The 72,089-nt window shown below is 28.0% G+C and overlaps 4 protein-coding genes across 7 annotated transcripts in view; all 4 read left to right on the forward strand.

Moving 5' to 3' along the window:
• The first annotated feature begins 1,631 nt into the window (after window positions 1-1,631).
• LOC114126319 (diphthine methyl ester synthase) lies at window positions 1,632-5,047 on the forward strand. The gene is made up of 5 exons (XM_050207497.1): window positions 1,632-1,879; window positions 2,960-3,193; window positions 4,025-4,145; window positions 4,206-4,346; window positions 4,416-5,047. The coding sequence occupies exons 1-5, from the start codon at window positions 1,745-1,747 to the stop codon at window positions 4,604-4,606; spliced, it is 822 nt and encodes a 273-aa protein (XP_050063454.1). The 5' UTR covers window positions 1,632-1,744; the 3' UTR covers window positions 4,607-5,047.
• Window positions 5,048-15,356: 10,309 nt separating this feature from the next.
• On the forward strand, window positions 15,357-39,740 carry LOC114131276 (cytosolic carboxypeptidase Nna1-like). 3 transcript variants are annotated; one of them, XR_007606084.1, is made up of 16 exons: window positions 15,357-15,569; window positions 18,001-18,176; window positions 18,800-18,961; window positions 19,040-19,266; window positions 21,854-22,000; window positions 22,097-22,235; window positions 22,326-22,439; window positions 22,505-22,615; window positions 25,394-25,563; window positions 26,443-26,602; window positions 26,689-26,916; window positions 27,027-27,118; window positions 28,245-28,491; window positions 36,713-36,884; window positions 38,598-38,652; window positions 38,742-39,740. XR_007606084.1 is itself a non-coding variant. In XM_027996454.2 (13 exons), exons 1-13 carry the CDS (start codon window positions 15,491-15,493, stop codon window positions 28,426-28,428), a joined length of 1,989 nt encoding a protein of 662 aa, XP_027852255.2. In that variant the 5' UTR covers window positions 15,358-15,490; the 3' UTR covers window positions 28,429-28,931. The 3 variants fall into 3 exon arrangements, 1 of the variants encoding a protein (XP_027852255.2); XR_007606085.1 differs by lacking the exon at window positions 15,357-15,569 and adding an exon at window positions 15,626-15,994; XM_027996454.2 differs by lacking the exons at window positions 36,713-36,884; window positions 38,598-38,652; window positions 38,742-39,740 and having other exon boundaries at window positions 15,358-15,569; window positions 28,245-28,931.
• A 13,438-nt stretch (window positions 39,741-53,178) lies between these two features.
• Window positions 53,179-54,503, forward strand: LOC126552521 (ATP-dependent DNA helicase PIF1-like). Its single transcript, XM_050207234.1, has 2 exons — window positions 53,179-53,204; window positions 53,906-54,503. The coding sequence occupies exons 1-2, from the start codon at window positions 53,179-53,181 to the stop codon at window positions 54,501-54,503; spliced, it is 624 nt and encodes a 207-aa protein (XP_050063191.1).
• Window positions 54,504-69,953: 15,450 nt separating this feature from the next.
• LOC126552037 (uncharacterized) overlaps window positions 69,954-72,089 on the forward strand; it is a 4,924-nt gene continuing 2,788 nt past the window's right edge. Inside the window, exons 1-6 of one of the 2 annotated variants that reach the window (XM_050206511.1) lie at window positions 69,954-70,408; window positions 70,497-70,586; window positions 70,733-70,822; window positions 70,942-71,046; window positions 71,110-71,650; window positions 71,732-71,954. In XM_050206511.1, the coding sequence (XP_050062468.1) occupies window positions 70,191-70,408; window positions 70,497-70,586; window positions 70,733-70,822; window positions 70,942-71,046; window positions 71,110-71,650; window positions 71,732-71,954 (1,267 nt within the window). In that variant the 5' untranslated portion in view covers window positions 69,954-70,190. The remainder of the gene's footprint in view (window positions 70,409-70,496; window positions 70,587-70,732; window positions 70,823-70,941; window positions 71,047-71,109; window positions 71,651-71,731; window positions 71,955-72,089) is intronic. The other variant, XM_050206512.1, reaches the window with a different exon arrangement.

Raw genomic sequence — 72,089 nt, forward strand, 5'->3', positions numbered from 1 at the left:
CTGTATCTTAAACAGTTAAATGTTTATGCAGTATAATAGTCGTCGGGCTTCTGACGGCTTCATAGTTAATATAATATGTATATAATTAGATCTATAAGCCTTCAGTTCTTCACTCTTTACTCAGTACCTACATCATAAGTTTAGCTCCGTATAATGTGTACTCAATCCTCCTCCCAAACATTATTTTCTCAACAGATTTAAACCCTTTTTATTTCTACCATAACTACCTACCTACCAAATAAGTTATTAGATAAACTTTACTTTTGTACAGTAGCGAGTGGTACCCACTTGCTCCCTTTTTTATAGTTCTAAATAAAACAATTCTTCTATCATTTTCAACAAGATTTTTTATTACTTTAACATAGGTACAATTATTAAGAGCTTGTCTTTAAATCACATATTACTTTTCTTTTCAATAGGCAATATTCTGCGAATAGATATATCCTAACCACGGGCTCTCATTTTGTGGGGCAAGATAGGACACTTGCCCCCTCCTGCGTAAAAAATATTGTAAACTTGTAGTTCAACAAATATGATGACAAATTTACATTTACATGTGAAAATAACATTAAATCTTAACTAATTTATATTATTTTTAAAGCTGAAACTGCTATTTTTGCTCGTGTCATTTTTGCACTCAGAATAGTTTACGTACCTACCTACTGATTTCAGCCCTAAGTAATTAATTTAATTTCATAAGTCTGATTACCTATTTGATTTGATTACTTAAAATTGGTTTACTCGTATCTTTCAAATCCGCTCAACAGTACAAAATACGTAACTCATTTCAAACGGCAAATTACAACCTAACTCCCATACTGATTCTCTAATTATCATGCTATATAATTCATTATCACTAAATACTATTGATCATAAAAATCAAAATACCTAGTAGGTGATAGCTTATAGACAATAGCACTGAATAACATAATAATTAAAGTCGACATGATTCGTCATCGTATTGAATGAATTGAATATGTGCTTACATAAGCTTGTATTTTGGAAATTGATGCCTTTCATCACATCACCCTAGCCGTGGGAGGGCGTGACTCCGCGGGTTTGTTTCATGTTTGGTGTAGATTAATTGACCAGCCTCTCTCCGCCAACAGATCAATATTTAATCCACGATTTAGCTTCCAAGGTGTATTATAAAATGTATTTATGTTGTGAATTTTTCAGAAATCTGAATTGATATTTATATTATTCATACAATGATACGATTAATCTGTGATGATTTTGTAATTTACTAGTTCGTTGCATTGGTTCACCGTACAATGTCGTGTTATTCGTTGTAGGTAGTTACTATTCGTAGCAATTGACGTTCGATACAGTAGTGTTGTACATTTTGTATTTATGTGCTATAATAGTAAATAGTAACAATAAAATATCGGGGCAGTAGTTGGCACCGGTACGATAGGTACCCGATAAATCAAATATCGAAAATTAGTTCATCTTTAAAACAATATGCTAAACTATCATAAATTATAGAAATTATTTTTGCATTAGGTACCTAATTTAAAATTCGTTGTAGTGGTTATCGTCATCAGCTTGTCGTAACCATGTAATAGCCACATGTCGTTATCAATAGATAACCTACGCCCGGCGCTAGGGCGATTACACGAGTATATTATCACGTATAAATCACATACAGGTATTTACTATTTACAAAAAAAGTACTCGCCTGTACTATTCGGTTGTTTGTTAATTATTTTTGAAAAAATATACTTACTTTTTCATTACAACAATGTTTTACATTATTGGTGTAGGTTTGGGGGATGTGAAAGACATCACAGTTCGAGGTCTCGAAATCGTTCGAAGTGCTAAACGAGTGTACTTAGAATCTTATACATCTATACTACCAGAAAACAAACTTCAATTGGTTGGTAAATATCAATAAGTATTATAACACTATTTATAGTTTTTGGTCGCATATTAGTTTTTTCAGTAATCAAATCAAATCTTAAGCAGATACCTGTCACTTGATATACAGAGTTAAAAATGCAGTGATTTTATTGTACAAATATTTTTAAATAGGTACTCAACCGTTCGTATCCAGTCACTCACATTTAGTTGTAATAATTAATTTGGAGACCAAGTTTTGTGAATTGAAATAATAGCACACTTTTTCAGTTAGTGGTGGTTTATTTTTTTTTATTTTAGGTATTGAAAAAAATCAATTTTTTAGTTCTAGTAAAATGTGTACATAGTACATAATTATTGCCTGCGCTAACGAGAATTCATCAGACTACTTTTTTTTTAATTTTTATACTAAAAAACATTTATTAATAAAATAAAACTAATAATATTTCTTAATTTCAGACAAATAAGAAAATATGAATTCAATTTTATTCTAAAAAAAAAAAATTAAGGTATGAATGTTTTATAGGTATAATGTAGTTATTATGTTACTATGTATAATTTAGTACATTTTTTATTATTTATTTTAGCCAAAGGTGGCTTTTATTATCCTTCAAAAGTTGTTGCTCTGTTTGGTTAGAATGAAAAATAAAAAGTATTAATTTATATATAGAATTTAATTATACTATATATGTATATATAGTATATAACTATTATAGTGATATACTATATATGTATAGTATATAACTATTATAGTGATGTGACACATTTCTTATATTTGAACTTTGCGTATATCCTTTTTTTATATACAACTTCATTAACTTTTTCTATGTGTGTGTTGGCATTTTTTTTTTTTTAGTTATTGTGTTCTAAAATCACTAGTATACCCTATAATATAACTATAATATATTAATACATTAGTAAGTTATTAGACATTTCTGCAATTTTTTTTTTTTAAGTCCAGTTTATACATAATTGGTTGGCACAATTAATCTGATTAATATGTACGAACCCAAAATTCAACAAAAAGTATTATAATATACATATTATACTATATAAATGTATTGATAATAGTTAAAATTATACAATATGCTTTATATAGGAAGAGTTTTATGAAAGACAGTTGATTGAAGCTGATCGAGAGCTAGTTGAACAAGGTGCAGATGAAATATTAGACAAAGCAAACGAGGATAATGTAGTTTTACTTGTGGTTGGTGATCCTTTTGGTGCAACTACTCATGCTGACATATTGTTAAGGGCACGAGATTTAAATATTGAGACTAAAGTGATTCATAATGCTTCTATTATGAATGCTATCGGATGTTGTGGACTTCAGGTGAGTTAATATTTAAACGAGTATTTAAATAACAATATTGTATCACTTTCTTCATATTTTTAATTATAACAATACATATTATATTAGGCACAAACTAAACATTCAAAATATTGAAGACTAAAATTTACTAAAGAGCAAAGTTAATTACTACTTCAAATTTTTAGTTTTCTCCCACTATTTTATGGTGTCCAACACAAATATATTTTAAAGGCACTAACACATTTATAGGTTTTATAACATATCAGATTTGAACAACTATTATGTTTATTTTGCCTTTTCTTTATTAAGTGTATAATTTGGATACAAGCAAGTCTAAATATTATATTTTTCTATTAAAATTATTGAATTTAAAATATTTTATTTTTATTTCCAAATAAGGATAATGTTATGTAAAAAATATATATAAATCTTTACAAGTTTTATAAAGTTGTAATGTATGTAAAATATAATATTGTATATCTACCTTTTAATTTTTAAAACGCTAAATTTCATTACATAATGTCACCTAATTTTTATTATTAATTACTTTTTCCCTTTCCTATTTTTTATATTCTTTCACAAATTATGTATGTATTCAAAAATTAATAATCTTACATTTAATTCAATTTAATACTATAATACTGTGTAGTGTGAATAATGTACATAAACAAGATACACTTTTAATTAGAATATTTATCTGTAATAAAAAAAGTATTGTTATTACATAAAGTTTGTGTTACTAAAATTTTAGGTATTCAATGTTAAAATTAATTCTCTATTTTTTATGTATAAATTCTCTTAACTGTTAACTAACATATATATTTTTAACAATATGATAATTTGTTACTTTAGTTATATCATTTTGGAGAAACAGTATCTATACCTTTCTGGACAGATATTTGGAAACCTTCAAGTTTCTTAAAAAAAATTAACCAAAACAAATCTAATGGATTACACACCTTATGTTTACTTGGTGAGTAGAAAATAATGTCTTAAATCAATAAGTTAAATTATAATAATTGGCTTTTCATAGATATTCAAGTAAAAGAACCAACATGGGAAAGTATTACAAAAAAAAAAAAAGAATATCAGCCATCAAGATTTATGGAAGTAAGACAAGCGTGTTCACAACTATTACAAATTATAGACAGTAATGAATTTGATGGAGAAAATTGTTAGTCATATTGATTCAATATATAATATGTATAATATTTGTTATTTATGTTTATGTATATTTTCATAGATGTTACCAGAGAAACTTTGTGTGTGGGCGCAGCACGTATTGGATGGCCAGATCAAAAAATATTGGCAGGCACATTAGCTGAAATGGCCAATGTGGATTTGGGTTCACCATTACATTCAATGGTTATTGTTGGTACACTACATCCTCTTGAAGAACAATTTCTCAAACAGTTTTATATTGAAAATAAATAATTAAATATTTAATAACGTGAATATGTAAATTAAAAACTTCTATATTAAATAATTTTTACAGCTAAAAACAAAAAATATTTTTTTTGAAAAAGTATTTATTTTTTACTTTTTATAAGATATAGTCATTAATATATAAAATAATACTAAAGGACATCACAACACTAAAAACAAATTTACTTAGACATAAAGTTTATCATTATCTAAAAAATATGGTGTAGGTCTCACACTTAAACATAAATTATTCAATGAAATATAGGCATATGTTTTAACCTGACTTGGGAAGCATAAATCAAAAATGTTATTTGTTATACATTATTTTTTTACAAATGCTATTATATTTTATACACATAATGATATTTTAAAGAACAATGTTTTTGGAAAAAATGAATTGAACCTAATGTTTACTTATAGCAAAATAAATAAATTATGGTATCTACCTAATAGCAGTATTAAAAATATAATATAACATGAAATATACTTAGTGGTTAGTAATATAGACTTACACTATTTCTGCTTAGAATCGTTTTTTATATAGAATGATTTAATGTTGAATCAAAGTTTAACACATCTATCACAGTGACTCACTTGATACCTATCATACAGCAAATCAACACCTAAATTTTGCAACTTATATATATAAAAAAAAAATTTACAGAAAAGTTAAAGAAATCCATAGGCGCATATTGGGTGTGAATTTAGGGGGTGCTGGAATAATTAATGATACACAGATCCGTGAGGGGGTTTGCCCTACATTCCCCTAATACTATTATAAACTTCATTGCAAGAATACAAAGTTCCTCATAAATTATCTTATAATAAAAAAATAAAATAATTTAAAAAATAAATATTAAAAAATAAAAAAATATAATTAAAAAATTATAAGAATATATAATTTATTTTAGCTGGTCATTATGATTTAATTTTCAAAATATTTCGCTTATTTTAATGCTATTTATAGGTATTTGAAATATTAGTTTTTGTTTAGTTTTTTTTTTTTTTATAAATATCGGTAACTTTTTTGGCTAAGTAAAATACTTAAAAATTGAATACAAAGTACCTCATAAGTTGGTCTTATAGTAATTCAAAAATTATAAAAATACATAGGTACAATATTTTTTTATTAACATTTGAACTTCAAATATTGACAAAAATTCGTTAAAATCATGAATTTTTGCAAATTATTTTGTAGGTATAATTCATATAATGTTTGTATAAGTAGCTAACAGTTGAAAATGTAGTACAAGATTTTCCATAAATTTGGCTTATAATTATTATAAAAGAACTTAAATTTTGGTGTATTCAGGCCATTAAAACATAGACCACCTTTTTCACCAACCACTGAAAATTATATCCTAGGCTGACAAATCACTTCCGTTCAGAATCGTTTTTGGTATTTAATGACACCTACCATTGGATTTAAATTTAATACATCCATTATAGTGACCTACTATACAGCAGAGCATTACTCACTTGACCACTCTTTTCTTATACTGTATCTCAAAATGTTTAAGTACTTGAAATTCTCACCAAATGTTTGTACTAACATTATCTATACATGGTTAAATTTTTAAAATATTCTAGTTTTTTTTTTTAGCTATTTATAGACTGCCAAAATTTTCTAATTTTTTAAGTATTTTTTTTTTTTTGTTTTGTAACGTTGATAAGTAATTTCGGATACCCAAAACAACTTGAACATTTAATAAAGGTTTCTAATTAGGGTACTGGTTTGTTATAGCCCCGCCGCGGCGAGTGAAAACTTTATAGCCCCGCCATTCAGGTTTGTTATCGCCCTGCCATTCATATAACAACAGAATTTAAGTTATATTTAGGTATGTGGTGGCCCGTGGGCGGAATGCATTGTGGGGGCCCCTTATGCATAAACAAAAAATTTTTTTTTTATTAAAATATCGTAAAATTGTTGGGCCCCTGGGCTGCAGCCCACTCAGCCCTCCTTAACCTTAACTGGGGCTACAAAAAACGTAGAGGGACAGATAGAAATTTTTTAGACTCGTATTTGGCAGTATTTATGTGGTGATCAAAACTGAATAATAGTGATTCATTTGAAACCATTTTAAAATATATAGCAGAATTTTGGGAATAACATAACGCATAAACATTTTTAATTATATCATTGTTTTATATTTATAATTATTCAATTTTTTTTTAATATTATATCAATATCAATATATAGTTAATAAATAAATATTTTTAATTATACCACTGTTTTATATTTATTATTATTCAATTTTTAATTTTAATACATATATAAGTATATATATTTATACGATGTATTTATTGTTATATGAATGGCGGGGTGATAACAAACCTGAGTGGCGGGGCTATAAAGTTTTCACCTGCCACGGCGGGGCTATAACAAACCAGTACCCTAATTACTAATTAGTTGTACTTATTGTAGTTAAAAAAAAAATCAAAAATCATTAATCACAATTTTTTTTAAAAAAGGGTAGGGTAAAAAACTTAAGGTAATAAAGCCAACAAACTGTACGTTGGAAATAATAAAATAAAATATTACATAATAAATTCATACTTTAAATATTGATCTTGCCTAACGCTTAAAAAAAAAATTTAAAAAAAAGTAGGTCAGCGCATTTCGGTGGTGGATGTTTGTCCATTGTCCCTTCGGTCCTCGGACAGGATAGCGTAATTTTACTGTAGGTATTTGATCTAAAAACATTATGGGTAACCGTAACCTTACTAATAGTTATATCAAAAAAGTATTAAACAAAGGTATTTGTCTGCGCCGAAGCCGCTCCTGCGATTGGTGCGGTTGGCGGCAACGACTCGTGGGATGCTGGAATAGGGAAGGGTACCCAAGGTATAAATACAATAATATTAATGTAAGAGAAAACGAAATAAATATAATTAGTGCAACGGATGCTACACGCTGGACATCTAATAATATGAATACAAATATATTATACAATATAACAAATAATAATAATGCGGGCCCGTACGCGAAAATAATAATAGTTAAAAGGAAACCGAACAAAACGGCTCCTTTTACATAATATAATACTTATAATATATATAATAATAACAATAATATGATAGACCTGCGCTGCTACACCGCTGTCCTGACGGATTCAAGTTGGAAAGGCGACAGCTCTTTGATACATAATAGACGTATAATAATAATACAATAATTGCTCGCCCGAATTAAGCCGGAGTGTAGTGAACAAGTCAGGCCCCAACTATCTTGGGACTTACGACAATTTATTGTCACTACACTTTATTGTATGATATAATATATGAAAAAACGACCAATAAACGGGTCAGTTGACCACGAGGTCACCACAAAACTATAATAACGGGCACACACAAGTATAAAACACGCCAAATTTGGCGACTGGCGATATACAGTCACACACTTACAATTTATTACGCGTGTTATATAAAGCCGTAACGGCGTAAAAACGGCACGACGGTAACGAAGAAAAAACGCGTTGCCCGCCAGGGACGTAGCCAGGGGGGGTCCATGGGGTTCAGACCCCCCGAAATGTCATCGACGAAATTTTTTTTAGAATCTGAGTTTTACAATGATGTTTTTTTGTACTCGTAAACCTAATAATTAATAATATGTTATGGAAAAAATTACAAAATGATACTGTTAAGCCATATAGGTACTTTTTTTTCTTTTTTTTTAACTTGACCCCCCCCCCCCCCCCCGAAATAAAATCCTGGCTACGTCCCTGTTGCCCTCACACGAGGTTCAATCACGACACCAGCGTGAGGTGGCGAGCGGACGCGACGATGCGTCAGGCTCAACCGCCTGGAAAAGATGCAGACTTTTTTGCCGGCGACAAATAGCCAACGGCCAACAGTCCAGTGATGGACGGCAGATGGGGAGGGGGGGGGTACGCAACTTTATCGCGGAGCTATACATGAATTGTAAATGTATCACAGATATTATACACTAATATTAGTATATATCTGTGAGTTGTATAAATCTTTAGCTTTGGTAGTACGTGGGTACCAAGATAGGTGTAATAATAAGTTTATTACATTGATATCTATAGTATCTAGAAAGTCGCATTAGATTACCAAGGTAAATGATAAATTATAAATGGATACCTCGTACCTAATTATGACTTACTTACAGAGTACTGACTACTATAGTTGTGTTAATTTGTTACGGATTTATGCGAATACTTACTATGACTATATAAATATAATATAGGCATGTTAAGGTACCATTGAAATAGATATTATGTATTCGAGAAGATTTAGAGCAATCGAGTTAATATTTCATAAGTTCTCGTTACCTATTTATTAGTTTATGAATTAGGTAAGTAACTGTTTTGAATATAATATTTTCACCCATAAATTAAAGGTTACTTTTAAAATTAATTAATATATATTTTTATAAATAATGATTACCAATCTAACCGAGTAATTTACCTATTAGAAGTGGGTATGTCGAGAAATCATCGCAATGAATTAGCTACAAGAAAATCAAGAAAATATCAAGAAAATAATTTTAAATTTATAACAAGTGATTATGATGCATTTTTTTAGTTTAAATTGCTTAGAGTAATATCCTTTTTAAAGATATATTTTGTCGTGTATTATTTATATAAGTCATATGATTTTATTAAATGTTTTATTTTATGATTAATTAATTGTATAATACTAAAAAGTGGTATGGACCAAAGACCTTGAAAAACTGTCTCAGTCTAGAAATGGGTAGAGAGGACAGTGAGTATTAATGGGAGAATAAATACTTTTGAATAGATACTCGTCTTAGCTTAAATCTTATTTATATCGCGGTAAATATTATTTTTATATATGGCATAGATTGTATCTACTATTTAGTTATTTTAATTTTCGATTATTTACCGACTATCTGTTTTAACAATCAAGCGTAAATTCTAAAAAAAATCACTATTCTTTGTAAATCTGAATTTTGTTGTTTTGCAAATGTGCGTGTTTTTAGTTCATTATTATACGTATCTATCTAGTTATTCTAATTTTATTTATTCTATCTAGGCATTATATGACGTAACCAAAGAAAAAGAAAACATAGGTAGGCCATCAATTTTATGTTCAAAGTTCGTGCATTACAATTTATTTTTATATTTTTAAAAGTGTTAGTTCATTTTAAAACCTAAACATTTTATACATATATATTACACAAATATTAAACAAATGACAAATGATTTAAAACTATTCTAACTTTTAAATTGTTACATTATTGTTTTAGAAAAATTAATTATTACATCGCGTTTATACTTCTCGTTTACGTTACATATTATTATTTTATTTTAAACATAATTATTATCATTAAGGCTGTGCATATATCGTAACCATTATTAAGCCATTAAGTTGGTTGTATCTATATATAATGTAAATTGACGATATTCTTTCAAATTGTAACTGTTCTAAAACAAAACATTTTCAAATAAAGCGTCGTCCTTTATATTTAATATTCATCATTCTCTCTCTACGTTATTTTTTATATGCTTGTATTGAGTTGTATCTATATATTATTAAAAATTCACGTTCGTAAATTCAATAGATTTCGTTCGAGTATGGTGTTCCGCAAAAATAAAAATAACATTAAAACTTAATTAACAACAGTCTAATTCATCATAACATTTTTAACGTAAGTATTTAAAAAAAAATTATTTGCATAATTGTTTGTAAATTATAATGTGTACAATTATGCTTTTATAGTTTTATATAACTTTATTCACGAATTAAGTAATTTAAAGCATAATATAATGTAGAAAGTAGTATTTATCTACTAAGTAATATGCAAAAATCTTACACGTGTATATATAGTATAAAATAAAAATAATATTGAACAAGTATACAATATGTGCTTAAGATTTAAAATTTAAATTCTAAAGAATTTTACAACAACGCATCTAATAATGCATATGGTTTTAATTTTAGGTTCTTAACAGAGCAATAAATATATAATGTTGTTACAGAGGTGTATAGTTTTTTTCATTTATATAAATATTTAATAGTAGAGAAATGCTTTGATCATTAACTTCAAGAGTGGTTCCTGATAAAAAAATTCTACCCAATTGGTACTTTTAAGAGAATTTCCAAGACTTTTCAAATAATCTGGAAAACAAAAAAAAAAAGTTCATCAAAAATTTTAAAAGTCACATTCATTTTTATGACTGTTAATTAACTCAATGTATTTGTAAAAATTAATTCAGCCTACAGCAATACTAATAGAAAAATTAATGATTTCAATAGTTATAGCTATGAACATATTATGAAAAATATTTAGTGTGATGTAGTGCACTGTCAAACGTCTCAGCTCAGAATTGTTTTTTATATAAAATAATTATCATTGAGTTAAAGTTAACACATCCACTTTAGTGACCCGTTCGACACCTAATGTATAGCAGTTTCACTCATTTGCCCAAAATTTTTTTTAATAAATAACATATTTTTAAGTATTAAAAATATTAAGAGACAATTTAAATTTTAAACATTTGAAAATTTTTTTAATAATATGTCACTAATCAATGTTTGACTAAAAAAAAAGCGTAGTCAAGTGTAATCTGAATACCCCAAAATTAAATCATATAAAAAAATTCTAATTTAAACAACTGGTGTATGTTTCAAGTTTCTACAACTAGTAATTTTTAACTATAGCAAAAATCTAAAATTATTTGATAGTAAATTGTTATTTTACGGAAGCATTTTAGATTTCGTAAAAATTAAACATAAGATAATTTTCTTTTAATTTAATAACGCTCAACTTACAGGTTTTGCATGAAAATTCCCGGTCTTCGTAATTTTTTTTTCCGTTTTACCTGATTATTTTGAAAACTGCAGGAAAATTCTATAATGCACCAAGAATATTCACTTTGTCATCGGAAACCACCCCTAAAGTTTGAAATTGATACATTATTTCTGATTTCGACAAGTTATGCTGTACACATACAAAAACGAATAAATAAAAACACACAGCATTGTAAAATCAATACATTAATCACTTTGTTCAGAATTTAAAATAAGGATATATTGATAATATATTATAATATAATCATAAAATCGTTTTTTTTTATTTTAATTAAAAAATTAATAATTAATAAAGACTTGAATTTTCCACAAATTATTTATAATAGGTAGTATATTTTTTTTTTAAACATGATTTAATTTTTAAAAAATGTAGTCTCTTTTTGTGCTATTTATATAAATTTGAAATTTTATAATATGGTTTTTGTCAATTCGTGTACCTATTATACATTTTGTTTAACAGTTTGAAAATGTATTATAATATTTATTGTAAATCTTGCTTACCAGTTACCACAATTAGTGAAATATCAAAAATACTTAGTTCCGGTTATTTTTTATAATTGTTTTAATACCTAATTTCCACAAAATAAACAATAGTTAATTAAAATTATCAAAATATGTAAATTACTTTTAAGTTTAAAATGTATAATATTTTTAGTTTTATAACTAATAAGAATTTTAAAGTTTATTACAAGGTTTCTCCTTCCTTTTTCTTATAGAGGCACTTAAAAGTCTCAATTTACAATTGGGTATATAATTTTTTATTAGTATTTCAAGTTCAAACTTCGACAAAAATAGGTAAATAATCAAAAAAATAAATAACGATTCTAAATATGTTTTATAATTCAAATATAATAATTAAATTTTTTACTGGATATTTTGATTTTTTTTATTGCTTACTTTACTTTGTATCTCGAAAATTTGATTTTCTAGTTATAATATTTGTGATTCATTTTATTAATTTAACCTACCACATTATTAATAGAAAAATTAAAATTAAAATTATTACAATAATATTAGTATTTAGTAATATTATAATAGATATATTATAAAATATCTTTTGAAATATAGGCTGACCGACTGTCTTCTTTCAAAACCATTTTTCGTATGCATTGACTTATCATTACATATTTGAAATTTAACACACCCAACCCAAACCTATCAATATTCGACTAATATAATATGTTAATTTCTAAATATCTATTGGCTAATACCAATAAGTAATATCTATTGATTGAAATCTCCTTCCTCCTGTTTAACAATCTAATGCATTTTAAATAAAGTTGTTTACTATATTGAAAAGATATTTATTAGAATTTCAATACTTCCTATTTTTATTATTTACAGAATTAATTCTAACTAATAGTTATATGATTCTGTTGACGATTAAAATTATACATTGATGATTTATTAATCAGTAATAATTGTAAAATCGCAGGATTGCGTGTTTGTATTTAACTTAGTAGGTACCCATACTTATAAATTATAAGTGATAGTTTATAAGTCAGAGAAGTAGTTACTATATAAATAGCTTCATGGCAGTAGACAGTAGATATTTATGCTTTTTTATGTAAGTATAAACTTATAATGTATTGAAACAATTCATTAGTGCGTGCCTTAAACACATAATACTATACATATTTGTCACAAATGTATTTTAAATAAATAAATTCTCACCGTGATTTTACATACGTTTTATTGTCTTAATCAACCGACATTCAACTGTAATGTTAAATGTTTATACACATAATATATTATTTGAAACACGAGCTCATGTTATACTAGATAGATATAGTAGATTTTATTGTGTAATTATTAATTCCAACGACCCACGTTTATATTATCTGTAATTGATTTATAAACTAAATACAAGGAATTTGATAATCAACTAAAATAATAAATTATGTACAACTTAAAAATGTAGAATCATGAAAAAATAATTTCATACCTATATTATAATTAGTACCTACCTCAATTAAGTACTCTAAAAACTATCAAAAAATTCTCCAAAAAATGCCTTTTTAACATAATAATGCCTTAAAAATGATTCAAACTTATCTGATTAGTTTACAAACGATAGAAAAACAACAGTTTAGCTTTCTGTATTTTTAACACTTTTTTATCTTAATTAAATTAACTGTATAATAATAATAAAACAAAATCTAGGAACGCATAATAAATAAATAAATTACTCGAGTTAAACAAAATCACAATATAACTTCAATTAACCAATAAGTTGTTATTAGTTCGAGTCTCGTCGATAAAGACACCATCTTCGATAGTCACTGTAGATAAATATGTTATCATATTAATAAAACGATTGATATTTGGTAAGGATGAAAAATACCTAAAAATTATTAAATAAAGTATTATGAAAAAAATGTTTATTAGTATAATATTTTGAATTTTTCTAATTTACACTGAAACGGTTACAATAACTTGTCATAATTTAAGAACTACAAAAAATAATCAATAATAGTTTCGTCATTAAAGTATCTGTTATATACAAGTATGAAATGAAATATGTACATCAGTACCTACTTAGAATGCATTATCCTAAAGCACCCCCACCCCCAAAAATAATGTACTTTTTATTGAAAATCGGACCTTAATACAGATTGATATTTAATATTCATATATGTTTTTAAATAATTTAAATACAACTATAATTAAAATTCTTTTATATTAACAATGGACGATAGTTTAATGACAATATCAATAGCTATCGACGTGCTCCAGAATAGAAACGATTTAGAATTAAAAGTATTTTATCCAGTAAATTAATGTAAACGGTCATAACTTTATAATAATGTAGCACTGATATAGAAATATTTGTCATCTACGTGTATTTATTCAAAAGTGTATTTAGGCACAGGTCCTATATCACCAGATCTAGAGCAGTAACATTTTAAGGACAGTTAATTTTATTATATATTTTTTTTACAAAATTATACAAAAAGTATTTTTAGTTTTTAAGAAGAAAAATTAATTCATTTTACAAATTATATAGGTATTATAATGTAATATAAATAATTTAGAATTACAAGTTGAATGACCGCGTCTGTTCGCTCAAAATTGAACAGCTACATATTATATATTATTTTAATATTAATACGCACAAATAAAAAATAAAAACACAATAGTTGGGAAATATCGAATATTGAAGCAGATTTTTTGTCGACTTAGAATTGTGGTGATTTGATTGATACATTGCTGAGGGGAAAATTAGATGAAAAAATATATAATTTCAAGTATGATGATTAATTTGTAAATTGCAAAAAAATATATTACCTAATACAGTAATACCTATGTACAATTTCATTCTTATTAACTATTTTTTTTTACATAAGATAATGTAACAAATAATAATCAAATATGTTTCATAAATAATTTTAAGAGAGATAGGGAGAGAAAAGCTGCGATTTGGAAAAATGTCAATGGGCGCAAAAAACTTGAATATCTACGCTAATGCATGTATAATTAAATAATAATGGGTAATCGCAGGGACTGTGTCGTCGAATCACGTCATTTCAGTGATATTTCACTATAATATTTGTCTGTGTTTTATCACAGTTGAGTGTAAATATTTGGTGACCAAATAGCACACGGATAAAACGAAAACATAACTATTACTATGTTCATTAGTGGGTATGTATGAACTATAACAATAATTGCTGCATAATATTGATATGTCGTCAGGGCGTAAAAATACGCTATCATTTACTATATAAATCAAAAGCGGGTCGACGATTTTTTTTTTTAAATTTATCTATTCGTTGTTGTTACACTGAGTTTGTGCAAAAGGGTTGTACTATCTATATAGTAGTCAGTAGGTGCATGCACTACACGTACACTTATCATGTATATATTTATTGTAGGTATATACATTGTACAGTACCTATATATTACCTATATTAAACAGTAAACATGAATAATAATATTGTAGGTACTATTGTTTATGTCTGTTACTGCTCATGCCGAATTGCAAACGCAGCGGCATAATATAATAAGAATATTATCGATTGGTCACAGTCTATGCCGGTGTCACCGTAGTAACCGGACGAATGTTGGTGAAAACGCGGTGTGCCGCGAGTTTAAACCATGGATGGGGCCAGCGCGGACGTTAACATGGCACAGGTCAGAGACTTGCAAGCGTCGCTATTCCCGATTTGTACGAAAGGTACAATCATTATTATTATTATTTTTTTTTTTCGGTAATAATAATATTATATTATATCGTGTTGACAATGATGATAATAATGTTTCCGAGCACACGCGCGTCTGCAGTACGATCGATGAGAACTGACGATAGTATATTATATTATTATAATAATTTTATCGTCTCATAAAACATTTTTTTTTTTTTTTTTTTGAAATATTCGAGTAACTTAGATTATTATTAAGTCGTATTTTCGTTACATCGCAGGCATGCTCGTCGTATACAAACGTACTTTATTATAGTGCGTAATCAATGCGTATTTAGATGAGTTAAATTTAATATGCCAAAATAACAATTTGAAAAAAAATACATGTTCTCTAACTTGTTTTACGTAAACAATAATGATTCGACATTTAAATGATCCTCGGCAGTACATTGGGCACTTGGTAGGTACCTACATTGTGTTTGTGTGACTCTCACTTACATGGTTTAGACTCATTTGCGCACATAATAATATATTTTTTTAAATTTACGACAACTCATTTGCACACAAAATTGTGAACAATGAAAACCAGCTTGTAGATACAATTTTGGGTGTATAGGGTCTGTATACTCTTAAAGTATAACTTTTATTTTCAATCGTGATTTCTTATCAGTACCTAATGTAATAATCGCAATTACCATGCTTGCCCGAGTACATGAGCCGTGTGGGAGTTGGGATAAGCTTTAATCTTTATTGTTATATTTTTTATGCTATTTTTATTAAACGTTTCCATCGATAATTGACTAACCTTATTAGTTATTAGTCCTTATAAGTTATAACAAATACCTATCTTATACACTTTAGTTTAGTTTCTGATTGTGACATATTAACAATGGACACTGCTTATTTAATTTGTTTATTAAATAATTACAAATTTTGAAAATACAGGCAATATTTAAAAATGGATATTTTAATTTTCGATGTACTAATAAATGTTATACCTAATTCTCGTGTTATTGTAAATAATAATAGTGAACAAATTGTCGATCAATCTAAAAGGTTAGGTTATGAACCAAAAGTCTTAAGCCTTATAAAGGGTAAAAGAAAATGTTGTTTGAGTATAATAATGTTTCACAATCAGTAATGACGAATTTTAAAATTTGTAGAGGTACGCATGTTATATACACTCTATGCGTGATTAAAGTTCTCCGAAAAAAAGGTTTCTATTGAAAATTGTGCGCAAATGATTTGTAAAAAAAAGTAAATGTACGCAAATGAGTTGTAACTTACAAACATATTACTTATACAGTATTTTATATAATATTATAATGTTTATAACAATATATTGTATTCTACAAGGAATAGGTAATTTTACACTACAATACTCATTGTTATATTTCGTTAGGTGACTGCAATAGCTATCTTGCCAGACTTGCTGGTAATATGGTATTTATATTACATCTAATTTGCATATTTCAAACTATTAATAAGTCGTTAACAAACGACGCCGTGTATAATAAAAATGTAACCCTAATTTCGTTATATAATATGCGCCTATACCGAAATAGGTATATATTATACTAGCGTATTATTTGTTTTTTGAGTTCGTGACATCACACGATAAAATGTTGTGCAGTATCTTCTCAAACTCAATCAATTTATATAATAGATATGACGCTATCATCGTGTACAATATGTTATGTTTTTGATTAATGGCTCGTGTTACATGCCAAAATGCCATTGTTTTAATATTCATATTTCAGTATTAAAATGAAATCAATTTACGAATAAACTTATAACCACTTTAAGTACCTATACCTATATATTATTATTATTCCGAGTTTCTTATGTATTATGTCACGTTGAGTAATAATAATAAATACATAATAATATATTATAATAACAGTTACACGCAGTATATTTAACGAATTCTGATGTCTCAAAATATGTCATTGAACATTTACTTTTCAGTATAATACTGCAGTGATAAGAGGATGCATACGCCGTTTGATAAAGTTTTGAAATTTTAGTAGTTGTATAAAATATTTTTCTATGTGAGCTTATAACAATTTTAAACACAATTTATATGCAGCGTAGGTATATTATGTAATATGTTATAAGCTAATATTTATTGGATACAGATGCACTGCCTACCTAAGGTATTATAAATGTTGACTAGATATATAAATAAGATAAATATAAAATAATATTGGATTTGTTACATAAAATAACATTTTATTACTATTTTTATAAATTAATAATTATTATTGCTTATTACTCATTATTTTTTTTTAATAATTTATGTCAATATATAAAGACTTATTATATTTATTATATTATTTTTATTTATTATTTTATTTATTTTAATTCTGAAAAGCATAATAGATGAAATAACATTTAAATAAAAATGTATATACAATACAATTGTTATATTTTGTTTTTTTATACACGTGGATTTTTAATTTAAAGGATCGTTTTTAAACAATTTATTGAATCGTACGTTAAGAAACAGTCAAATTGATATAAACGCGGACGGCGACACAAGGCAGTTAGATTCTAAATTACGAGACGTTAAAGAAGTTTTTCCGTTAATGAAAGAAGTAGATTGTCCTTACCAAGCTGCAAGATGGCCAATGGAATGTCAAGTGAGATATATAACAATAAAATTTATTATGAATTTAATTCTTATTAAGTACCTATATTATAATCCTGCGAGCTCAATTACCACAATCGCATTTATCAATTTACATTTTCAAAATCTCAACTAACATAGTTACGTAGGCAACCTTTAACAAATTTTCCATTTTAACTATCTATGTTGCTCCTTTTTATTATTGACCTATTTATTGTTTTTCATGTAAGATTTTTATCATTACTTACTTAAAATAAACTAATTTAAAGTATACATTTTTATGTCACTTGGTTGTTTAATAGATACATATACATACAATTATAATGAGTAAATATTTACATATTTAGTGTGCGCATGAATTTTTGAATTTTTTATAAAATGATTTGTACTTCATTCTAATGTCATTTAATTTTGCTTGTATTATATTTATGTTGATTTGATATTTGTAAAATTCTAAGTTTGAAAATTACAAAATTAGGTAAAAAATTCTACTTTTTAATAATATATGTATTATGTAATATATTATATGCCTACATTTTTAATGAATATCCGAATTCCTCATATTTATTATAGTTCCTTAATAATTTATTTAATTTGAAGCAATGTCAAACATTTAACTTAATACAACCTGTTTAGGTCCTAGACGATCCCGTTGTTCACATTCACCCGACATTGGCATCTTATTCAGAAAAAGAGCCTCTATACAAATTTACAGGCAAAGAAATACAACCAAAACAAGTAGGCGAAGATTCAGGAGAAGTAATATTTAAATATTACCCTATCAGTAGCGTAAATTATGTAAGTATTAGTTATTACACCTAACATAACTTTTTTTTGCCAATACAAGTTCAATGGTTGATCTTTTATAATTTACAGTTTTGTCGTTCAGCCGTTGGTGGTAGTGCGTGTTCTCTAGCACATAGTAGTCAAGATCCTTCTGATTTGATTTTTGAATCACGTTTTGAATCTGGTAACCTAGCCAAAGTAGTTAAAATAACGAGTACATATTATGAGTTATCACTAAGATCAGATATGTATACAAATCGACACACTCAATGGTTCTATTTTCGAATAGAAAATACAAAAAAAAACATTAAATATAGGTAAGTACAATATTTCATTAAAATCTTTAAGACAACTACATAATTAAAACTATAAATTATATATATATATAATTTAAAAATAAGTAGATATTTATGTTATAACTGGATTTGTACAACTATATTGTTTGATACATGTCATATAATATGTCAATAAAATTAATATACAATAACCTAGTATTGAGATAATTTTTTTGTAATTTAATTTTGGTGGCATTAATATTTCTTCTTAAAATATTGGGTAGGTGCCTAGTAAATATTTCAATTAATATTTTATTGTATCTTTCTTTATAAATTATGTTTTGAATATAAATATTATTAATTTATTAGTTATTATATTTTAATATGTACATGGAAAGTTCATAATATTTCAAAAAAATACGTAAAATAGATTAAGAATTTCATGGTATTAACAATACATAGTCACATAGGAAGAGAATCACTTTTTTTAATGGACACAAAATTATGTTTATGTGTTTTATAAAAAACTATATTGATGTTTTAAAAAAAATTAACAAAAAAAAGATACACTCATATTTATACGTACGAAACAGCGCAGTAAAACAAATTTAAACTTCAATAGAAACGGAAAGTATATAGTAAAATGAATTATTTTAAAACAAATATAAATTTTCAACAAAATATATTTAATAATCTCATGTTCATGCAAATAATTTTTTTTTGATTATGATACCCAATATATATTAAAAGTTAAGCTTTTTCTGAAGGGCAATTTATAAAGAAGTGTAAGTTGATTGTTATCATTATAAATAAAGTTTGCTTTATAAAAAATCTTTTATCCGACAAATTAGTTTGTCATTTGAGTAGTTATTAGAGAAATGAAGATCTGGGACTAAACCTTTGAAAAGAAAAGGGTTGAACAGTCCAAATAGTTTTAATTAGCATTAGATATAATCCAATCATGGTGACAATGTCATTATGCCATTTTATTATTTTTTTGAAAAGATGAAAATTCAAGTAATTTAGAATTTAGAAATTTTTTATTGAAGTCTCTTGCGAAAAAAAATAAAATAATTACAGGTATTTTTTTTCGATAATTCAATAAAATAAAAATGTCATAATTGCTAAGGCATAATAAATAAGTATGTACTCGATACTGATTTAACTCATGTGGTATTATTTTGTTTTGTACGTTCTTAAATTAAGTAGTTCAACCTAAATGATATATTCTCCTTTTTTATTAAATTATAATGATAATGATCGGATTGTCTTTTTACCAAATCAAACTTCTTACTTTACTCAACTACCTAAGTATTTTGCGTGTTCGGCACACAATGTTGCGGTAGTTCTATTATAATAATGTTGTAAATTTAAAATACCAAACGCTTCGTTATAAAATATCACTTAAGAAATTGGCACCATTTTGGGTACCTATATTACGGTATCTAAATCAAGAACTTGTTCACAGCTTTCTTCTGAACGTCTATATTGGCTATATTGTACCTAACAAAAATTATAGAAATCATATTATATTATTATATAATACATAATAAACCATATTAAACGTTTAAATTTTTTTATTATTATAATTTTATTATATGAAAGCACAACATTTATATTATATATGTATATTGTATGCATAATATAATATATTATTGACAAATATTTTAATATAGTTTTAAAAATTCAATGAAGTATTATTCTATTCACTGCCTGATAATAGATAAATAAGTCGATGGATACAAACCTATTATTTTCAATACCACAATACCTAACACATTTTATAAACGGCATAGTAACTATTAAATCTATGATAATATTTATGTAGGAGAAAATATATTGTCAGTCGTCAGGACACTCTATAAAAAAAAAATCCAAAATACCTTACTGTACATCAGTAGTTCCTAACCTCTCTAGTTGTCCTCCTCCTTCCTATAATAATTTTTCATTTATTCCCTAGATTTTAAAATAAAAATAATATAATATAATAAATACAATTTTACTTCATAATGATTGCTTGCGCCTTCTCAGCAATATTTACACTACCCCCCCCCCCCCACTCAAAGGTTTGGAAATACTACTGTACATAATGTAATATTACTAATAACTATAAATTATGATCAAATAAATATTTTTACATTACTATTATTGTTCGTCTATTCTTTTATTTATTTGTTGAAAAATTAGAACATAAAACTTTAAGTTATAATTTATAGCTATAATGCTATATAGTATACATGGGGTAGGTAGGTACCATATAATATTATTACTCTGTGGTAGGTACTCATCGTAGTTGTTAAAATAGTAAATACATTACTTGTATAGATTACATGAGTATCTAACCTAACATAGAGTACATGTATAGATATAATATGATATTATATTTAAAATATAACTCTTATTTAAATAACTTGTACTTTTATTAAACTTTCCCATCAGGAAATATTCACTAGACATATAATTTTCCATAGATTTTTTCACCATATATTTACTTAGGGTATTTGTTCTCCGATTTTCTTAGGTGAGCACTCTTTGTATTATAATATATACTACATTACTACATGCAAATATGTACTATGTATTATAAACGAGTAATGTTGCAAATAAGAGTACTTATTGTTTATTTTAGATTTTCAATTGTCAATATGTATAAATCTGAAAGTCTTTTCACTGCTGGTATGAAACCGTTGTTATACTCTACTAAAGACGCAAGTCAGAAAAACGTGGGCTGGAGACGTTGTGGGGAAAGCATCGCATATTACAAAAACGATGCACCGTAAATTTATTGTTAAATATTTATTAGTTATTTACGTTTTTCAAAAGCACTTCGATACTTTTAGTATTATTTTATGATTGTTTTTGGTATTTCCAGAAACGGTGACAGCGAAGATAACCCGCGTTACATCTTTTCGTTTCTCTTAGAGTTCCCGCACGATATGGATACTGTATATCTAGCCTACAACTATCCATACACATATACAGATCTACAAGACTATCTGATAAAGCTCAAGGTGATGCCTTAATAGTCAACATGGCATTTACTATCATACAATTATTTTTATTTTAATAGACAAAATTAAACACGTAAATGGTATTTTTAGGACGACCCAGTTAAAGCGGTGTTTACAAAGCTTAGAGTTCTGTGCCGAACATTAGCTGGCAATAATGTGCATTACTTAACTGTAACGGAGCCATGTCAAGAAGAAGATCCAAAAGTATATTCTAATTATTTCTGTATCAGTGTTTTTTTATTCATGTATATGATTTTAATGTGTTATAGCAAAAAAAAGTGATTGTTTTAACAGCGCGTGTCCATCCATCCGAAACGCCATCTTCTTGGATGATGAAAGGATTTATTGATTTTTTAACTGGTGATTCATTACAAGCAAAGGTACATTTTCTTTTTAGATTATTCATTAACTATTTATCTATCTATAAATATGTATATATGTGTGTGTGTGTGTGTGTGTGTGTGTGTGTGTGTGTGTGTGGTGTGTGTGTGTGTGTGTATAACGTATATGTATAATAATTGTAAAATGGATGTTCAGAAGGAAAAGATCATGAATAATACACGTGAAAGTAATTATAGAAGACGTGTGTGAAGTGATAATGATGAGAGTGAAAAGAAGAGTATATGTGGATGATTGGAAGACTAGCATAAAAATAGGGGTGTGCTAGAATCCATCATAAAATTCAATGGGTAGATTTGCTGTGAGCTCAGTAATATTTTATGGAACAATGAATAATGTGACCAGTATACAATATAACAGAACAGAGAGTGAGTGTAGTAAGATTAAAATGCTAAGAAAGAAGTGTTGAGTGACTTGGAAGAATATAATAAAAAATTATTTTTTAGAAGTAGTATAAGATAAGTAGCACCAATTATAAATACAATAAAGAATAATTGTATTAATTGAGAAAGTTCGGTCACTTTATAAAAAGAGGCAATGTAATCGGCTATGCAAATAAGCAAATAAATTTAAAAGAAAAGAATAAAGACTAAATAACAGATGGATAGGTAAATAGAATAAAATAGCGATTCTCAACCTGATGATCGTGATCACTTTGACTATAGCTTATAGATTTCGGATAGGTCGAAAATAATAAAATCCTATTATTTATAATACTATATTATATTATAGTTTATTATAATGTATTATTGATAACACTATTATTATTTATAATAAAACACAATTTATAAAATGAACTTCTTTATTTGGGCGTAGCCCGTTTCGCCCAAATTTTGTTTTTATATGATTCCCGTTTTGCCCAGAGTAGCTTAGATCAATTTAAAATTAAGTTGGCAATAGTTCAGTCAAATATTCTATTTTAAGAAACGTTATAAAACTTATAGTAATAAAATTACGGGTATACGGGTAATTGATTTAGGAAAATTAAGTCAAAATAAATATCGTTTATAAATAATAATATGTAAAATCGATAGCAGATAACATATAAGAAATCCAGTCGTTATCGAATTGAAATCGATCAACATCTATAAAGGGAAATTTTGAGAAATTTAGTCCAAACAGATATATACATAAATGCGTTGAAATACTAGACATCAAAAAATGTAAACATAATTTAAAGGCTAGTACACAATTAGAAACAAGTAACGAGATACCGATAATTATTCGCTATGAATTCATTAAAAGCATGTGTTATAATTTTAAAAATCAACTATAAAGTGTAGGTATTAATAAATATATTTTAAACGATTAAAATCAATTTTATTATATGTATAAATTTTTATTATAAGGTAAATTTGATTTTTTAGTAATGTTTTTATAAGTATTGTGGACTAAATTTTAAATTTGTTAAATGTACCTACCACTTTTGCGAAAAAAAAAATTTAGAAAACAAAGAATATCTCCTCCTCGTGGTGTTTTTTTGGATAACGTTAAATGATACTCAAATATTATAATCATTACCAACTTAATTTTAAATCGATCTCAACTACCCTGGGCGAAACGGGAATCATATAAAAACAAAATTTAGACGAAACGGTGAGGGTCATTTTTGGGCGAACCGGGTCCCGCCCCTTTATTTAAATAAGTTGGAAAAAAATACGGGCACTTCACCGCTAATGGATTTTTCAATGACCCAAAACACGGGCGAAACATAATGTTTTCCTGTGACAAGTTAAAATTACTACTTATGGTATTATTATATTAATATTCAAAATGGTATATTTCATTTGGTTGATGATATATTTTTACTATTTTTCGGTAAAAAATGATTGAGCACTGTCCTTATCAGAGCATCATTTTTATTGTATTACAATTGAGCAATGAGCATAATTTTTAATTTTTTTCCAACGTTGTCAAATTTAATCATTTAATAACATGATAAATTAATTTTGTAATTTTGTTGTATAAATTACTGTTTGTGTACCATGTTATATTGTTAACCATATTTTGTGTTAATGCTCAATATAATTATAATAATATATTATAGCTTGCTATTTTTTGGTGTTAAAAAATATTTTATTAATTTAAGTTTTATGCTCAACGATACAGATATTACTTCATTATTATTTATTACATTTTGTATTATTTTATAATAAAACATAAATAAATATATAAATTATAATGTTAGTACTTTTAAACTTGGTTTATTTAATGTACATAATACATGTTTTTTATTAATTCCTCATATATATAAGTATTCAATACTGTCATTATTTTCTTGAAAAAATCAACAAAAATAATTAGGTAAATAGGTACTTGTAACTAATTAAGTAACTGATTACCGTAATTGTTACTTGCAATTTACCAATATTTAATTGTGTATTAGAAGTATGATTAAAAGATTTTCATTAACTGATAACTTGTGCCAGTGTTTAAGTCAGAACGCAATCATCTTAGTTAATTAAATTAATTGATATTATATTTCATGTAATTTTGAGTTCAATCACATTAGCTTTAAGGTCTGTGCCTTGTGATGAATTTTCTGTGGAAATTCAAGTGTGATCAAAGAGTTACAACGACTTAATCATTAGATAACTTTTATTCAATACCTATTACCTACAGGCTATAAATACCTATTTTAAACAAAATATTAATTTTGCTTACTTCTTCATTTATATCTGGTTAAAGGGTAAAGGACTTTACTAACTTAACCATTATACTTATAGGACAATAGTCTAAAACATTACAATATATTTTAGGAATTACGGAATCGTTTTATTTTCAAATTGATACCAATGTTGAATCCCGATGGCGTAGTTGTTGGTAATAGTAGATGTTCTTTAAATGGACGAGACTTAAATCGACAATATCGTAGCGTTATTCGTGATGCCCATCCGGTTATTTGGCATACAAAGCTTATGCTTCGAAGGTACTTATTGTTTATGTATAATTTTACAATGTATTTATATACTTACTTTTAATTCATATTTCTATTCTCACAGAGTGATTATTTTAAATTTGAATACCTATTTAACTTATAAGTTATAACTTTCAATTCTACTTTTAAATATTTTAAAAAGACACATTTTTCTCTGCATCAGTTTATTTTTATGAATTATGATAGATACCTACCTGAAATATAGGTATTTACAAAATAAGTAAATTAATTTTAAGATATTACTTATTTATACCACGAATTTATTCACTCAGTTTTACGGTGTATTGACTCAAAAATAAAATAATATTATTATAATAATTAAATATTAATAACATAATATATTATAATTTTTTTTTTTTTAATTATGTCATCCTACCGTGGTATCAAAAGTTAGATCAATAACTTAAATCACTATATTAAAAATATGCGAAATATATTTATAGTCACCTAGGCTGACAGACAATTGCAGCTCAGAAATTTTTTTTCGTATACTGTATTTAGTATTAAAATTATTTAATTTAATTATAACACACACATTACAATGAGTCATATTTAACATATTCATCTTTAACATAGTTGAGTGGTATACCCACTTGCTCACTTTTTTTTTACTATAATAGTTCTCTGTAAAGTATTGTATATAAATACATTTTAGTGATTATTAAATATAGATAATAAAACTTATATATTTTGTACAGTTATTTTCTCAAAATAGTAAGCTTTTAAAAACTTAAGTTTCATTATTATATAATAAATTATTCAAGATTTTTTACTAAACAATTTAATAATTTAACCCTTATATAATATTATATGATATTAGTCATTAAATATAATATATAATGTGGTATGAATGTTATATTTTATTTTAAGATTAATTGAAGAACGTCAAGTAGTGATGTTTTGCGATTTACATGCACATTCGAGGAAGTCAAACATTTTCATGTATGGTTGTGAAGGGAAAGGCCACGAAGGGAGAAAACTGCAAGAGCAAATATTCCCTCTTTTATTACACAAAAACGCTCCAGAAAAAGTATAACCATAGTTATTTATTTCATCGAAAAAAATAAGAAAACTAATATAATTTATTGTGTTATGTACACATTGTCCGCGTCACAGTTTTCATTCGAAGATTGCAATTTCAACATTCAGCGTTCTAAGGAAAACACGGCTCGTGTAGTCGTTTGGCTGATGGGTGTCGAAAACAGCTACACAATGGAAGCGTCATTTTGTGGTTCATCTCTTGGTTCTCGGGCGAATACTCATCTCACCATCAAAGACTTTGAAGATATTGGACAAACGTTTTGTGAAACCTTGTTGGACTACTATAACGAGGATCCTCGAAATGTTTGTGACTAGGATGTTTATTTTTTAATACATTATATTTTGTAGTTATCAAATATTTATTTAATAACAACTATAATAATTATTATTATGAGAATTTTTTTCATTTTTAGGAAAAAATGAAATTGAAAATATGTAGCCGATTAATGGAACAGGGCTCAAATGCGGAACAACCGAAAAATATTGATATATCAGATTACTCGAGGTAATAACTATGAATATAATGACGATAATGACATTTTATACTGTTTAAAAATCATAAGTCAGTTGACCTAAATATATATACATATATAATTAATCTTAACATTAATATAGTATTAAAATTTTTTTTTAATTTATTCATTTTTACGCCATTTTGTGATGACTTAATGTATTGTACCATTATTCATTAAATATATTTGTACATTTTGTAATATGCCGAGGACCAAACGTCCTATGGCTAATAATTTTCCGGGACGAAACGTCCTATCTTATAATAATTTCCGGGGACGTTTCGACTGGTGTTTTTGACGGGAACGAAACGATGGAGGTGAAACGTCCGCGATTCATGTATACTCGTATATATCGTCGATGTATAATATACTATACAGTCATATTATCAAGTATTTAATCGATTGTTTAAAAATTCAAGTTGCAGTATAAATTTAATATATTATTAGACAATTGAAAATATTGTTTCTAATTTTAAGCCAATAATAAATTAAGTACAACAAGTGAATCATTCACTAATCAATTATTTCTGTCTATATTATTATTCTAAATTTAGTTGGCCAGAAAAATAATGCAAAGAATAGATTTATCATTATTATAGTAGATAATAAAACACATGGAATTTAAAATATTTCGTGTATCAATAAAGACAATTTATTGTACCCAATATTTTTTTTCCCTGTAATCACCACATGGGGGCCGAACTGTTTTCACATTGCTTAACCCCCAAAGTACCCAATATTATGGTTAAATAATTTCCCATTCATTTAATAAGTTTTTTGATTATTCACTTAAATTGTTTTTAAAAATTTGTTAAAATGTCTAGTGGGTAATTTAACTAAATAAGTAATAAATAGGCAAATAATAGGTAATATTATTTTGTATTATATACTTATACTTTAACTTTTAGCTATGTTTATACAATTTATATAGAATATAGATATATTCGAATTAAAGTACATATTTATTTTATATGTAGCGTAGCTATAGTACTTAGACTTAATACCTTATAAATTATTTACATACAAATATTAATAATAATTTTCAAAATTCTTGTTTTTTTTTTTTATTGCTAATTTTACTATCTTATATTAAAACCCGTTTACGTTTGTTTGTTAAAGTGACGAGAGCTCAACGAGTGTATGTGAAGAAATTGTTGACAAGTTGAGTTTTGAAGAAGATGTCACATCTTTGACACAACTATCAATTATTGTACCTCCCAGTACACCAGTTGTGCCGAAACGAAAATCACGAAAAAAAAAAAGAAAATCAAAAGATTGTAGTACGAAAATTATTACGCCATAATAGCTGTTTGGATGTTGTAATTACTTGTAAAGCTCTCAATGTTCTAATCTTTAACTTTACAGGGTAATTTATTTAATGTTCTAATTATTATTTAGATATTTCAGACGTGCCCAGCCTTTTTTAACTTGTGGGCCACATTCAAAATGTATTACTTATATATTTATACTGCTAGCCTTATATATTTCATGATTTTTTTTTTTATGTTAATTTAGATAAAATGTACGTTTTATTGTACATTTTTCTATATTCAATTTTAATAATTAAAATTGAAAATTATACGATAATTTGTAATTCTTAAAAACTTATTAAAATAATATTATTTTAAACTATAATTTTTATAAAATGGTCGCGGGCTGATTGTAATACTCTCGAAGGCTATGGGTTGGGCTCGCCTGAGGTATATTGAAAAATTGTATAATACTTTCATATAGGTGTAAAGTCTATATCTGCAAAATAATTATCCATTATTTATTGTTATATTAGAAAAAATTAAAAGTATAATAACAATAAATATAATAAAAAAAATTAATAAGTACAATTTTCAAATGTTTAAATGGTAAGTAAATACCTCTTGTTTAGATTTCAAACATTAATTCATAAAATTAAAACTTAAATTTTTTTCTAAAAATATTTATTTATTTATGCTGAATATTAAAGAAATATTTAATATTCATAACTATTTTATAATTCAGTTGAAGTGATATTTAAATGTAATTACTAATTATTACCAACCAATGTTTAATTTTAAAATATTAAATGCTAATGATATTGGTTGTAGGCACTTGCAGCTAATACTTCATATTTAAATAATAATTAAACCTATTATAAAACTTTTAAAATTAAAAAAAAATATATTTTATACCAGAAGTCTAGTTACAAAATATAGATTACTTATTAAATTTAAATTTTAAAATCCAAAACCAAAGTTTTTATTTTTATTAAAAAATATTATCGTTAATTTTTTCTTATCTTTTTTTAAAAGTATTTAAATATTAATTAACATACTGAAAAAGTTCGTATACGACCTTTTAAAATATAACCCTGTTTATCAATTTTCTAGAAAATTATGTTAGTTTAATTAAGTTTCAACATTTCATCGAATAATAAATTCAATTAATGATTTACAAATTAGTCAACAGTATAATATGCATAATTTATTACTGCATTTGTTGAGCTATTACTGCCATTCAATTTTTATCCCATTAAAAAGTTTAGTATTTTTAATCTCAATATAAGTAAATATTATAGAATGTAAATAAAAAAAGGTGAACAATAAATTGCTTCAATAATATTATTATTTATTTTTCAATACTTTCAATATGTTTGATAAATGATATTTATTTAAATAGTAATTATACAATTATTATAATATCGTGGTCCATTAAATTTTTTATAACATTTTTACGGTGAAAATATAAAATATTTATCTAGATGAATAACCTTGAGTTGGGTCCCGAATTTCGCAAACAACATAAATTAAGTCTCGGCGTATTTTATCAAATACATGAGTTGGGTTCCATTATATTTATTTATTTTGGCAACGTTTAAGTCCATTAGTGTTACAAATCAGGAGTTACAATTTGAGGTTGGCTAGAAAGTCTCCCAAGAGTCTATAGATTCTCCTAAGAGTTATATTTGCTATATTTTCTTTTTATAGATACCTAGTTAATATTTTTAATATGTTATAACTTATAGTTTAAATTAGTAGAAGAAATTTAAGAGATACCTACATCTTTTACAAAACTTAACCATTGCAACAGTAATGTTTTCCGTTGAAGCGCGATTGCGGTGTCGACAACCATCCGGCTACTTAATCAATAATAACATTAAGATAAATCATAAAATTTTACCGCGAGCCCAATCCGAGTATATTACCAAACAACACCGAAGACTCAACTTGTGTTTAATATAAGTAAAAAAATATCTCAGGATCTAACTCCAGTTTTCCTAAATCAAGATATTCATAAAAATCTAAAATAAGTGACCTTTTTTATACATCTAGATTCTAGAATTCTAGATATTGCTCAACACTATACCACCTACAGTAAAATAAATATACTTAGTCTTATAAATTTGTAAGCAGGAAAGTGCAGAGGTACAAAATAATTTCCTTTATTTCTAACGGGTGTTTTTAAGTTTTTTATTTTATATTGCATACAAAAGATACGTAGTAGGTAACTACTCGCAATGTTGTAATTAAGATAAATAATAAAAACTGTTTTTCAAATTCATTAATAAAATAATATTTTTAAGTTAAAAATTTTTAACTTCGGTAATCGTAGATCTATGATTATTTTACTAAGTTTTTTGGTGATGTGTGTATAATTGTTTATGATAGCTGGTGTTTAATGAAACCAATTTATCATTCGTAAAACAATAAAACATATTAACATTTTTTTTTTCAAAAATGAGCTCATTTTAAATTCATTGTGTTCATAATTATATTATATTAGTATTAAAGTAGGTAGTGTGTTATCTAATGATTGATTAATAAACTGCAAAGCAGTAAATTATAAAGGTTTTTATTTAAAAATGACCTTTTGGCATTTCAAGTGATGTATTAAGACTAAATTATAAGTAAGCATATATAAATACATATTTTACATTAGTTATTTTAAACAAATATCTAATAAACTAAGCTATCGCACGATTGAGTATAAAATACCTTCTTTAGTAAATGACTGAGCAAATTTGTCGGCTTATAGAAGAATATAAAAGTACAAAAGAAAATCTTCTCGATTGAGAATAAAAAGTTTTGCGATGTTGCCATTTAAAAAACATATTATTTTATTAAAAATATTAATTCAAATAATTATATAATAATACTAATATGGTATGAATTTAAAAATATCACGATTGCATCATCATATGCAAATGTATTGATGACTTGTTGATAATAATAAATAATCTAACTAGATTACCATCACATATCTTTAAATTTCTATGTAATCTAATTTTTAAACTAAATAGTTTCTATAATAATCCGAGAATATTATAGAATATAAGAAATTCATTAATTCAAACAAGCAAAAATAACCCTTTAATTTTTCTTTTTTAGGAAAAATATAAGATTATTAATATATCATATCACAAATAATAAATCTTGAAGCTTATTTATTTATACAAACAAGTAATTGTACTTAATAGTTTATGATCGGAAAAGAACGAAGTATAATGTTGAAGGTATTTGTAAATTTTCAAAATGTAAATGTTTGAATGTGTATTTTTATATTTATTTTTTTATTTATGCACCTACTTAATCCTTACTTATCAAAATAATATATAACTAGGGAAAATCAAAAAATATTGCATTATTTTGGTTAAATTATTATTTTTTTTTTTTACCTCTAAACTAAACATAAGATTAAGTGTAATATTTATGTCAAAAAATGCTCAGGAATTAAGTATATATAAAGTGTAATATCCAGCTGCATTAATTTTCACAACAGTTTTAACGAAAGAATTTCTTATTACTTATCTTTTTAGTTTATAGTATTAATTTAATGCCCACTGCTGCGAATATTTGAACTTAGTGTTTATTTCAAATGAAACTCATTGTAATCGTTTCAAAAGAAGTCTAATAAGTAATAACGTAATCAATTAATTAATAGAGAAAAATGTCAATAGGAGTACATAAAATAAACTGTACGTAATAATAAAAATAATAATAATTTAAAACATTTTGATTTATAAATGGCAACATCGTTTCAAATATTCTATAATCATTTATGTTGCTAAAATGGTAAATTTTCAGTCGCTTTAATCTCATTCGTGTTTTACTATTATACAGAATGCTTAACATTTCTTTATAACTATAGTCCCCCTTCCAAATAATTTTTTTTTATCACTGTAAAATATGTTTGTAAATAATATGATATGATTAATATAATTTATAGTAAATATAATTTTGTCTTGAATAATTAGATAATATTTATATGTTACATGAGTATTATAATATTTTAAGGCCTAAAAAGATGTATTTAGACATTTATTTTATTGTTCTAAACTGTTCTAGAAAATAATTGTGAATTTTTACCTTAATTATTTTAAATTATGATTATTTTTTTTAGAAATGCAGATTTTAATTTTATAGAATATAGATTTTTTGTCTGTAAATTAAATAACATACAAATTATTACAGATTTAAATTAGAATTTTTTTTTATTTAATTTACATGTTTAAAAAAATTTACTCGTAATATATAATATATTCTCAGTGTTAAATTATTTGATTTTTTTTTCCGTCAGTTTCATGTTGTGAGGTATTAAATCCCAGTTGTTTTGTTATTATTTTTTTTATTTATGACAGAGGTTGTTGGAAATAAGGCTGCTTCATTAGCCATTATATCTGTATTTTGATTTACATGAGATGGAACCCATTTTTTTTTATGAAAATTTTGTTATTAAATATGATATAAAGGAGAAAGGTATATCCGAAGAAAATCTAAATTGCCCAGATGAAAGTTAAAATCATTCGATCAAATGTCAAGGACTAATTTTGAAAGCCAATAGGCTAATATTCAGAGCAGATTATCAGGAAAAACTCATGAAATCGGAGTATTCTGAAGTGTCCGATAACCAGTCTATAATGTCATGAACAATCTAACTTTTTTGATGTTGTATCAAAATATACTAAGGAGCTTCTAGCTGATAATGGTGAGCAAATTTATAGTTTTGTACAATCACAGCTATGGAAAAAAAAATTAAGACTTCATGAAAATAAAATTATTTTTCCTTTATTTCTTTATTTTGATGATTTAGGTATTAATAATCCACTTGGTTCACATGCTGGAAACCAACAACTAGGAGCTGTTTATATTTCCTTAGCTTGCCTACCACCTGAACTATCTTCTTCCTTAGATCATATATTTCTTGCCTCTTTATTTAAAACTGATGATGAAAAACAGTACGGAAATAAGAAAATATTTAAAGACCTAATCTCAGAACTAAATTTTTTAGAGACTGTTGGAATAGACATAATAGTAAATAATGAAACATTTAAAATTTTTTTTTCTATTGGTTTGATTTTGGGAGACAATCTTGGTATACACTCCATACTGGGATTTGTAGAAAGTTTTGTTGCTAGATATCCCTGTAGATTTTGTAAAAGTTCAAAATTTGAATGTCAACAACAGGTATTGCAAAATGATGGTAGTTTAAGAAATTCTAATAACTATGACGATGACGTTTTAATTAACAATGTATCTCAAACAGGTATTAAAGAAAAATGTACTTGGAATGATTTAAATTCTTTTAGGGCAACTGAAAATTACAGTATAGATATTATGCACGATATACTAGAGGGTGTATGCAAGTATGATATCGGATTAATTTTAAAACACATGGTTTTTGACTTAAAGTACTTTACTGTAGAAATATTAAACAATAGAATCGAAACATTCAATTATGGTCCTATAGATATTCGTAATAGACCTACATTGATATCAACCGAAAATTTGAAACATGGAATTATAAAAATGTCAGCTGCAGAATCCTTATGTTTTACTAGATACTTTGGACTTATAATTGGGGATTTAGTTCCCAATAATTCTGAGTTTTGGTCATTATATATTATTCTTAAAAAAATAGTTGATATTATTTTTCAAAAATGTATTACCTAGACTAAAGGATACTATTTTACTAAAATGTTTAATTTTGGAACACCATGAACTATACTTAAAACTATTTGGTATAGGATTGAAACCAAAACATCATCACATGGTACATTATCCACTCATCATTCAAAAGTCAGGTCCATTATCTATGTTTTCATCAACGCGATATGAAGCCAAACATAAAGAACTATATGTATATGCAAGTCCTATAACTTCTCAGTTCTCATCCCTAGTTATCACAAACAATTAAAAAATTAAGAAAACAGTTATGTAATATGTAACCAAATTTAGCAATAAATCAATAAATATTAGTAGGCCTATAACAATATTATATAGAACAACATAGGAAAGTAGGTTAACCTGTTATGAGTATACAAAAAGGAATTCTTCAGCTCCCAGCGATGACCACTCTATACGGTTGCTGTATAGAACATCACGATTTAATAGGTTACTTGTATTTTAAATTATATATGTTTCATTTTTAGTTATGTTCATGTGTTGAAGTAATCAGCCACGGCGTGTACGACAAAATGACTTATTATCTTGAGACTTTTTGTTGTGTGTTGTGTGTGTGTATGTGTATTTGTGTGTACAAATTTTTGAGTAAAGATATTTCAGTAACTTCAACCCAGATTATAAATTATATTGTGTATGTTTTATTTAAATAATGTAATCTTCGAAGTAATTTCAGTTATTTTGTACAAGTCCTCGTTACATATTCGCTCATAGGGAGTTGCTGGGGGCGCTTAGCACTCCCAGTCAAAATACTGCATTCAAAGCACAATATATTATATTGAATTGAATAATAATAATATATAATTGTACCTGAAGATATTCAAATAATAAGTACCTAATATGTCACTTCACTTATATACTGAATTTATGGATTATAATATTTTCGAGAATATTAAATTTTGGTTATTATAATTTGGACATATCTACATAAACAGTTTTTTTTTATTGATTTTATTTAGATTATTAAACATTAATTTATGTTTTTTTTTTTCAAAGTAATACCTATTTGAATAAATTAAAATATTAATTTAGACTCAAAAAACGAATTTTTTTAAAACACTTCAAATTTAGCATAAAATATGTTTTAGAAAACACTTGTCAAATTGGGTAAGGTGTTAGTGTTGTTTGAGCACTGTAATTTTATAGTTTGATTCAAAATATTATTGTTATATAATTTAGGCACTAAAAATAGAAGACTAAACACTTAAATTTTTGGTAGTAAAGATTAAGATACCTACATAATTATTTTTGGTTTTATTATATACCATAGTTGGTAAGAATTGAAATAATACATCTCAGCATTTTTTTAAATTGTTTACAATTTTTCATTTTTAAAGTATTAATCAGTGGTAAATATTTAAAGTATGAATTTATTATGTAATATTTTATTTTATTATTTCCAACATACAGTTTGTTGGCTTAAAAAATATAATATTTATTCCTATACAAAAATTGTTATGACGATAAATAAAATGTGACTATTCTTGTTTCTACTTTTAGTATTAAATATTCATAAATTGTATTCCTGTTGCAGAAGACGTAAGTGACTTATTTAAAACCAATTTTAGTGTACTCTCAATTATTCGTAATCTTCCGCGGGATCATCTATATACAAAAATTATACAAAATTCATATAATTTTAAATATTCTTGTACTATAATATGAATAGTTAGAAACCAATTAAACATGCTCTTATATCATTTTACTGAAATACTATTTTAAATTACATGATTTAATTTTTTTAATAATGCAGATAATATATAATTATAACTTTTAGTTTGAATTTTAATTTTGAAAATTATCCGAAGATGCCAATCCACCCTATTCCGCGGATAATCGAGAGTACATTGTACTTAATTTTTACTCAATAGGCTAAACAATTATTAACCAAAAATAAATTCAATTTTTTCTATGTTAACACAATATTAACAATGCTTTTGCCTTTTGTGTTAGTTCATCAAACAAAAAAACATGTTGTATTGGCTATAGACTTAAAATAAAATCACATTAGTATTTATCATATGATATAAGTTAATTATAAACTAAGAATTATTGTTTATAGGTACATCTTACCTTCAAGAAAATTATAAAGCGATTATTTTATCCTAATAATTTAATTAAGAAATTTATCCCTAAATGAGCTTGGAAATTAATAATAGGCTATGCAAGTGTATTTGTAGAACAAAACCAGAGTTGCATTATACATGCGGTTAGGTTAGGTCACTCCACATGACGTGACTAATATAAACACCACAATATCTTAGTAATCTGTAAACGCGAATAGCGTGAAAATCTTCGTTTTAATTTTATCGTTAGATATCTAAAAATGATAAGTATTTTAATAATAAAAAGGTCTTATGTGAATTAAAATTATTTGTTTTTTAAATGATTATCCACCACTGCTATAGTCCAAGATCTATGATTCAAATATATTAGGTTGATTAAGTAAAATGTGATTACAGTGTATTTACAGGTGAGTAAAATAATTCAATACTTTAAAAATTGTTTAATATGCCTTATTTTATTTTTAAATTTTTTTTACCTAAAGTCTGTACAGAAATTGGTAAATATATTAATTGTTCTATGCAAGACAATAATGATGATTTAATCTAATTTTAATACTTACTAATAAACTATTTATTTTTTTATTTATAGGTAGCAATAGTCATTGTAACCAATGTAACCAGTACCTATAATATGGAAAAAGTTGAAACTTTCAAACAACAACCTCGGACCTCCACTCCCACAACAACCAAACCCTCCAAAACCGTCACAGCAACAACAGCAGTTAACAATGCCTCTTTTGACACATTGTGAAACAACTCCAGTAAGCTTGTTATTTTTAAAAATAGTGTCAATTGTAGCTTATTAAATAGCTTATAATTATTTAAGTTTTGAAAGTTAATGGTCAAATATTAAATGTATTGTGTTATTGTTTATAATGTCGGTATTTTATTAATTTATTGAGTGATTTTTTTACAATTTCATAAAAAATGGTTACTACACTTTTAATCTCTAAAGCAGGTACCTACCAATTACATAAAAAATATAACTAGTTAATATAGGTATTTATCTTTTAAATGGGTGTATATAAAAAAAAAATTGCACAAATTAGTAATCACTAATTGTAGTAATTATTATTTTTATATTATTTTTATTATCTGTATATATAAAAATTTCGTGTCACGATGTATGTTCGCGATAATCTCCGAAACTAAATAAACTAAATACCCGAAATACACCATGCAATTATACACATTTATTAAAAAGTTAATTAAAATATTTAAAATATTAAAAAATTTGAAAAAAAAAACTATCCTATATTTTAAGTTGGACCAAATTACACACGGTGTAAAAAATTTCATCAAAATCGGTCCAGTAGTTTCGGAGATTATCGCGAACATACATCGTGACACAAAATTTTTATATATACAGATATATTATTTCTTCTAATTTTATATAATAATTTTGGTATCTATCCAGCATAATAATCAGGATAAAAGTATAGAAGTTTTTAATTGCATGAAAATAAAAATATTAGTAGGTACATATTTATGCATAAAAAAATATAAATAATTGTTAATTAACAAGCATATACATTTTAATAATTTAATGAACGTTTTATTTTTAATACCAATTTATAAACCAATATTATTAATTAATATTTAGTAATTACTGATGTAAATTATTCTCGGTAGGTGGTACCTAATTCATTAGTTTAGAATATCACTACCTAGAATGCTAAATGAATTACTAGACCATTTACTTGTTGTATCCTAAAACCACTTAATTAACATATTGTTTAATTATGTTGCAATCTGTTGTTAAATAGTTACAATAAAATTACAATGATATAGATTCATGGTTCATACATGGTTCAAAAAATACCATCTAATATAGTAGTATAAAAACCTGATAAATAATAACAGTGTGGAGAATAAAAATAAGATATAAAATAAATTAACAAATAAAAACATTTCTAACTTCCCATAATATGGCAAACTTTTTGTAAGTTAATTTAAATGGTATAACACTTTTAATTTATTGTACTTAGTTGAGTAATGTTGATCCCAAAAAGCTATGTTTACCCAGACAAATTCTTATTATTTTATTTTGTTGTAACTGAAATGGTTTGATTACATTTTCAAGTGTGCTACCCCAGATCCTAATGTCTTATTGGAACACTGCCTGATAAAAAAACAAATATAGATACAATTCTCATGCGGTATTGTGGTAAAATGAAATGCAGTTTATAAAAATTATGAACTGATATGCGCGGGCGATTTATTAAATAATTTATACGTAGATTTCACCTCAAATGATTATTGAAAGTAACATCCATGGTTGAAATATATTGTATATTTTAACCATGGCAACACCTAAGTATCTAATAGGTATACTTTGTATTCTTAGAATTGTATGACTAATATTTAAGTTATTACATATATTTTCATCGTTTTCAAAAAAGAGAATTGTTAATTCGTTTAAAGGAATATTGTAAGTAAATGTTTAACTTTATTTAGTTCATATGTTGTTTTAGCATGAACAGATTTCCATGTCTTGCCTGAAGATAGCCGACACATTGTATCATCTGGGTATGTTCCCTGTGAACTTTATTTTATTTTACTATATTATTATTTTGCCTAACCAAATTATAGACTTTTGTTTATTATTTCATAATTAGGTAAAATGTATAATACTACATATGCATTTTTTGTGGCTCCAGTCGGACGCTAGCCACACTTTGACCACGTCCTGCGCATTGACGCACAACAAGTTCAAGTCAACGTCGACGTGCGTGCGATACTCCCGGGCCATCGTGGCCTTCCAGGACGCGATGCCGTCCTTTTGCTCGATCGTCGCCTCCTGGACGACTGTATCGTGTCCAACAAGTGCTTGTACGCCGCTTCCAGCATCTTTTCCTCGTCCTTGAACATGGGCTTCCCGCACACGGCCAATTTACACATGTAATGAACCACATCCGAGGACCGGTTGGCTTCCTTAGCCATTTTTACAAACCACAACCACTTTTCTTTCGTTTCCACACCTGCGGCAGCGAGCGCTTGTTCAACGTCCATTTTTTTTCTCGGCGCATTTTTTCGAATATAAGGACTATAATATTATCTATTAAGTAGGTTATATTTATCCATTCAACAAGAATAGAATACTGTAATGATATGCTCGATTCTACATATCATGATTTTTGTAAAGTCGTTATTTTCATTTAATAAAATATATAACGGTCGAGTTGTCGCACGCATGTAATAAAATCTAAAATAACCCCAATAAATCAAGTCACTGGTGATTGGAACGATTCCTATTATCTAGTCTCGTACAGGACACTGTACGGGATTATAACATGCAACTTCTTTCATGTGCCGCCGGAGACGGGGGATGGTTCGGTCAGGGTCGCTTTCACCAGGGAAAAAGACAATTTTCTTTGGGGACACCGACACCTTTGATCGGGCCGCCGATGACTCTGGCGGACCTGGCCTAAATCGTCTCCTCTCATCAGTGCATGAGCACCCTCCATAGCGAGAAGTGTACGAGCACATCCAAAACATATAAGTGCACGAGCACCACTAAAACAGACAAGTGCAGGAGCACAGCAGACTTACACACAACCACTCAAAAGACATTGCCTACGACAACTTTACTGTTTCTTTTTCTATAACGAAATTTGTTAAAGTGTTTAGTTATTTCTTTTTTGAGTGCTAAAAAATTTAATAAATTCTATCCTTGTTACGTCGACTGCAACCACAGACAGCTGCGGACAAGGTAAGGTGCATGCGCATCCATATTTAAACAATAATAGTATTATAGAGTTTACTTGATCGTTCTCGAAGCTCGACCTCGAGAACCCTCCGACCATCAGGAGGAAGGTGATTCCGCAAATTTAAAGTGATAAAACATAGGCTAAAATAATCGATAAATTTCTAATAACTTATAAATATATTTGAGGCAATCATTCAAGGCTTGTGTCCCTTGTGATTGCCGATACAATTTATTTAGACTACTTCACATATAACAAAACTTTACTTTTAAAAATAAAAATATTAATCACATATTTATATTTTTAGCTTAAGCCATATTCGTATTTTTAGTTTCTTTATTTTTGCGTTATTACAATACTTTGAATTACATAGGTAATTGGCAGTGATTGTTTACTAAAAATATTAACTAGTAATAAATAATAATTATGTTTACATTTATGATATTAATTGTTAAATCAATTAAATTGAGATTTCAAGTATAATTATTTCTACGAGTTTTTTATGTTATCATAAAATAAAATTAGAATAAAATATATATTTTTTTACAATTAATTCAAATTTAAAAAATTTAAAAAAAAATTAACCTAAGGGTTCTAATATTATTAGTTATTACGTACATACATGATTTGAAAAATGGGCACTATATTCCACTTATATTTTCTTTACTGCCAAATAAATTACCAAGTACATATGAATATTTATTTCGAGTTTTAATTAGTAAATGTGCAACATTCAATATTGATTTAAATCCAAAAACAGTCGTTGCCGATTTCGAACAAGGTATACATTTGCAGTAAAACAAGTCTGGCCTTCAATACTTTTAGTAGGGTGTCGATTTCATTTATTACAAGCTTGGTGGAGGAATATTCAAAGTTGTGGACTGCAAATAGAGTATAAAAATCCTAATTCTGAAGTAGGAAAATGGCTTCATTTAGTTTTTGGTTTATCACTTTTTTCACACGAAGAAGTGGAGGATGTGTTTGTAGAAGAACTAATGACGATTCAACCAATTAATTCAAATCTAACTAAATTTACTAATTATCTCGTTGAAAACTATATATCATCTAATTCTACATTTCCTCCAAAACTGTGGGCGTCCAATTCAATAAGCTGTGAATGTACAACTAATGTATGTGAAGCTTTTCACGCTTCATTTTCTACAAACTTTTATTCTCCCCATCCAAATATTTTTGTCTTTTTAAAAGTTATTATTGAAAAGCAGACTAGCACGTACATTGCAATAAATAGTATAGAACAAGAAAAATATATTTCTAATAGAGCATATTTAAAAAAAAAATTAACAATTAATTCTTATATCGATAAATACAAATCTGGCGAAATTAGTAGAAACGAATTTTTAAAAATTGTGTGTTATCATTATTGTAAAAACGTTTAAATGTGAATTATAATATTATTATGTACCTATTAATTTAATTTTGAATAATTGACAATCAAACTTGTGACCAGTTAGTGTACCCACCTTTTAATTTATTTGTGTTATATATATATTTTTTTTTAATCAGCATATTATTATTATACCTCGTGGTGACCAAATTCATTATTTTAAAATAATTGTAAACTTGTGACTGGTTAGTGTACCTATTAATTTATTTGTATTATACTTTTTTTAAATCATAATGTTATTATTATACCTCGTTGTGACCAAATTCATATTATTTTAACGTAATTGCAAACTTGTGACCGATTATAGTGTACCTATTAATTTATTAATTTGTATTATACTTTTTTAAATCATAATGTTATTAATTATTATTATACCTCGTGGTGAAACATTTATAAAGCATGCAAAATACAAACATCATGATTACCTTAAACTATTATTATTATTATATATTTATGATTTAACCACCTATTCTCTTATTATTATTAATGTTATTTTATTTTAGTTTTCATTAACTTAACTGTATAAAGCCTATACGTTTCACCGACTTGGAAGACTTTTACTTTTAACTCGCAAAAAAATCGGTTATTAACTAACTAATAAGTTTTCCTTAGGTATTGTAAAATATATTGAGCGCAATAAGTACATCGACCCTAAAATGTTTAGAGCGCAATTGGTATATGAAAAGGTAATTTTAAGCGCAATTGGTAAACTCCCGGTCTAACAATGCCGAGGACCATAATCGTGAATCTGTTACCCACATACTGAATTTACTATATCGCTACGCATTAAAGTGTTACAATTTTTTTTGTATAAGTAGATGATGTTTTAAATTAGAACGGATCAGATTTAAGTTGGTGAGCCAACTTGAAACTTTATGTACCAACCTACTTGAGAGTACCTAAGTAATCTTAACTTCATAATCATAATATTTTATTAAAGGTACCTATACTTAAAAAAAATGATTTTAACTGTGTAATTTCATAGCCTTTGCACGTGTCTAATACATAAAAATTATCTACATCGACTACAATGATATATTTAAATTGGAAATCCTATAATTTTTATGAAGTTAAAAGATTTTAGAAAATTGATTTATGGTATTTAACAGCCTATACCACTATAGCCTATGACTCTTGTGAGTTATTTTCATTAAATTTAAGCGTTGCGGTGTTTGATCAATATACGAGTACATCTCAATTCCCAACGTCGATAATCAAACCAAATAATGTTTTTATTCTTCAAGACTTTAGTGTTTAAACGATTCTTAAAAGCTTGTACCATACCTAAGTGATGTGTAATATTTAAGAAAGATTTAAACGAGGTATTTTGTTGTATACAATATTATTAATAGTAACTATTATATTCATTTTAAACTTCAATATAGATAGGTACCCTATGTATTTATTTTTATTGATAGGTAAATATTTGATAATGTGTCCCTTAAGAATACTTAAAAATTAATAAATGTAAGTATTATTAATGGAAAACAATTTAGGTGCGTATTCTTGGTAAACTATCCAATATATTAAATATAAATTATAATATTCAGGGGACAGGGTCACAGGGACTCGGGGTACAAGTGAACAGACAGAGTATGCTGTCCCTTTCTTGCACTATACAAACATTTATTTTATGAATGAATAATTAATATAAGTATAGGTAAAATATTACTTCAAGTCTTCGGTATTTTATAAATTGACACGTCAAATGCATTATTTAATATGTTAATACCTGCAATTTTTCCACGTATATTCGCATATCAGGTGCATCACTGTTATATACCTATCTTTTTTTACGAACCCGGATAATTAGCCGCTTAAGTTTCTCAACCGACCATTTCGCACTTGTCCGATAAACAATAAGAGTGATGGTAAGTTATACTGCAAAGAATAAAGACAAGGAGAATAAACTCCTATAGCCACCCGTATATAAATTGGCCCGAAAAAAGTTGCACGGTTATTCTGCCACCAGGAGCGCGTCGTTCGAAAAGGCCTACGTTTTACCACATAATATACGTATTTTATCATAAATGTACGTTATTTTTTTATTTTTTTTTTTTTGAATTCGAATGAAATATAAATTATGATTCATTATTTATTACCTGGTTATGTTAAAGTATACCCAAAATTGAAAATATACAATTAAACTTCATAATTTATAAATATCTATAGTCATTTTCCTATTTAATTATTTATTACATAAGTAAGGACAGTTCCATCTATATTTCCCTCGATATTTCCAAACTTTCCATTATATTTAAGTAGGTAATGTACTCTTTTTTTTATTACAAATTAATACGTATGCATTTTATTGTAAGACATTCAAACTACAATGAAATTACAACAAAAAAAGGAAAAACTAAGTGTAGTAGAAAATTATCAAAACTTTAATTAATGTATTATTTATAAATGTATCATGAATCATGATTCATTTATTATTATTCGTTAGGCTCGAAGTCATAATAGAATATTTTGATTTTTAAACTTTTTTTATAGCAAACACCTTTTGAACTTTAACTTTAACTTTTATCTTGGTATACTTTAACATAACCAGGTAATGATAAATAATGAATCATAATTTATATTTTATTCGAATTGAAATAATGAAAAAGAACGTACATTTATAGCAAAATACGTATAATATGTGGTAAAACGTAGGCTTCTAATAGAACGACGCGCTCCTGGTGGCAGAATAACCGTGCGACTTTTGTTGGGCCATATTTTGTGTACGGAGTGTGGTCTCCTTATCTCTAATTTTCATAATATAAATATACCTAATTAATATATTGGTGAGAAATTCAAATGAGCCAATGAAATGAGCGTTCTTACGTACGGCGCTGGGCTATAGAGAGTTTGTTAATACGTCGGACGCTTCCGGCGACGAAACGGTGAAGACGAATTGTCCGGCGTCAAAATATCCTAGACTCCTTTTTTTAATCTTTTTATTATCCGGCTCAATTCTTATTTATACAGCAATATAATATAGTAAACAAAATTAAAAAATCTCTATCTAGACTGGCTATATTAAAAACAAAAGTTCACAATAATAGCTAAAATATCAAAAATCACTCTTTTTCAAAACAAAATACAAATGTGATCTCAAATTATGAGTAAATATTATTATTTAAATTCCAGTTTATCAGTATAATTAAAGGTGAATAATTCTTAGGTTAAATTAATTTTACATGAGATATAACACATTTTATAAAAAAAAAAATTAAAATATTACAAAATCATTTCATCTTTTTGATTAATATTTGTCAGTATCATAATTAAATAAGTAATATAAATGGTTTAATATTAATAGTGATACATGATAATATACTATAATGAATAATAATAATAATAATAATTAATAATAAAATGAAAGATTCACCAGTCCACGGTGGGACTATGGCCCCTCCCCCCCCCCTTGGGTCCGCGCATGCATAAAAATAATTTTAATCATTGAAATAATCTTAAGAAAACCAACCCATTAAAATAAATTACTATGCAACTGAAAATTATTTATTATAACATCAAAATAACAAATACATTTTACGTTTCACTTATTACATAAATCAGTGATACCGCTGATACATTAACAGCTGTGTATCAAGGTCAGAAAGTGAACTGTTTCAGCCGCTGACGACGTGTGTAAATAGTAAAAACGAACCGCAGCTCGCAAGTAAGCGCCTGCATTTCATACAGACTGTAATAAATTGATTCCACAGGTTTCAAAACAACCTACAGTCGCACCTACAATGCTTTTTGTCACGTTTCTGTAGCCTTCGAAACGGTCTCTATTGATGTTACGACTATTGTTACGGACTCATGGATTTCACCGAATTTATTTACTAGAAATGCATATAATATGTATTATGATAGTATTTCCAATACAAATATTTTTGAATAGAATGTACTAGATAGGTAGACATTTACCATTTCAGAATTTCAGATCTTGCCGAATTGTTAAAAATGTAAAAAACATATTATTGTAAAATTGTTATTTTACTAATTAGAGACGTAGAGTCCATTCAGAACCGAGGATTTAAAATTCATCATATATTATTACGAATTTGAATCTTATTCAAACTGCAAACATCACATTTTTTATAATTCGACCAGCTCATCTTGGTATTCGTCGACCTTAACGAATTTGCAGAATAAACAGTAGTCCAAAAACTACACTTAAAAAGTTCAAAAAAATTACCATAATTTCTTGGACATAGAGAGTGAAATTATAAGGATATAGTTTTCGGACCACTGATGTGTTTTTTTTTTTCAAAATCCTTATGATGGTTGCTGAATACCAGGATGAACTGAACGAGTTATAGAAGCGGTTTTAAAAATACGCGTACGTAAATACTACAATATTATTATTGCAGTATTCGAGAAACCGAACAGTCGAAAAGAACAAGACCAGTCTGTAATAAGTAGAACGGGAGGCCACATATTAGGTTGTTCGAAATACCTCTATACCTGTCTGCAGTACAGTGTTTAATAGACACCTATACCATTATAGCCGCCGATAAATAACTTAATAAACACGATAAACACTTTAGGACCGGATTATTGTAACTATACTAAATTGTACTTTACACTTATTTACACTGTTTTAAACGTCGTAATATCTACAACATTCAAATCGTGTACCTATATTCAATATTTAAATATTTGTTGTATTTTCAACTAAAGTATGCGGTTAATATTATGTACAAATTGTTTGTTCGCACGTTTTATATCGACACCGTTCATTCATTGTTCATTTAACGGCACGACGCATAATAATGAACTGCAGTTCTTGTCGTTCTACGTATTATTATAGGTATCTACCTATGAATATATTGCATAGTATACTCGTATAATATTATAATCTAGATTCGCCAAACTGTTACATATAAAACAGCACAGGATTAATTCATCTACCAACTAAAGTATTTCACACAGGTATTGGACAAAACGTATCAGATACGTTCATTATATTAATCTTATTTTACAAGACAGTACTTTCTGGACGGAAAAAATCATTTTCCCAGTGCTTCGACTGCAGGTATCGAAAGTGACAAAAAAAGTGATTTTAGTACCTAGGTATTAAATATATTTAAGTATATTTTACAAATAAGATATAATAACTAACGAAAAAGACTTGTGCCTATAATATAGCCTATGGGAAATTATTGTATTTAAATTTATAATATTTTTATGCCTAAATCTTAGTTCATGATTTATACGTCACAATATAATATCACCTGCAGTAAGTCAAGAAATTCTAATAAGATAAATAAATTCTATAAGAAATATCTACAGCATGCGATCTCAATATTATAACAATACATGGACTGCGCGGCCTCCACGCCCCACCGAAGATTATCAAATGCCTAAATTGTTAGAACGAAATAACAAATAACTGCGTATAACAATATGATAGGACATGAGATAAACACGTGTTTGCCGTCTTCTTTTTTTTAAATATTGTCTTCTTTATTGCTCAACTATTTCCTGTCTTTCACTGGGATATAATAATATATTATCATACGCCAAGTCGTATAGTATTCAGTGAATATTATAGGTACCTACTACTACTCCCACTCAATCAAGAAACTTCTTGTTTTCTTTTTTTTTTTTTTTTAAGAGGACATAACACCTGCATGTGTGGTCTCCGTCTTAAGATAGCGAACACGGCAAATTTACGATCGTTTAGCTCCATTGGTTTTAAAATTACAGTAAATCGACCTATTATGAAACTTGACGGTAAGAACCAACATTGTCTGTGCAGTTCGTATGTCGGTTTTTTATACGATCATTCAATTTTTAAGCGAATTATGAACATTTTTAATTTACCTACGCTATACGTACGTCATGTTATCGTGTAGGTACGAATAACTTGCTAAAAAATTGAACTATCATACAAAACCAATATACGAACACGGATAATGTCAAATTTCATAATAGGTCGATATATCGATTCACTATAATTTTTAAACCAACGGAGCTAAACGTGATCTGCTGAGCATAATATTATATTTGCCACGTACACACTTACAAGACAACTATTAAAATAAAAAATTTACGGGTGTTGTGTCCCCGTAATACGCCGATGCGCAGATTCGGGCGCAGTATACATTTTATGAAATTTGTCTTTGACCTACAAACACTTACTAGTGTCATCATAGAATTTTTAATAATAATATAATAGATATAATATTATATGTCCGTGTGTGACGTGGACGAGGGGGGTTCGGTTGGTTTGGACCATAGAGTAACATCTTACTCTATATAGTTTGGACACGGCATATTATCATCGTTTTGACTCGACACGACGATAACAATATTATCACTCCTCGCCCTTCGGTTATCATGTCTCACTACGTCGTATAGATAATAAATGAATTGTTTATTTTTTTTTTTTGTATAGATGGGTGGTGTACTGGTGTACTTACGTACCAAGAAATCAAAGTTATTACTTAATATTAATTATTATTCATTATTATGACCATTAGGCATTGACATTTGACGATTTATAGAATTTTAATTATGCTAAATAGTTGTTATTACTGAACGCCAAACTCTCCATGGTCTCATCGCATAAAATAACTCCAGGATCCATAAATTAAATTTTCACAGCTAAATGTTATGGTAAAGTAAAAATATACCTATACAATAATTATTGTTCGAATAGTGTATGATGTTAACAGTGTAACTATTAAAATATAACCTTCGTCTTGGCCATCTGCTGACGTCACAAACAACCATCATAGTTGCTATTACTGTACGTTATAAGATAGTAATTGTAACGGTAGCCAATGACCAATATGGACTGAACGGGTTATACTAATAATTGGGAACGCTGTGCATACGACTGAGTAATAATCCAATTCAGCCGTGTAAGGCGTATAGTGTGATCCTATCCTAACACTATTCATCGGTATTTGGCATTATGTTTTAATGTATTTATTATTATCATTGATTTGTTGTCAACATAATAATACATTTGTCTTGTACAGTTATTGAATGACACAATTATATATATAATTTAGTTTATAATTTATTTATTTTACTCGTATGTATTAATAAGTTTTAATTGTCAGTTAAACAACTGCCGTGTTAATTATTGTTTGATCTTTTGTAATATTTTAAGTCACTTCTCACTTCATAATATGACATCATATTATGATGTACATCATTTTTAATGCTGTAACTAATTTGTTACCGTAAAACTAAAATTTCTATTGAAATTGTTACCATTCAAATTCTTGTTTTTTGTTGAGTAGCTTGATTAATTTAATTTAGTTTTTAAATTTGTTGATCATTAACCGGGTGTTTTTTTTATTAATTTACTACTAAGTCAATATACAAGTTCTTATTTCATTATTAACATAAAAAAGGCATATTTATAAATATTAATTATTATTACACTGTTATACCTATTTGAACAATATTGAACATTAAGTTACCAATATCTACCACTCATTAATTTAATTTTAAAAGCATTTGATAGATAATAATTATAATAATAATGATAGGTTGTGTTTTAATGAAGATAGTACAGAAGTAACATATTATATTAATTACTTATAAATTAGATTAAATGTATGTTACTTTGTTCTGTGTTTATTTATTATTTAATCAAAACAAAAACAAAATAACTCATGGATTTGTGTTGCTAAACAAAAATAATCATAAATATTAAATACTAATACTCATTAGAATTTAGAAGATAAGTTTTTATTATATTAAAATTTTCATACAACTTCATATTATTTATAAGGTGATTAACACTAAGGACACTTTCTCCTTTTTTCTTTAATAAGTTACTCATAAAAACCCTTATTTTTATCAAAAATTATTTAGAGCATGTTTTTAAATATTTTAAAAATTTGAACTAGTATTTTATTGAGTTATTAAAATGTTTATATTAAAGATAATAGTCATTAAAAATGGTTTTATAAAAATATAAAATATGTATTAACCATATCTACTGTTTATTATACCTACTTAGATCATTTTTATAAATCAATAATAAACATGGATAGTTTAATATAAATTACTAACATTTTCAAATTAATATAGTCCCCATATCTTCTACGCCCATTGTCATGGATCTATTATCCTTAGTTCACAAATTAAAATCACTTAAAGTTACTCGTTTAAATTTAAATTTTAATAGTTAGGTACATGAAATTTTTTTTAGAAAAATTATCCATTAAATAATTTACTGTATAAAAGGGGGGGGGGTACTCAATTGTCATTTTATAAACAGAAGTTTTTATAGCAATCAGATACTCCTAAGTAGAAATACAAATTTCATGAATTTGAAAATATAGTCTTTTAGTATATTAAAAAATCCCAAAAATGAGATTTAGAATAACAGCATTATTAAAGAAGAAAATTGGTATGAACATGCTTGATGAATTATCTTATTTTAGAGTTTTTAATTTATTAAAGAATCTTATAACTACCTATTTAATAATAATAATTAAAATAACAAAACTATTATTATTAAACTATTAAAAACAATTAAAATTTATGAACTATTTTGAATAATTATAATAATTATCAGGGCTAGGATTTGTATGTAATAAAAAATTGTAAAATATGTATTTTATTTACCAAAATATGCAAAAATATGCATTTAAATTTTTATAAGATAAACACAAAAATATAGTTACAAAAACCATTTGTCTCTTTTAATATAATATAATTGAAAAATAAAATTATACTTTAATCAGCAGGGCTTGAATTAAATACAAAATATTAATTACGAAATATACTATAAAACATGCAAAATAAAAACATCACTATCTATCTCTCATGAGGTGATTCGAGGAGATAACTGACAAGATCAATACCCAGAAGCCGCAAAAAAAACATGCTGTTGCATATAAATCCTAGCCTTGATAATTATATTTATAGTTATTGCACCATTTTACTCATAATAAATAATAAAACTTATAATATAATAAACGTAAATAAATAAATAAAATATAATAATAATATAATTTACCTATTGAAATATTAATTGTTTTTTAATTAGGTGTAGCAAATTGTCCATCATGGTAAATTATTTATGATTTTGGTTTAAATTTCAAAAATTGATTTTAATTAGATAGGTAAATAAATAAAAAAGTTTTTCTTATAAGAGGTTACTACTTATCAAATCACTGTTTTTTTTAAATTTATTTATGTTTATGAAACCTTTAATCTATAGTTTTTGAATATTAATATCATAAAATATTATAATCTATCTGTTGGATTTTTCAATAGGAGCAAATAATAGTTATAAAATTATAACTTTGATATTTATAAAATATTATAAAATGTATAATTTATTTTATCATTTTTTAATGGAAATCAAAATAATAATAAAATTAATAGGTACCTACATAAATAATACAAATATTACCAAAAACAATTCAAAAATAGTATGTTTATTTGTATTTTAAATGTACAACATTTAATTTTAATTTCAATGATCAGTAAAACATTAGACACACTGCAATGAGGGGATATACAATTTGTCAAATTTATTCTTTATTTATTGTGATTTTGATTCGTTCGGTTATTTTTATTCTTGACAGCAATATGGCATAACTAATTGAATTTTATTTTATCTGATACCATATTATTACGTAGTTAAAACCGTAACTAAGAGAATAAGAGAAAACTTACATTACAATCCCCCCCCCTTGATGAACTTATTTATAAAACTTGGTCATTAAATTAGTATACCATAAGCATGGATTTGCACAACCCTTTTTTATGAGTAATTTATAAAAAACCATAAGAAGGGCTGGCACAATATCCACCCATAAGTGAAATAATCATTTTTTTACAATTTTTTTTTACTAAACATTAGAGCGTGCATTTGCACTATTGTCATCAATGTTGACATTTCAAAATTAAAAAAAATATATATTAATGTTTGGCAAAAGAAAATTTGTAAAAAAATGATTATTTTACTTGTGGAGGGGGGGGGTAACGTTACGCCAAATGTTCACTACTAATTTTTGAAATTTGTACAATCCTTTTTATAAATTACTTGTAAAAAAGAGTCGTACTATTCCAAAATTAATAGTGCAAATTGATGCTAATTAGTGACCTATATTTTTTTTTAAATAAGTTCATTAAGGGACCAGTGGTAATGCACGTTAACTATATAAATCATTGACGAAACACAATAAGCATATTCTATCATAAATGTTATAATTAAGATTATTAAGATAAACATTAAACATAGATAAGTAGTTATACTTAATAAATAAGTTAAAAACAAAATAAAATAAGTAATTGTACTTTAATTTTTGTTAAAAATTTTCGTCACACATTATAATTTTTTTAAATTTAAATATTAAAAATTTTAAACATTATTGAGGACATGATAATTTTTGTGTTTTTACTAATATTATTTTCATGTTCTTAAGCATACGGCACATGTTGAGTAGGCCCAAAGAATTCGCCACTGAATTTAAGTTACTAAATCTATAATGACTTATAGACATAAAATTTATTAGGATACGATAGTATTACGATTTATACCTATATAAATTGAATAGGTTTATGTAATATTGTTGTAAATTATTATACTTGTAAATATTATAAACGTATAAATAAAATGTTTAATTATTATACGCTGGATATGTTATATGTATAGTGACTGGAAATTAACAAGGTGTAACACTGTTATTTGAAGGTAGAAACCTAATGTTACATAACTTTTAAATGTATAAATAAATAATAATATTAAATTATTAATTATTGCTTTAGATAATGGTTTATTACTCACTCATACGTCATAATATTTTAGTTTTAAATACACTATTTTTGAAGCCGAAAAATAAAATTTTTTAAATCAAGTTTTTGATTTTAATTTCAATTCTAGAAAAACTTGTTTATTTATTTCTTATTACTCGTATGGTTATTAGTACTGTATTTTTGAGGTTTTGATATTGGTTTTTACATCTGGGCGCATACAAACTTCGTCACAAGTACCTTTTTTTACTGTGAACTCTCCCAGAAAAAAAAAACAGGTAAAATTAGGCTTATGTAAACTCCGTCACTGAAAAAATCAAGTAAAATTGAGTTCATGTAAACTCCGCCAGTGAAGAAAATCAAGTAGCAGTATAAAATTAATATGATATAGGTATTATTAAAAAAAATTACAATATAATATAATATCATATCGTTCACATTAAATATATAAATCACAGTAAAAAACATAATAAATAATCGTTATACCTAATAATCCAAAAATATATAGTTAGGTATGTCATATATCAAACTGTTCATATATATGTAAACTAAAATTATGTGATATAATTTGTAAATATTCTAAGTCTTGTATTACTCCATTAGTGTATCTATTTATAGCATCCTGTAACACTGTCATTTTTTTTTTATTATTTCGAATTTCGAAACTGACGAAGTTTACATATACCCATTACAGGTAAGAAAAAAAACTGGCGGAGTTGACAATTGCCCTTACATCTATACATCGGCTTTTTAAGGATTAAATCTATAGTATTGAATATCGATTTTAAAATTTTATTAATTTCAAATCGTGAATTACGTACTTTTTTTTTTAATTCCAGTAATAAAAAATTATGAGGAACTCTATATTAAATTTTTTGGTTTTTTGGCATCCAACTTGTTATCAATATTTATAGAAAAATAACTTATACTGCACGAAAAAGCATTTAATCATTTATATAAATAAATCAATAATGTTCCTATGTTAACATAATTTATTATATTAATCATCTTTTGCTATGATTACCTAGCATATTGGTACATAAAAAAAAAAAAATTCGTCTTTTATATTTACGTAAAATAATTTTATAACTATGTTTATACCTAATATATCTATTTTAATTCATTATAATTTATAGCTATAATAAATATGTAAAAAAATCCGCAAGTTTTTTGGGCATTGTATAAATAACATTTTTTGATAATAAATATAAAATGCGGTCGCTAAACCAAGATACCGGGTGTCAGCGTCAGCTGTGTCAACAATTTATATTTTATTATACATACATTTATACTTAAATTTAATTCAACTATCTCAGTAGTATTGCTATTGGCAAATTTTAACAATTGAGTAAAGTCTTTTTGTTTCATTATCATATTATGAATACATTAAAAAAATCATTTACTAATAAAAAAGCAAAATGTTTATTTTTTAATTAAAACGATCAAGTAAAAAATTGTAATGTATAAATATATACTATGATATACATTTTATATTCATTTTAGGTACTATAAAAAGAATGTATTATAGTATAATACATAGCGGTTTCCAACCCATGGGCCGTGAACAATATAATGTTAAATCTTATATATAAAAATGAATCGCAAAATGTGTTGATAAGCGCATAACTCAACAACCCTTGGACCGAATTGGCTGAATTTTTTTTTTCAACTGTTCGGAATTGCCAGGAGAAGGTTTTTATGAACGAACATTTTTAAAAAGTCTACTGAATAAGTAGAAAAAGTGCAAAAACTATTTATTGATGTCTGGGATTTGAACCCGATACCGTCAAAATATAAAAAATAAATTAAAACTATAATATTTTTTGTTGCCATGGAAATGTTATAGACAATATTTATTCAATTTAATTGTTTGAATAAAATATAATAAAAAATTCCTGGGAAGACCTTAAAAACATAATAATTTATATTTGATATAAAGAGTTATATTGGCTGTTAAAAACATTGATGTAAATGAATTAAATTTAAAAATTCAAGAACAAATTACAGGTGAATCGAGGATATATAAATCAGTTGATTCGGCAACTAACCAAGATGATGTAGTCAACTATCCACCTGAATTTTTAAACTCGCTGGATTTACCAGGATTGCCACCTCACAATCTTCAACTAAAGGTTGGATCGGTAGTTATAATGTTGCGAAATATCAACCAACCGCGTCTGTGCAACGGCACACGGTTAGCGATAAAAAAATTACTGAACAACGTGATAGAAGCAACTATACTGAAAGGAAAGTATAAAGGAGAGGATGTTCTCATACCGTGCATCCCAATGATTCCGACTGATGTGCCATTTGAGTTTAAACGACTACAGTTTCCATTGCGGCTTGCTTTTGCTATGACCATAAACAAGTCCCAGGGGCAATCATTAAGTGTTTGTGGTATTAATTTGGAAAACCCATGTTTCTCACATGGTCAATTATATGTTGCCTGTTCCCGTTTTGGGAAACCATCAGATTTGTTTGTCTATGCGCCAGGCGATCAAACAAAAAACATCGTATACCACAAAGCACTACAATGAAAATATAACTGATTTTTGTTAATAATTATAATTGAAATGATTAACAATAAAGCAATTACTTGCTTATAAATGCTTATATATGTTTTATTTAATTATTTTTTATTCACACCGCCCTAACACCAGGGTGACGGTTCTGTTCAGGAGAATTTTTCGCCTCGAATATAACATGGGTAGGAAAAAAAAAATTGCAAAATTAAAAATCTAGAGTACGGTGACGGGGAGGTGATACACAAATATTTAATTATAGTTGGTATTTTTATTCATTGAAGAGGTACGACTTTTAACGGGCAAGTGGAATCAACGTACAGCCAAAACTACTGATTTTTTTTGAATTTCGCAAGGAGCATAAAATCGACAGACATTTTGAGATTTACGATGGAAATTTTTATTTATAGATGGTTGCTATTAGTTTCAATAATAATATGTCTGTCTGTCCTTTGTTTGTTGCCATGAAAAAAATCATGCCTAACCATCTATAGACAAAACTTTCCACCGTAAATTTCAAAATTTCTATTTGAGCACCTCCCGGGGTTGGGCCAATTACTTTTTAATTTAGCTTATCTTCTACCCATAAATCTAATACATCTCTGTACCAAATTTCGTCGCAATTTGTCCTATTGTTTAGGAATACATAAAGAACAAACTAATAGACATACAGAAATCCAACGAATTTAACACACAGTTTGAGACATATAAAAGGTAGGATTTTTAACGGGCTACGAAGTGCACGGGTTCAGCTAGTATTATATATATATTTAAAATAATATTATACATTTTTGTTTCACATTTAATATTTCTGGTTATAATATTTGATCAATATTAACTGCAATGTACAATAAGTGTACGGTATCGAACTTTGAGGTTTGAATGTAGTTTTATCTCATATAATATATATTTTATAATTATAATACATATATTATATATTATAACCGCCGCGACCAATAAAAGGTTAAAGATGTAATGTTTCCAAAACTTTCTAGATTGTTTTTAATTTAATTTAAAAATTTAAGGTCAAAAAGATATTATAAAAATATCTAATAAATAAAGTTTTTTAATGTTTTGTATTGAATATTTTTGAAACATTTTTACAAAATTAATTAAAAAATATTGAAAAATTAACCTATACAAAAAGTACTTAAAACATTCTGGAAAAAATATTATTTTAAGTTATTAATGTAATAACTATATAATAATATCACACCATTAAATATGTAACATTTAAAAACAAATGAAAGTGAAACTTTAAAAAAATGTTATTTTTAAAATATAATTTTTATAACTTTTCGAAAACATTATAGTCATATTTAGACTAAAATATTGTCTTCTTAACCTTTGTTGAATATTACTATAATGTAAACATTACGATTCTGCTGTCTGGGTAAGTATGCTATTGCCTATTATAGCGGGCCTCAAAGATTTTTTTACAAAATAGGTGGTCCACACAACTAAAATGGTTGGGAACCACTGTATTATACAATACCTTGAAATATATTATTAGGTACTTAATTTTCCAAACAATGGTTTTAGTTTTTTTTTTATTATTAATGGTGGTTTATAAAAATTATCATTGTAGGTTTTCATTAAAATTTGGTGGACATATATTAACATTTTTCCAAAGTAGGCTAAATAACTAAAAACAAGAATAAAATAATCTAAAAATTCAAATGGATTTAGGTACTATAAATTTAATACTGATCCAAATTTCACATCAACTTAAAGAGATGCTGAAAATTTTATTGAGTCCATACTCACGAACGCAACTAGTGATAGGTATGACAACAAATTTAGTAGTAACTGAATGTCACAGTTGCTCGGTATACAAATGTCCCTTAAATTTAATTGTAAATATACTTCAATGAGAGTTATTCCGTTAAACCGACTGTAGCCCATAAGCGCAAAATATGACCCAAACGCAACCCAAAAGCGCAAAAATTAATATCCCATAAGCGCCAAAAAAATACCTTTTTAATAACCCATAAGCGCAAATCAATTTTATAAAAAAAGTGTATTTAATTAAAATCGTAGTTATTATTAATATTTAAATAAGCATTAACTGTGTTATTAAAATCAGTGAAAAATAAAAAATATAATTTTAAATTGGTTAAACAAATATGAAAAAGTCAGTAAAAAATAAAAAAAAAAAATAAAATTTTGAGTATTATTTTAAATTGGGGGTTTAGGTACTCAAGGAAATTATTATCAGATAATTGACCAGAATTCGTGTTCGAGGTAAAAAAAAAAAAAACTCAAGAATAGGAGATAAGAATAAGGAACGACTCCAAAAGGTTAGGTTAACCTAACCCATTATTACCTTTTTTTGTGACGGTATCACGGCGCTACAGGGAGGAGGCACTTCACCCGAGAGGGCCGTCCTTCCCCCTGTACCCGTATCATTTATTATACAATAATATATAGATCGTTACGGCCTAACGCACGTATTATAATATACATTGATATACATTGATATCTCCATCGAGCTTTGTTCCACAAAAAAGAGAGGGCCCTACCCCTCTTAGGTTGGCCTTCAGCCCACAATAGATTTCACTGAACTAACTTGACTGGTTCTTCCTTCTGCTGTCGAATCCTCTCCTCTTCTTCTCTTTTTGTTATTACCATATCCACAAACTTCTTTACTGCCCTTCAGATATCCTTGTTCTGAATCATTCCATTCACCACTATCTTTGGTTTGAATGGCCGGGGCGTCGGGCTATATCGACCTCCAATGCTGCTCTCCTTGGGGACCACCACCTGTCGCAATGAAAGATTGCATGCTCTATGTCAACGATGGGACTCTTACAGTCGTACAGTCGACATATGGCTTCTTCCAGCTTCTTAAATCTATGTAGGTAGTGGTTGAAATGGCCGTGTCCTGATAAAAATTGTGTCGTGTGGGGAAGTCTACAGTACCATGCTTCTGCTCGTCCTTGCTTTAACATCCTGTATCAGCCTCCGTTTCCACCTTCCATTTGTCCCGTTATTCCATTTTGCCTGCCATTTACTCAATGTTTCCAACCTAATTTCCTTTGCAACCCGTTCCTTGTCCTGTTCGTTCCTCCGTTTGACACGGTCGTGTCGCACGAATACCGAGATCTCACCCGCTAGACCCCCTTGCCTAGGTATCACCACTCGTTCGATAATCAATCGGGACGCCCGAGCGATTAATCGAACCAGTTTCAGGGTCGGCGATGAGCTCCGAAGCTCCCGCGGCGTGGGTGACGACCGCCGCGAGCGACGGCGGCGCCTGTCTGTCTTTAACCGCGCGTTACGCTCCGTCTTCGTCCGCCGCTATCAGACCGCATCTGTCGCGACAGTTATTATATAATATATTATTATATATTATATATATATAAATATATATTTTTTTTTCTTTTAACTTTTGTGGTTCGTTTACTTGACTTGCGAGTCGTGCCTCTGATATATGATATTGTTATTCTAAACGCACAGTTTGTTTTTATTATTATTAGTATTATTATTATATTAATTTTCCTTAATATCTTATATATTCTTTTGTTGTTTTGTTTTCCTATTATTATTCATATTATTTGTGCTACGTGACACGTTTATACTTTTCCACTCGCTCCTATGCGAGAAAATGTGCCGGTATCATTCCCCCGATAACGAACACCGCTGCCGTCGATACGGTTCGGTATGCCTTAACGTTTTTATGGCTATCGTTCTTTGCGACCTACACAAGGTTACAACGTTCCGGTTGAACACTAGAGCGTTAGCCCATATCGGTGACGCGTATAATAGTTTGCTCACCACTACCGTAGACAACAATTTACGCTTTCTTTGGCCCGAGCCTCCTACATTGGGCATCAGCGTTGCTAGAGCCAAGGACGTGGACTGCGCCTTCGCCACCACCTTCTCCTTGTGGTTTTTAAAACCAAGCACTCTGTGGAGTTCCAGGCCCAAGGATTTTATCTTGTCATTGATCTCTATACGGGTGCCCTTATTCGTCAACTCTGGTAGACTATAACCCCTTTTCTTTGTTACGATTACCACTTCCGTTTTCCCTACCGACAGCGTTAAGTCCACTTCCGTCGTCCAGTCCGAGACTGTCCAGCGTGCTCTTTGTTACAGTCTCCAATATGAAAGAAGTGTGCCCTGTTGACACCACCGTCACATTATCAGCAAAAGCCACCAACTCCGTTGAGGATATCCTGTCCGCGTTGCCTCCCGTGTCCACTCGTAGTAGCTCGTCATACACGGGGTTCCACAACAGTGACCCCAGTACCAATCCTTGCGGCACTCCGCAGGTTGAAGCTCTTGAACTGCGTTCATATTTCACCGTCCGATCACACAGATGGCTTTGCACCATCCCTTCGAGGTATGGAGAGAATCCTTTGACACGCAGAGCCTCAATGATTTTCGGCCATTTCACTGAGTTAAAGACGTTGGCCACATCTAAGGCTATCAACGACTGCCACAATTTCTTCCGGTAGTGCAACCCAAATCCAGCTGTGTCTTCGGTAACTATGAGTCTTTTGATTGCATCAACCGTCGATTGTCACTTTCTGCACCCGTATTGACGGTCGTTGAGGTTGCCATTATCCTCCAGCTCAGAACTTGCCCACCGTGCTCAAGAGACAAATCGGCCAGTAGGACGATGGGTTGTCCAACGGCTTATCTCCTTTCCTCAAAAGGACAAGCTTTGCAACTTTCTAGGAGTGTGGAAACACATTGTCTTCGAGGCAGGCGTTAAAAACATCTCTAATAATGTCAGGCCTGTTTATGGCTACCTCCTTGACCACCAAATCAGGCACGCCATCCGGTTCCAGCGCTTTTCCCTGCGGAACTTTGTTGCAAATGTCTAGTATTTCAGCACAGGTAACGTTTGGGACGGTGTAGTTCTTGGTGGTCATAAGATGACTGCCTCCTTTGGAAAGAGGGCATCGATTATGGAGTCTTCTCTGCCCGGTATAGAAAGCCCTAGAATTGGCCTTCTTCCTACCAACTTATTTACAACCAACTTATATGGTAGGCCCTGGGATCCGTTTCCACTTCCTCGCATAACTTGTTCCAACTGACCTTCTTGCTCCGCCTGATAGCCACCTTCAGCTGCTTCCTTGCTAACTTAAAATCTTCTTTCAACTTTTGGTGCTCCTCGATCGGTCGGTGACGTTCCTTTTTGTACTTGCGTCTTATCCTCTTGCATACCTCCCTCATATCGGAGATCTTCTGGGTCTACCAGTAGGCAGGCTTTTTGCTTCCCTAGTCTATTATTATCTAGTAATATAGCGATAAAAAAAATTGAAAAAATATCTAATGACTTTTCTTATTGACAATGTTTGTCATCTGTAAGACATCTACCTTTCTCATGTAAAAAATCATTGAATATCAAAACCAGATACTTGGCATGGAGATCAAAACCCCCAAATATAGGCTACTCGAGCCAGGCACGTATACAGGGGGGGTTTTAGGGGTTCAACCCCCCCCCCCCCCCCCCGAAATAATTTCTTTGATAACTAAGTCAAATTTATTATATCTCTATTATTATGTTGCTATATAATTTGTATTACTATATTTTGTACCCCCCCCCCCCCCCCCCCCGAAATTGTATTCTGTGTACGTGTCTGACTCGAGCTAACCAAAGAACTTCCAAGTGTATGAAAAATAGTCCGTTGTTCTTCAGAGTAGATCAGAATCCACCGGTGGAAATCGAGAATTTCTTAATAAAACCAGATGATGATTGTGAATGATGGAGATAATTCAGCTCTAAAAACCCATAAACCCATAGGATCTCTGGTAAAAACTCATCAGTCAGTAAAGGATCAGGTGTATTTTAATGTACATCCGTTATAAGTGCTAAGAAGTAATTTCACGCAGAATTCGCCTAGAAATGGTTAAGTTGAATAAATTGAAGAAACTGGAGTAGTCTTAATGGAGGGTAAATACCTTACTTAACTTCATACTTTGGATATGAAAAGAGCCGTTGGGCTGTTAGTGAACACTAGCTAATATTAACTTGTTTTTTCATTGCTAGTTAGTTAGCCGACTACACAGGTACCGCATCCTAAAAATGGGACACTTTGACTCACTTGGGCCCTGTTAAAACATTAATTCGCTGGTGATCTGCTATTCACGAGGACGAAAATGCCTGACCAAAATTTTGCAAGGCCAGGAAGACGACAAAATACCACCACCACGACATTCGTGACGAGTGGGGCTGATTCCAAGCACAACCCCCCAGTAGCATTCAGGCTAGTAGTTAAAGCAGCCACGGTGGATAAGTGGATCGAAGTAATGGAAAAAGGACTTCAAGGGAATCCACCTAAGTCTGTAACTACTGATTTCTTGGACAGGTCGTGTGAACTTATGTCGTGGTTATTATCACAATGTTCGCAAATTCTCTTTTGACGTCTGAAAATGAGCGATTGACAACTCTTTTGGGTGTCAGTGGCAAGAGCCACTGTGTTTTCCAACAGCTAGGACAAAATCGTCGGAAGTGTAACAATTGGGCATTGGCCATGCAATTTTAAGTATTATTTGGGGATATAAAGAAAGTGTTATTACCATCGTCAGTCGTGGACCATTTGAAATAGCCCTAATACCTACAATCTACATTGTATTTTATGACAAAGTATTTATCTTACTTCAAATTTTAACAAATTTAAAATTTATTGATCATCCATATAATGTAGTACATGCAAGTTATGATTGTAATGAGCTTATTCAGTAGTTTTTTATAAGAATCATTGATCATAATACATAAAGTCCATAAAATAAAAATTAATGAAATCAAACATTGCACATTTCTTATTGACTTCTGTCTTTATTTATTATATGTTCAAAATCAGTATTTACTAATGAGTAAAAATAAAATTATTTCTTCAAGTTAGATTTCAAAATTAATATTATATTAATATAGACAATATAGTAAAATAGTACACTAACAAAGTACAAACGAACAAATTACTCTTATTTTAGAATAAAATAGTGTATGGTATATAATATAATATTTTAATGTGTTACCGTTTCCAGTATTTTTACAGATCCATTCGTATTATATTTTTATAAATTATGTCGATAGAGAGCGCCACATAACTTGCCAGCGTCACATAACTCTGATGGAGATTTGATACAAAACAATTACCAACTCTAATGAATACAATGTTGACAAGATCCAATGGGTATCTACAATCTATGAAACGTTTTTTTTTTTTCATTTTTATAAAATATGTATTCATAAGTCCAAATAATTAATTTTAACCCTGACATGAAGGCACTTACTTTAGCGTTAATAAACCATGTCTAAACATGGGCCCATTTCTTACCCTTTAATTTAGGTCCTGTTTTCATTGTTTGGTAAAAATCTCCGGTATTCAAACGATGCGAGCCTTGTTCCGACGTTTCTTGTGATGATCTCTATTGCTGGTAGTCGCTCTAATGCTGTATTGAATACGTCTGAATATCGTTGTTTAGTGGATTTTAACGAAATAAGTATGTAAGATTATAAAGATTCTTTTCATAAACATTAATATCAGGGGTTTTTTGGTCACGATTTACTAAAAATATACTTCACCTTTGCGGATCGACTTCCATAAAAAATTATACAGATAAAACTTGACAATTTGTTCAACAAAAACTCGATTTCTTTATATTTATTTATTCGTGCGCTTGCGCATGGCCCTAAAAATTAATTCTAACATAATCGACTTATATAAATTGTCTGCGATCGACCGTTTGGCCACCGCTGGCTTATAACATTAAGTTATATATTTATTAATCAATAAAATATGTAATGAACTATTTATCTCAGCGTCATTTTTTATAACTCCGAAAAAAGGATGAGTATTAAGTACTAAGTTTAGTCATAATTATTTGTATATTATGTATGTATTTATTCTAAACATGTGTGTGTACTGGGTAGTTATATTTAATGTGCGGCGGTAATATGTTGGTGTTGACCAGCGTTTTCCAAAGTGGTAAATATCGCCCCCTTGGGGGTGATAGGGCTATCCAGGGGGCGATGAAAATTATAAGCTTAATTAGCAAAACAAGCATGTGTCTTTATTTTTACAAGTGGGTGGTAAAGATGAAAAAGTTTGAGAATCACTGCCCACTGGTGTAGACTGTAGAGTTTTGGATGAGATGCAATATACGATTTAGAACATATTTTTACTTTTTTTATAACACAATTATGAACGAATGTCGCGCATCAAAGAATTCTATTTAACAGAAAAATGAACAATAAAACTATTCGATATTAAAAATAGTGTATTACTACCTATGTTACATACTAAAATAACTTGTTACAAAATAAGTGTTTTAATTAAAAAGATGTTTGTGGTATAAATATTAATAATAGTATTATATAAATGTATAGGTATTAGGTACGTTACAAACTGATAAAAGAAAGAAAAAAGATGTTATTTTCTATTCTACATCATATCTATCTTATCACCCGGTGTAATAGAAGAAAACCACTGTTGTTAGTCTAATATAATTTGATTATTTGAAAATGAAACAAAAGTTGGACAAAATATAAAATTAAACCCATTTATTATATTCGTATAAAAATATAATTAACCAACGATGAATGAAAAAATTCAGGTAAAAGTTCACAATAGCACCATTTAAAACCGTATATAACCCATGTGGGATGTATGGGCGCGTGATTGTAAGGGTGTGGCCGTGTGGGTAATGGATGTACGGGTACGTATAAATATGTCTGTATCGTCAATTATTTTTTGTATGATATAAGATATTCATTATTAAATAATTGAGGGACTGTATGTTATAAGAGAAACCAGTCGCGTATGGTTCTGTTCTGGCATAGTGACATGATGATTGGTCCATCAAATGCCTAGTTCGAGTAAAAATTGATATTTTTGAGTTTACATGTTTGGGACACGAATTATAAGGGACCGGTGAAAATGTTGCATCAGCTCACCCCAGATAATAATAATAATTAGGTATATATTCTATAAGCTCTATAGAATTATATTTCAATGGTTACCAAAGAACACCCCTGGGGGGCTGGGAGCCACGAAATGTTGTCTGGTCTAAAAATAATTTGAAAAAATACGTCGACCCTCGTGAAGTATAATTGTTTGTGCGTTATATCTATCTTTTGGTTATACGGTTGTGTGTGATGTCTATCCTAAGATTTATCAAATCTGGATTGTAAAATCTGAACTACAACAGTCATTCGGGGTTTGGTTAAACTATTTTTTGTATACTAGCCCCTAGTTTTTATTAGTATTCGCATTTTTACAGAAACATATATATGATATATTGATATATGTAATTATAAAAAAATAGTCTGGGGCTTTAGTCCCCTAACCAATTTTTTTTCTATTTGCGTCACTGCTTAGAGTTTATTTAAATATTTAAATTTATACTTATAAAACTTTACATTCTTTAACAAAATGGACAATATTACAACATTAACCTATACTAATTATTATTGAAATTATTATTTAAAAAAAACAATATCTGGCTGTAATTTCTTAAAATTAACTTTTATTATTTATAAAATACTTCAAAAGATTATAAAATTATTATTTATATTATTTATAATGATATGAAAATTAATATAATGAATGTTTAAGTATTTATGATTTTTAATTATCTACTTAAATATCGTTGCCTTATACTATTTTATACCATGTGTTGAGTTTAGACAGGACAATTATACTAGAATACCTACCTACTTACCTATCTGATGTTTCAAAATCGTGTACCTATATACAATATATAAGAAATTTTCAATGTGTCTTACTGTCTTCGAACATATTATTAAAATTTATATCATAGATCATTTTATTCGTTTAAGTTTAGCTATACAACATTCTAACATTGTATTAGTACAATAGTGCTAATACTAGAAATGATCCATTAAACAATATTAAAACATTTATTATTTCTCTCATCTAAATAAATTTTAATTATCTTTCAATTGGTGCTATTTCGTACTAGAATAAATTCTAATAATAATAAATCGATATTTTAAGAGGACGCCATACTTGCGTACTGTATACACGTCATGTACAACATAGCATATAAATGTTCACCAGTTAGTGTGCTGTTATAGTTTTAATTTAAGATTATAAGTTATGACCTTTTTGAAACTATGCTGTACAATGTACGTGTGTAGAACGAAGACAACACATGCGGGCACGACGTCCTTAATTGATAAATTTAATAATAAAATGAACAAATGCATTAATAACGCATTTTTATTAAATGTGTTTAAAAAAAAAATCCCATAGTGTATAATTGGCGTATATTATGATAGTAGTAAATTTATTTTATTTAAGAACAATTTTTATGTTCAACAGATCTAATTTTTAACAATAAAGAAAATTTAAATATTATCAAGTTCAACGTATTATTATGTTCATATGAATATTTTCTGTATTTTCACGTGGTTTTGTACCAGCAAAGAAGACATTATTAACTTTAAATTTGATAAAAAGTCTGCACGTCTTTTTATGCGAATACTCATATTGAAATTGTTGAGTTCTGACATCAGTAGTTATTGAATTTTATGTTCGAAAGTATAATGGGTATATTATTATGTAATAAATATTGTATCATCGTTTCGAAAACGTTCAATACATTTAATTACAATTTTCAAACATTATAATATTATAGGTACGTATTACATACACACAATCTTGTCAAGCAATGCATTTAATTTTGTAACTCATAAAATATTATATGTATACCTATATAGGTGCGTAGGTACATAATGCTATTCTATGTATTGTCTATACTCGATTTTATTACTAGGTATCTATAAAAGAGAGTATTAAGTATTATGATTTATGAACTGTATTGAAAACTTGATGAAAAATTACGAAAAAGTTCAACACGTAGGTAATAAAACGCAAACAGCTAAAATGAAAATCCCTAGACAACAAAATTACAAGGGTAGTTGTTATTTCGGACACTATAATACTTATAATAATAATAACTATCGCGCGCTCTAACGCATCATAAAATAAAAATAGGCTTTTTGATGGGTAGTAAAAAAAAAAAAAAAAAACCGAAGTAAATATACCCAAGTGTACAACACGTCGGAACACGGTTTATTACGACCAAATTATCCCGTCATAACGACACGTGTAACGATGAAAAACCCGAGTGGATTTCGATCGTATATAAAACGTATCAAAAGATAATATTTGCCCCACTGGCCCTACGCCAAACCGTCGGCCGAGTGGTGCCGCCGACGTAATTACAGTGCAGCGTACTCGGCTCACGGTTTGTGGGCGATCAATGCTGGTCGGTGACGCCGCGTGTTTTATTAATACAACGCCGTCGGTCCCAACCGGGTACGCGTTTTACGGGCGATATTCCTGTTTTATAGGGCCCCACACGCTCCGCCGACGTTAATAATATATTTTGGTATCGTGCGGGGAGGCCGTACCGCATACCGTAAAATACCATAATACAATATTTAATGGTTTTCGTTGATTCGTGACGACCGTACGGGGGGGAATCACACGCCGTTCTCCCGGCGGCGATTCAAGGTCGTCACACGTTCTCGCTGGTGCGGTTAACAAAACGCCAACGAGGCAACACAATACACACCGTCGTCTGGCCTTTTGAAAAATGAAATCGCCCGAACCGTCGCCGCCGCCGCCCGTCGTCGTCGGAACGGAGCATTGACCGGCGGCGGCGGCGGCGGCGGCGGTACAAAGTAATATATTATTTCGTTCCGAAAACGCGCGCGCAATCGTTTTGAGAACCACTGCGGGACCGGGCCCCCTCGGCCGCCGCGCTATAACACGATATTATTATACAGCTGCTGCTGCTGCTGCTGAACCGCTACGATTTATGTCTCTCGTTTTTCCGTTGGCGCGCTGTCACGGGTGTGTTTTGTCCGTCGTCCACAGGGCCCGCCAGCTGTTGAGTTTCGCCGCCGCCGCCGCCGCTGCTAACGGCAGATGGCGGCGGCGGCGGCGGTCGATGAATTTCGTTTTTAAATTTTTTCGCGTCTCTCGTCTCCCCCTCTCCCGCTCCCTATCGTGTGATATTCGTACGCGTTCTAGGCGAACGTTTTCTACCACCGATTTCACACGGCGTTTGGGATATTTTTTCGTTTTGTTTTTACAAAATTGTTTGTAATTCTTTTTCAAAATAATTTATCATTATTATTGTCATTACCGGTGCACACTTCGGACGACGCCAACTACAGTGAAAACGGGCACTAATAAATTTATGCATTTGTACTGTGCGTTTGCGGCGTTGAGAATATTAATATTATCCTAAACAAACGATATATAATAAGTAAACAGAATTTCTTTAACACGCACCCTTACAGAATCGCTTTCGGTTTTGTACAACACACGTCACGCAGCCCTCCTCGTATCCGGTCCTCTCTCTGTTCTTGTTTAAACAAATTCCTTTTTTTGTTATGTCTAATTGTTGTTGAGACAACAAATTGTTTGTAAAAAACTCGGAGCCCTCTCTTTTGTTGTGTAACTTGTACCTACGAGAATAACGTTGAATAGTTTTTAAAAATATACTAATAAGACATAGGCACAACGTACAACAACAATAATCGACCAAAACAATGCTATTAGCGTCGAGCGTATTATAAATTTACGATTATGTTCTATAGTCCATAATGGTCTATAATTTTATAATTTATTATGATAATTATAATAAACTATTATAAACCTATTAATGAACCTTTTATGAACGTAATTATGTTCTATAAATGACGTCCGATGTCAACAACTTATCGATAAAGTCTTACGAATAATTTAGGCATTAATCATTACAATTTTAGTATGGTAACGATTTTAATATTTTATATATATAATATATAAGAAAACAAATTCCTATGCTCTGCTTCATAATGAAAAACAAAGAACTCGATTAAACATTTAAACACGACGTCAGCATACACACGCATAATTTTATATTATAATATGATAAAATGAGAGTATATTATAACAAGTAACTTAGTATGACCGATATTGTGGTTTGATTAATAGTATTTTCTTTATCATTAAAATGTACAAGAGGTGCAAATATTGAAATATCGAGTTGAAATAAGCTGCTATCTATTAAAGTCATTATTTTATGATTTACCTAATAGCGTTATTAGTTATTTTTAAATTAAAATGTATAAAATTTACGATTGTAATTTCTTCATCTTGAATTTTAACTCTACGCGTAACATTTATATTTTTTTAATATACCTAGTACAAAATACATATATAATATTATATACTAATTTTATTTACCGTTTATACATTTTATACGTATTACCTTCAACAGGTATTATTAGTCTATCTCTGGCTATTAAGTTTCTATATTATGTGTTAGGTTACATATAATGCGCGCGCGCGGGTGTGTGTACGTGTGTGTGTGTGTGTACGTGTGTACGTGTGTGTGTACGTGTGTGTGTACGTGTGTGTGTGTGTACGTGTGTGTGTGTACGTGTGTGTGTACGCGTGTGTGTACGTGTGTGTGTACGTGTGTGTGTACGTGTGTGTGTACGTGTGTGTGTACGTGTGTGTACGTGTGTGTGTGTGTGTGCGTGTGTGTAAATAATATTTGCCTATTACAATAAAATGTGTTGCAGTAAAATATCGTGAACATATTTTTGTAAAATGACACATAACTAAATTTAACACCAGAACATAAAAATAGTCCAGTGTTTTTACCAGACTTTTAACTATCAATTTTACAATGTACCTCAACCAATAATTTGTCTATTGAATCGTTTGAAATAATACTATATGGCTCAAAGCTCAAATGAATATTAAAATATTCACCATAAATAAAAATTTAGATAAAAAAAAAAAATGAATCATGTAGGTAGGTAACTATTTGAGTAATAAAACCAGTTTTAAGTAGATGATATTATAATATATTAAATTGTTTATCAGGGACATGGTTATAGATATCAAGGTTATATAGGTTGTAATTATTAGTTGTGTCGTAATAAAAAAAATATATTCTATTTTTATTTTTATTAATTATACTATTGATTTTATTTTTATAAATACAATTGTATGCATACAATATTTTAATTGTATATTATAAGTATGTGAATTCAAAATGTTCTAGCAATTAATATTTATTACCACTATTTACATGACATAGTAAATTTACTATGTTCATCTAAAAATATGAATTATAATAAATTGTTATTAAGAGGCCGTCACACTAGGAAAAAATCGACCGTAAAACATGGTTTTTTGATTCCAATAGTACTCAAGTCTCATTAGTCGTAGAAACATGATTTTTGTATCAAATTAAACGTGAGAAGTTGTACTAAAAACTGTTGGAACAAATTTTTGAAATTTGTTTTCAAACCGATTTTATTTATATTTGAAATTTGTTAAAATTTTGAAATTTTTAAAAAATTATATAAAATCAGCAAATTGAGATATCAAAATTCTGTTCCAACAGTTTTTAGTACAACTTCTCACGTTTAATTTGGTACCAAAATCATGTTTCTACGACTAATGAGACTTGAGTACTATTGGAATCAAAAAACCATGTTTGTTGTAAAAAAATTATGATTTTACGGCCGTCGTGTGCTGCTATCGAAACAACTGCGGCACTGTTCTAAAACTGTACTCATTCCCCCACACTTCGCGCATATGCAGCGGTACCTCACCTAGATCGAAACCGGTTATCTAGCCGCGCGCGTTTTATAAATACCCAGAGTATCGATAAGGAAAATAATAATATGGCCCATGAATATTATTTGAATTATTTCGATATAATAATTCAAATTCATATTCTAATAAACTAAACACATGTTGAAACCACAAAGTATCATAAAGTTGCCAAAACTCAGCTGAAAAATGTACGATCTCGACAATTTTTTTTTTCAAACTGTAGGAAATTTTTCAATATAATTAGTGGTTAGGTTTAAAATATGAAAATGTTTTAATTTAACTGAGTATAAGTGTATACAAAAGAAATATGTCGTTTACTCCTGAAAAAAATCATTGTTGATAACTTTTGCAGGGCTTTTTTAAAAGAATGCCGTGGAATTAAAATATAAATATTTTAATTTATTATAAAATATTTTTATATTAAATACAGATTTTTGTAAACTAAACATAAATGCATACAGCAATTTAATGATTTTATTGAAATAGTTGAATCAAAAACTAATTGCTAGCATGTAGTACATAGTACCTACATAGTATATAATACCCTAAATAATATATAACTGTGTATAAACGTATTGAGATTACTATGTAAGTATTTATTGATATCCACATGATTACACTAATCATCAGTAGAAAATATGTGGTCAAAGTATTTTTCATATAAAACTAGAATTAATCTACTATAGTCTATGGGTGTTGTAGTATAAAATTTTTATACCTATTTAATATATGTAAACATTCGGTTATTATCAAGTAAAAAGGCGACAGTATGACATATATTGGTAGAAACTTTTGTTTGCTCTTACTAAATCTAAATAAATGTATATATGTATAATACGTCAATAATTAAAATTCTCAACACTAATGAGTAATGACCATAATTTGTTCAAGATAGTTTTAATATCTAATATATTATATTATAAATATTATATCTACTATCATTTCTCCATTAGATATAGTATAAAAGTAAGTACCTATTTGTGATAATTAAATTATTATTATTTTATTACTCGCATTATTCATTAGTATAACTAGTATAAGGTAATTATATAATTAAATATTATGATCAACGATAATAGTGCATATCAAAATGGGAAGACATCAAAATTATTGTCATTCTGTAAAACTGTCCACACCAGTAACAACTTACATTCTAATTGAATTTTTATTGTGGTTTAATTTTTTTTTATTTAACGTTAAAATGGATCAACTTAAAAAACGTACTCGTCAACCATCGAAAAAGTTATCAACTAAAAAGAAATTGAGTAATCGAGTGATGAATTTTCTAGGAATTCAAAACAAAACCAAGTAAGTAAAATATTAAATGATTAAAATATAAAATATGTATAAATAATAACGTAATATCAGTTATAACAATACATTGTTTTTAATTAAGTCCCAATCCAGAGGTCGTAGAATCTGTTGTGAAACCTTTTTTCTTGGGTGATGACAATCAACTACCATGCACATCAAGGGAAACAATTAGGTAAACTTTTGCTAAATTATATAGCTATTAAATTTGGTAAACTATAATAACTTAATATTTAAATAATATACGGAAAATGTATTACATAATCGCATGCAGCAGTATAAATATTTATATAATACAATATTTTTATATATTTTTTAAAGTCAAAATCCAGAGCTCGTAAAATCTGTTGAGGCACCTTTTTTCTTAGGTGCTGACAATCAACTACCATGCACATCAAGGGAAACAATTAGGTAAATTAAAAATGTTTAATAATTTAAATTAAAACTCTGATTATATAAATTTGAATGTATATGAGAACTCCAACGATTTTTGTATATATTATATCAATTTTTTTTTAAAAAAAAATTAGAAAAATAAATGATCCGGAGGGTAATGCAAATAATTATTGGAATACTGAAGAAAATTTACATAACTTAACAGTGGACGAATCTATACTTAGTAATCAAGAAATTAAGTATGCATTTAAAATTTATATTTTGATTGAAGATGAGTCGTAATAAATTTAATTCTTTAACAGGCAATGTGATGTTGATGAAAGTTCGGGAAGACGAATAGTGGATATGCATTACGTTTTTAGTCAAATTAAAAACAGTGTTCATAGAGGGTCATTTGGTTGTACATTTTTAAATATGACGTTTATTTCTGAGAAAAAACACGGGTTTAGATCATCATTTAAGTTTAAATGTGATGTTTGTAATATTGTTATGTTTATCGACTCAGAAAAGTTGAAACCTGAAGCTTATTTGCCAGTAAATTATTCCGCCGTTAATGGATCAATAGCAGCTGGAATTGGATTTACACAGTTGTCCGAATTGTGTGCGATAATCGATATACCTTGTATGTCTTCAACTACTTTTCTGAAAATTCAAGAGTTTATTTGCAAAAGAATTCACGAAGTTGCAGAGGAACAAATGAAAATTGCTGGTGAAGAAGAACGTCGTTTAGCAATAAAAGCTGGTACATTAGATGTTGATGGAACCCCTATGTGCACTGTAGTTGCGGATGGACAGTGGTCAAAGCGCAGTTACAAGACTAAATATGATGCATTATCTGGAGTGGTAAAATATATATATGCTATATTAGTATATTAGTTTTATAAAACTGTTTTGAATGACCTTATTTATAATTCTACTTTCTAGGCAACAATAATAGGTTATAGATCGAAAAAAATTTTGTTTGTGGGAATTAGAAACCGTTATTGTATAATTTGCCAAAGGGCCAAAAATAAAAAACTATCTCCACCTGACCATACTTGTTTTTTAAATTGGAAAAAGGGTGCAACAAGCATGGAAGCCGATGCCATTGCCGATGGATTTAAACAAAGTTTGGAAATGCATGGACTCAAATATAACAAACTAATAGGTTAGTGTATATAATATATCAGTAACAATATTAATATATCAATATCAATAATGACCCATTCGGCACGATTCCCAACGACTGGCTTTATCAGTAGTAATTATTATAATGACAACGACAAAATCGACAAATAATAAA

The sequence above is a fragment of the Aphis gossypii genome, chromosome X (genome assembly GCF_020184175.1).
Source record: "Aphis gossypii isolate Hap1 chromosome X, ASM2018417v2, whole genome shotgun sequence".
Classification (NCBI taxonomy): domain Eukaryota; kingdom Metazoa; phylum Arthropoda; class Insecta; order Hemiptera; family Aphididae; genus Aphis; species Aphis gossypii.

Excerpts from the sequence above, each read along its gene's own strand:
- LOC114131276 (XM_027996454.2), top strand. The coding sequence starts at position 15,491 with ATGGATGGGGCCAGCGCGGACGTTAACATGGCACAGGTCAGAGACTTG. Across the intron at positions 18,962-19,039 it reads CTATCAGTAGCGTAAATTAT|TTTTGTCGTTCAGCCGTTGG; the intron begins GTAAGTATTAGT and ends TATAATTTACAG. Across the intron at positions 26,603-26,688 it reads ACAAAAACGCTCCAGAAAAA|TTTTCATTCGAAGATTGCAA; the intron begins GTATAACCATAG and ends TCCGCGTCACAG.
- LOC126552521 (XM_050207234.1), top strand. The coding sequence starts at position 53,179 with ATGCGGTCGCTAAACCAAGATACCGG. Across the intron at positions 53,205-53,905 it reads TCGCTAAACCAAGATACCGG|AGTTATATTGGCTGTTAAAA; the intron begins GTGTCAGCGTCA and ends TTTGATATAAAG.
- LOC114126319 (XM_050207497.1), top strand. The coding sequence starts at position 1,745 with ATGTTTTACATTATTGGTGTAGGTTTGGGGGATGTGAAAGACATCACA. Across the intron at positions 3,194-4,024 it reads TCGGATGTTGTGGACTTCAG|TTATATCATTTTGGAGAAAC; the intron begins GTGAGTTAATAT and ends TTGTTACTTTAG. Across the intron at positions 4,347-4,415 it reads TGAATTTGATGGAGAAAATT|ATGTTACCAGAGAAACTTTG; the intron begins GTTAGTCATATT and ends ATATTTTCATAG.